This window comes from Gastrolobium bilobum, unplaced genomic scaffold (assembly GCF_033153095.1).
Source record: "Gastrolobium bilobum isolate Gb01-03AN ecotype WA unplaced genomic scaffold, APGP_CSIRO_Gbil_v1 utg10898, whole genome shotgun sequence".
NCBI lineage: Eukaryota > Viridiplantae > Streptophyta > Magnoliopsida > Fabales > Fabaceae > Gastrolobium > Gastrolobium bilobum.
Window position 1 is genome coordinate 186,239 of NW_026897461.1, and position 72,089 is coordinate 258,327.

Here is a 72,089-nt window from a genome sequence, read left to right on the forward strand (position 1 = left end):
GCTTCTTATAAAAATCACAGGCCAAGTGCTTCAAATCTTCTTGATCCTCAATCCAAATATTGGCATCATTTTTTAATCTAGTAATTTTGTTATGATTCCTTCGAACAATTGTATTGAGATGATAGAATTTTGTGTTTCTAGTACCATCTACAATCCATTGTTGCCTAGACTTTTGAAACCAAAGGAGCTCTTCTTCTTCAAGTACCCTAGTTAGGTGTTGCTGAAGCTGATTCTCCCTATACTCCAGTCTGGTTGAATCATTTGCAACTCTAGCAGCCTGGATTTTATCAATTTGACTTGTTATTCTATCTTTTTTTCTATGAATGTTACCAAACACCTTTCTATTCCAGCTACACAGATGAGGCACCAGTCTATGCAGCATGTAAGGTATATCAAAAACATGATCCCAGTAATCATTAAGGAACTGATTAAACCTAGGATGATTTTACCAAGCCACTAGGAACCTAAAGAGCTTATTACCTTTAGCAACATTACGATCCACAAGCTTAAGCAAAAGAGGATTATGGTCAGAATTAATCCTCGGGAGACGAGTGACTTTAGCATCTTCAAACACTAATCTCCATTGCATATTTGCCACTATACGATCCATCCGCTTGAACACTCGGTCCAAATGAGCCCATTTTGGACCTTGCCAAGTGATGGAAGATCCTTTAAAGCCCACATCATCTAAATGACAATCATGTAAAATGTCTCTGAACTTTTGACATTTAGAGATATTTGGAGGTGATCCTCCTTTTTTCTCCCAACTAGCTGCAATTTCATTGAAATCACCTCCCACAAGCCAGGGATCATTTACATTTCTGCCCACATTCTTCAAATCCTCCCATAAACTTTATCTATCAGCTTCCCTTGGACTAGCATAAACTGTTGTGCACAGAAAACTATCCCCTTGATTTAAAGTAACTTTCATATGAATCATTTGATTAGTCTGAGAAAGAGGTTCCACTTGAACCTTAGTTAAAGACCACAAAATCCAAATACCACCTGAAAAGCCATGAGCTTCTTCTACCCAAATTCTATCAAAGCCACATTTCTTCATAATACTTGATCCTACATTACTGTTTGTTCTAGGTTCAAGAATTACCAAGATAGCAATTTGATGAGATTTAACCAAATTAAAAATAACACGCCTAATATCCCTACCAACAACACCTCTCACATTCCAAAATAACATAGACATAAATAAACTAAGAAAGATTTACAGGGTTATAGAGAACCTGTGACTCTTCCTCCGTGGGCGTATGTAACTCACACTGGATTACATTTGAATTCAGAATCTGTGCAGGAAAATCCTGGTCCATTTCTTGCTGTTCCAAATCAGGAGGTCTAGGAGCATGAGTACCCCAACCAAGTCTATCTGCTTCTTCCTCTCAAGACTGGTATTTATGGGCTTCTGGTTTGTGTTTCTTTGGATTGAAGGATTCTCACTGGAATTAGAAGATTCTTCCATTGCTATCACTCTGTCTTTGGTCTCAATTTTATTTATCAAAATATCAGCCTTTCCATTCTCTGGAGTTGTATCCCTTTCGACCTCCAAATTGTTCTTCTCCATATTTAATTGGGAACCACTCATCTTAACTGACTCCTTTTTACCTCTAATTAACTTTGAAATTATTCTTTAATTCCACCAACTGAACCTCCTTCTTAGATGCTCTTTTTTTATCTTTTTTCCTTGAAGCCAATTTCTGACTTTGCATGCCCTGACCATCTTTTCCACCATCCTCATTGTTCCTACCCTTCTGATCTTCACCAGCCTCCTGAGTTGATTCATTAACTTCTGTTTCTAGAGGAGCATATCTAGCAAGATTTCTTTCTGGAATTTGGCGATTAGGAGCCCCATCAACCCCTTTCTGGTTTGAACTACTGCCTCTGAAGCCTCTTTTTTGTCTATTAACCAACATCCACGGACCGAATCTACCTTCTTGAGTCTGATCCCCTATCTCAGGTTCATGATGAATTTGAGCATTTATACCAGAGGTTTCAACTATCTCATTCACATTCTGATTCTCAGCAGAAAGCTTCAAACCAAGATTCTGATTGCCCTTAACGGTACAAGCTTCAGTTTTATGCCCATATTTCCCACATGAGTAATAAACTAAGTGCAGCCCCTCATACTCAACCTGCTTGATTTTACCCTCAATCTTGTATTCTGCCTGCAGCGGCTTGGTCAAGTCTAATTCAACACACATTCTTGCAAATCTACCCCTTGCTAGAGACGTTGTAGCTGCATCCACCTTGATAAATTTCCCCAGCCAATTACCAATCCCTTTTAACAATTCTGTATTGGTGTATTCAATTGGGAATCCAGGAAGACGAACCCAAGCCATTATTTTGGCAATTGCTGCCTGGTACGGGTGAAAATCGAGCTCCCAAGAATGAATTGCAAGGTAATGATCAAAAATTACCCAAGGACCTGCAGTTAGGGCTGAGACAAATCATTCTTATCCGTAAACCTTACCAGGAAATAACCATTTTCAACATCCGTAACAAAAACCTGACCTTCTCTAGCCCACATGTTTTCAACTTTTTTTTTTCATAAATATCAGCGACAATTTCTTACCAAGAAGCTTTACATAAATACTTTTTGCCACAGTCTCCATGCTTTTTCCTTGAATGCATCAGAAAGTATGAAATTAGTTCTTCCATCTTTATCCATTTCCCAACTTACCTCAGGTTGCTTTTCAGTTGACTCTTCAACTGCATTCTCCATCTCTTCTTGTTCTTGCTCAGAAACATTTTGTTCATCTTCACTGATCCATTCTCCGTTATGTCGCATCAGCATCTCCTTAAACGACATCCCTTCTTTCATCCAATCTTACTCTCTTGCCGTCATTGCTTGATCATGACTAAAGGGAACATCACCCCCTTTGTATTTCTTTTTACTTCGCTTCAGATTATCCGCTTCCTCCGATGAAATTTCTCCTCTTTTCGTTGAATCCATCATCAGAACCTATGCGGTAGGATATTATTACTACCAAATAATGTTACTACCAATGTCACTACTATATCTTAATCATTGATTTCCGCCAATCAACGGTTATCATTTATTGCCAATTAATAATTAATTAATGAGTTTGAATTGTGAAAATAATAACTATTGATAGACAGAAATCAAAGGTTAAGATATGATAGTGATATTGGTAGTAACATTATTTGATAATAACAATATCTTATCCTATGTTTAAAGTGCAATATGCCATCTTTGAAAGTTGAGTAGGTTTGATAAGCCCAACTAAGTTTTGTATTTTTAAAAATAAATCAAGTCAAGCCTATAATTTTTAACTTATATCAAGCAAATATTATAGGGCTGAAATATTTTGAATAGATTTAGCCCATTTAGGTTAAACCCTATCTTGCCCTAATTCATTTACACCTAATTATATAGGTGATAGAAAACTTGCTCTTTAAAATATTTTAAGAATTAACTTTCAATAAAGTAGGTTTTGAGAATCGTGAATAGATTTAAGATGTTTAGAGCCTGTTTGGATCCTCTCTTTTTTAAGCTAGAAGCTAATTATAAGCTAAAACTAAAAAAAAGAGCTTAAAAAAAGCTAAAAGCTGTTTGGTAACCACATAAAAAATTTAGCTTAAAAATACATATTTCAAGAAAATTATCTCTCTCTATCTTTATAATTCTTTATTATAAAAAAAACACTCAATTCAAGAAAAACAGATAAGAGCTTAAAAAAATCTCCTCCTACGAGCTTTTAGCTTTCAGGTTTTTTTTCATTATAAAAAAAAAAGCGCTTTTCATTGCAAGAGCTTTTCTCAAAACCTGTTTGACCTAACTTATGCTTAAAAGTAGCTTCTAACTTAAAATAAAAAAGATAATCTAAAAAGGCACTTGGATGGGCTTTTTTTTCTTCAAAAGCTGTTTTTTTAAGAAAAAAAAGCACTTCTCGAAAAAGTCTGTTTGGATGCCTGCTTCTAAAAAAAGCATAAGTCATAAAAAAAGCCAAAAATCTACTTTTTTCGGAAGCTAAAAATTTTAGCTTTTAAAAAAAGCAGAAGTCAAAAGCCAAATATTTTTTTTTCAAAAATCAAATATTTTTTCAAAAATCTAAATAGCTGTAACTTTTATAGAAAGTACTTTTAAAATAAGAAAGTGATAAAAATGACTTTCTTGTGAAGGCAGTATAAACGAGCCCTTAATCCAAGACAATCAAACAACTTTGTAGCTTGTAACTTAAACGGAAATTAATAAATTTGAAAAAGGGATTAGAGCATAACAAGATACATATAATTTTTTTTCTATTGAAAAATAATTTTCATATTTTTGAACCTATATATCATGAATTGATACATCCATCATATAGAATAATAGACTCAAGAATTGTAGTCTAATAAATTGGATCAATTAGAGTAACATATCATAATACTCAGGGTTTATCAATGTTACAATTTGTATAAAGATTTTGTCCAATGATTTAATATCATACTGCTTAATTAATTGAACCGGCGGTACAGCTTTTTTTTTTCAGAATATAAGAAATGTTTTTTTATTCAATTATATAATTTTTTTATTTTAATTAATAATTTCAAAATATATATAATTTTTCCCCTTCACAAAAATATCCTGGCTTAGTGATTAACTGTTAGTATCATAATGCCAAATTTGAGAGAAACGTAAGATGAAAGAATAAAAGAACTTTACATATTCCTCCTTTTTTTCATATTAGTTGTTTGATTTTTAAACTTGATGTCAAAGATCTTGAAATTTTAATCCATGTCTAGTAATTTTTTGAACTTCATTAAAATTTATAGAGTAGGATATACTTACCATCAATTAAGTTTATCATTTTTTACCACCAAATTTTAACCGTTAATTTTCGTCAATCTGACGGTTATAATTTATTGTGAATTAATAATTAATTAATAGATATCATCTAATAAATTATAACTATCAGATTGACGGAAATCAACGGTTAAAATTTGGTGGTAAAAAGTGATAAATTTAATTGGTGATAAGTGGATCCCCCAAGACTTATTGGCATTTTTAGGTATTTGTTTTTTGACTATGTCACACGTGTTTGAATTACTGATAATTAAATATATATTTTTAATTTTGTATAATATATTAATTAATAGACCAAAATAATATAAAATAAGATATATTCATTGTAAGTAATATGTGTTCAGCAATAAATTTAACATTTATAAGTTCAAAATATTTATGTTTACAAAAAAAATTTAAAACGAAGTAATCTAGCCTTTAAAAAAAAGAAATAGATCTATCATGTTGTAGGAAATTGGTTGTGTCATGCTATAGACACAACCAATGTGGACCCCACCACTTTCTTTTCTTTTTATTTTAAAAGTGGTGGGGTCCACATTGGTTGTGTCTATAGCATGACACAATCAATTTCCTACAACATGATATATATATATATATATCTATTTCCCTTAAAAAAAGTCTCAACTGAGCGAATAATACCGAAGATTCAGTACATGTTTTACTAGCGTATAATAGGAAAAAGTACTATACTTGATTTTACCCATTTTACCACCATTTTATGGTTATTGTTACCTAAATCCCACTTTTTCCTGTTTTTAGTAATGGAGTAGCTAGTACCAAAAGTTTATTTCATCTAAGCATTGTATATCCCATTTTTTTAGTTTATTTTACTCTTAAAAGTGCCAAATTGGTTTAAGTATAATTCTTGAGACCTATTTTGGAAAGAAAAAAAACAATACCTGTAACAGTAACCGTAGAATTAGGGATAAGGGAGAGAGAGAGAAGAGAAAGAAGAGAGAGAGAAGGAAGTTTGTTAATACTCTGTCTATTACTTCATTCTCATACTATTCATAAGGGTTCCAGACATTGGGCCTATAAGCTCATTACTCACTAAAGACACAATTAAAAACATCATAAACATATATAAGTTTTATTAACTATCTCGTTTCCCTACTGGACATAATAGTCCTTCAAGTAATTGGGCTTCCTGATCAACCTCTTGTCCCTCAGGCCCGTAGCTGCAGATGGGCCCATTTAGTTTGTTACAGCATCCCCCTCTTTAAGAGTATCCACGTCCTCGTGGCAACGATTGTGTTGTTGCCCAATGAGTGGATGAAGTGGAAGTGGCGATCCAATGAGAAGTGAGTTTGGTGGATTTGGTTCAATGCTATTGGTTGTCAAGGACGGCTGGATTGTAGTAATGGTGAAAGTGTCTGGTACCGTGTGACTGTCCGATTCTTCAGGAGTGGCTGAATGTGAAGCTCCGTTGGGGTGTGGTGCAGAGGGTCAGGAAATGAGATGGGCATCTTCCCATGTACAATCTTCCAGTGGCAGGCCGCTCCATTGAACCAACGCTTGGGAGACGCGGTTGGTGTTCCTCCAGATCTCACGGGTCCCTACAATGGCTGTTGGTGTATGAGACAGTGGTTCCTACAGTGGTGATGTGGGTAAAACATGAATCTGATAGTTGCGGTCAGAGTGGAAGGGTCGCAGAAGGGAAACATGAAAAATCGGGTGGATCCGGTTAAAAGATGGAAGCTTTAAACGATATGCTACCGGTCCAACGCGTTCTAAGACCTCAAACGGTCTGTAGAAGCGAAGAGCTAGCTTCTGAGAAGAGCGGCAATGCAGTGAGAGCTGACGATAAGGTTGTAGACGTAGCAAAACTTGTTCCCCGACGGTAAAGCTCTTTTCTTTTCGTCTTTTGTCTGCTTGGCTTTTCATACGTTGTTGTGCTTTCAGTAGGTTTTCTTTGACTGTGGCTAGGATTGAAGCACGAGCCGTCAATGTATCATCCACTGCTTCGTTGGAGGAAAACCCGAGTGTGTAAGCCAGGATATTAGGTGGGGAACGACCAAAAGTAATTTCATATAGAGTCATACCGGTGGAACTGTTGAAGGATGTGTTGTGGTGGTATTCGACCCATGCCAAATAGCGAGACCATGTCGAAAGGTGCTCGAAAGTAAAAGCGTGCAAGAATTGTTCCACACAGCGGTTGATGCGTTCTGTCTGGCCATTCGATTGGGGATGGTAGGCTGAACTGGACCTTAAGGTGGTGTCGTTCAACGAAAAGAGAGTAGTCCATAACTTACTCAGAAATAAGGGGTCGCGGTCCGAAATGATGGAGCGAGGAATGCCATGAAGCTTGCCGACCGAATCCCAAAACACTTGAGCCACTTTAGGGGCTGAGTACCGTGGTGGCAGAGGAATGAAATGGGCACTCTTGGAAAATGTAAGAACTCGCACCGCTAATTAAGGAAATTAATTAGATAAGTATGAGATAATTTCATAATTGACCCTAATAATTATTATGAGGCTTTAATAATTATAGTAAGTGAGTAATAATGTTGAAAGTCGCTTTTTCTGACGAAAAGCGCAGATACCGGTTCTGCTAGTCGGTATAAATGTGTACCGAAAAAGTATCCCGGAAAATTATAATAAGTGCATGATAATTTCTAGAATAATATATAGGACTTGTAAAACGAGTTTCAAGTTAAAATAATGAGAACTGATGCCAGAACTTGATACTGGCTATGAAAAGCGCGTACAGGAAAGGTGCTCCGAAAAATATAATAAAAATATGATAATTCTTGTAAAGTTGAGTAGGTTAAGAATCCTGAGTTTGGGATTAAAATGCTAAGTGTAGCAATTAAAGTTAATACTGTGTGTTAATGACTTAAACCTCTATATATACTTTAGTTGGCCCAAAACCCTAGGCCAAAATTCTAATCCTACGTGAGTCTTGGGGCTGGTCAGCTGCTGGTCACTATTCCATTGGCCTTCTCCTCCATTTCTTGAGCCAAGTTGCCACCTTTGCTCCATCTCTTCATCTCTAAACATCATTACCTTGGGTGGGTTGGTCTTGTGAGGTTGTGAGTGACTTCTTTGCTGAGTTGTAGCCTCTGGTTGAGGGTGAGGAGGCGCTGACTTTGAGAGTTGGTTGTGGGAGTTTGGAGTTGGTATCTTGAGCTTCAAAGTGCCACCTTTGTGAAGAAAAGAGTCTTCTTGCTGTGCATTTTCGTGGCCCTTGGTTGCTGCACAGTGGAGTGGTGTAGGGAGCTCCTTTTCCTTGCCATTTTCTGTTTTGAGAAGTTTGGTATGCATACTCAACCTTTGATCATGAGTATTTGGTTAAAAATGGAACCTCGATGCATGTAATGAGCTTAAGATGATAACCTAACGTTGGGTAATGCTTAACACACTTAGAAATGCATGTTTAAGCTTCTGTAATCGGTAAAAGTTGGACCTTTGGTTTGGATTTTCGCGAAATGCAGAATCTGGGTTCTGTCGTGAAATATCCGGATATTTTGTTGTGAATATCCGGATATTGATATCCAGATATGGGTATCCGGATATGGGGATATGAATATCCGGATATGGATATCCGGATATTGGAAGAGAGATATCCGGATATACCCCCGATGTATATCCGGATATTCTGGAATTTCGAAGAACAGTAGTTGCACTGTTCATACAGTAGGCTATTGGGGGTTTGTGGACCCTAGATGGATGAAGTTGAACTTCTGTTTTAATTGAACTAAGTCAGAATCAAGTGGTTAATGGCTTATGGCTTTGTGTGAAGCCTTAATAGATAAATCGTAAGAGGAAAACATAGTCTTTATGTTTATGCTTATGAGCTATGAATGGTGATATGCTTGCTGGTCCTAATTAGATTATGATCTGCTGTGTGTTGGACTTGAGCTGTGTGGACTCTTGGCATTGGATAGTGAGCTTGGAAGGTAAGCTTTTGTGTCCTCGGTTTAGCTATGTTGTGGTTCCATCATGTCCCATGGGGGTATGGTTATATGCATGCTGCGTTACATGCTTTTGATGTTTTGGAAATGCTGTTGAGCTGTTATATGCTAGTTCCTTTATGATATGCATGTGGTGTTCCACGGTAAGCCTGAGTATGTAGTACATACAATATGGTGAGGTGCAAGCGGTGTTCCTTGTACTATCTGTAGGTAATAGACGTATTCCTGCATTTCTCTGGCCAGTAGAATAGTTTAAACACACATGGTATGAATATCTGTTGCACTGCATAGTTTTGAGAACTTATAATGAATTACTATTTTTAGAACTTATATTGCACATGTAAGTGAGCTTGGGGTGGAAGATCCTTGAGGACCCCTTGTCTTACTGAGATTTCTGGTTTAGAGATCTCACCCCACGTTTTGGGAATGCTTATTTCAGGTTCAGGTAATGCGGGGGTTAAGACCTCAAGTGGCAAGTGGCCAGAGCTTAGCTGATAGATGTTACATGTTTACGCTGCTTTGCTGATATGCTGTTATGATTGGATGTTGGATCATGTTTACTGTCTTATGCTTTTAGCTTCAGTTTATGGATTTATATGTTGAGACTTGGTTGGTTATGTTGTTGCTTTGGTGAGCATTGGGATTGTCCATGCCACGTAGACTTGTTTATTGTCTTGTTTAATTTGGAGTTGCATTAATGTATCAGGATATTGTCCAGACTATGTGGAGTAGATCCGTGACATAGATACTCACTTTATCTATATTATGAGGTATTACAGTTAGATGTCTTTTTGCAATTTATATACAGGCGATATTTTATGAAATTGATTAAGTAATCAACTTGGCTAAGTATAGTGACGCCATAATTGAAAAGAAAAAGATATTTCGCATTTTTAATTAAGCGCAGCTTAATACGATGATATGTTAACAAACCGGGTATACACGGGGTGTACATTTTATGGTATCAGAGCGACGGTTCAAGGGAAAAGCCTGTATGTATTGCAATGATTAGGATGTTTGGTTGTGTCTGTCTTGTGTGTTTGCTCCGTTAGGCTTTATTATGATGATGCGTATGTGATCACACTGCGTGGGTCTGATCAACTCATAATGTGTGTAACTTGTGCAGGAGTCATGGTAATACCCAGGAGAACACGAGAGACTGTTGAGGGTCAATCCGACCCAAATCCTGACTGCATTGGCTGAGATGCAGGAGGCCACTAGATTGGCCAACGCGGAAATGATGGACGTTGTTCGCGAGGCGAACCGTATAGCCGCAGAAGAGGTTCGTGAAGCGAACCGGAGGACCACTGAGGATGTCCTCGAAGCGAACAGGATGGCGAACATGACGATGATGAGAGTCATGTTGGAGGAGATGAGGGCTGGTCCTGCTGTAGGTCAGTTTCCACCGCCACCACCGCCACTGCCGTCGCTGTCGCCACCGCTGTCGCCGCCTCCACCTAGTGTTCAGGATGAGAGCCTGAGTCACTTTGGCAGTGCTACTCATGTCGCTGAGACGATGGAGACCTTGGTAGGGCATGCTGAGGATCGTGACGTGATTGATTGCCGGCTGAATGCTTTCAGGAAGCATAAGCCACTTGTGTTTGATGGGTCTTTGGATCCTATTGCTGCAGCGAGATGGCTACAGGCGCTGGACAAGATATTCCGGGTCATGCAGTGTACTGATCCACATAAGCTGATGTTTTCGACTTACATGCTGGAGGGCGATGCCCATGAGTGGTGGACGAACACCTCTCGTGCTTATGAGATGCAGGGTCATGTTATGACGTGGCCATTCTTTGAGGACTACTTTTTGGGCAAGTATTTCCCTTATGACGCGCAAGAGAGGAAGCAAAGGGAATTTGATAGATTGGTTCAGGGCTCAATCTCTGTTGACGAGTACCTGGCCAAGTTCAATGAACTTGTGAAGTTCGCACACTTTTGGATGACGGTGCCTACTCCGATGTTTTTGGCTGCTAAGTTCCGTAGAGGACTTAGTGAGGTGATTGCAGAGCATATTACTGGAGCTGCTTCGAGGGATTTTGGTACACTGGTTCTGCAGTGTAAGGACTTTGAGGATGTCTGTATTACAAGCAAGGCCAAGAGGGCCAAGGTTGATGAGACTAAAGGAACGAATGGTTCCACTTCCTGGAAGGACAGGAAGTTTGCTAAGAAAGGCAAGGGAAAACAGTTTGCGACTTGGCAGGTGCCTGGTCAGTTCAAGAGGACTTCTCCGCAGCAGGGAAGCTTTGCGAGGCCTCCTTCCACTCCTAGATGTTCAGGGTGTGGAAAGAAGCATGTGGGACGTTGTTCTTCGGAGCAGTTGGTATGCTTCAGTGTGGCAAGGAGGACCACTTTTCTAGAGACTGTCCATCGTCGACGGCGAGAGCTGCAGCTGTTCAGGCAGTTCCATTGCAGATGGTTCCTTTGGCACCTACTTCGGCACCTGCAGTGCCACCTACTACTGGGCGTGTCTACATTGAGCTCCGAACCTTGTCAGAGGTACTGTGTCTGTTGGTGATTCATCTGTTGATGTATTGTTTGATTTCGAGGCTACGCATTCATTTGTTGCAACCCTGATTGCTTTGGGGCTTGAGTTGCCCATGTCTGTGCTTTCTCCACCGTTGCGGGTGACTACCGCCACTAGAGAAAAGTGTGATGCTACCACTGTACATCGAGATGTCGTGTTTCATGGGAGGGCTGTGACTTCTCGATAGATCTGATAGGGTTGCCGATGGCTAATTTGGAAATCATCCTTGGCGTGGATGGATTGTCCAATAGTTGATTGATTGATTGATTGTTGTGCCTAGCGAGTGGTTATGTCTCCATGTGATTTCGCAGCTAGTTCCTCGCCGTACATTTCATTGCTGCAAGCTAGGAAGGCCTTGAGAGCAGGGGCATTCGGATATGCCATGTTGGGAGGTTTAGTGAGCGGGACACAGGAGGATATCACTGGCATTCCTGTGGTGAGGGAATTCCTCGGAGTATTTCCGGAGGAGATTCCTGAGTTTCTGCCACAGAGGGAGATAGAGTTCTCCATTGACTTGTTGCCTGGTGTGGGGCCGATTTCGTTAGCTCCATATCGGATGTTGCCACCAGAGTTTGCTGAGTTGAAGTAGCGTTCTGAGGGTCTTTCGGCGAAAGACATCATCCGACCAAGCGTGTTCCCTTGGGAAGCACCGGTCATGTTGTTTTTGAGGCAAGATGCCTTACGCCATTACTTTAGCGTGATGGTGTTCTGTTTGAGGATGTGAAATTCTCTTCAGAGAAACTGAGTGTGTAACACTTGGAATTTGTGGCAGCGGCCACGCACGATCTTGTATATGCGAGACAGTGCATGTACAAATTGTCTGTGAGTTGAGTGGTCTCCATGACTCTAGGATCTTATGTTGATTATTGATATGCTTCATAAGTAGTTCGCATACTAACATCATGGTTAGTGTCAAGCATGAAATGAGTACGATAGATTGTTTTAATGTATCAATGTCATTTCACCTTTAATTGAGTTTCGATTTTGCAGAGGCCATGGAGATTGAGGTATACTGTTGCATTTAGTATTCGAATTATTATGTTACTAAGATTGAAAATTTTGCAGGTGTACGTGAACTAAGGTACGTTATTATGTGAATGAATATGCTAAATGACATGTGTTGGTTGAAATGAGTATGATTTTGATTTCGTACAATAAACATGAATATGAAGTTATTTTGAAAATAGTGATTTATCAAATTGTGAGACTAGTCGATGTTAGAGTCATGGAATAAGACCAAACTCACTCGAGTTTTGTGTGGATTCTTGAGTTGTGGGGTAAGGTCACCTCTATTGAGAGAGTGACTAGTGATCCCAGAGATTTGAATGGCGTTTTTGATGTCATTGTGAAACTTCGAGTTTTGTCTGTGACCTCTTTGTTGGGGGTGCACTTCTCGAGATGGAGACTGTGAGAGTCATGAATGAGCTCATGGAGAACATCAAAGAGCCGCAAGTGCAGAGAGAGTGCCTTGATGATGTGAAGAATCAGGATGGCATATCCTAGAATGAGGATGGACTTATGTTGTTTCAGAAGCAGATTGTGATACCTCAGGTCCTTTGTCCGAAGAGGTTATGGCTGAGGCCATAAGGGACAATTTACTGTTCATCCTGGTGCGACAAAGATGTATCAAGACTTAAAGAGAAATTTCTGGTGGCCAGGGATGAAGAAGGACATAGCGGTGTAGGTGTCCAAGTGTTTGATTGCCAGAAGGTGAAGATAGAACACCATAAGTCGTCTGGTAAGCTTCAACCTCTTGAGACTCTGAAATAAAAATGGGAGAGCATTTCCATGAACTTCGTTGTGGGTTTGCCTAAGACTCAGGCTGGCTGTGACTTTTTTGGGTCATCGTGGACAGATTGTCTAAGTCTGCCAACTTTCTTCTGGTAAAGATGAGCTTTTCTTCATAGCAGTTGGCCTAACTGTGTGTTCGCGAGATCGTGAGACTTTACGGGGTGCCCGAGAGTACCTTCTGCGATAGGGACCCGATGTTCACATCTCGGTTCTGGGAGGCACTGCAAAGAGCTTTTGGAACTCAATTGAGACTGAGTACAGCCTATCACCCTCAGACTGTTAGACAGACTGAGCGGACCATCCAGATTTTGGAGGACATAGTGAGAGTTTGCACTTTGGGGCAGGGCTCAGCATGGGATAGGTACCTGGCATCGGTTGAGTTTTGTGAAATTGTGTTTTTCCTTGCTAGCCTGGGCATGGAACCCTGCGAGACGCTGTTTGGTAGGAGGTGTAGAACTCCTACCTGTTGGTCTGAGGTTGGAGACAAGGAGCTTTTTGGCTTGGACTTTGTCCAAGATACCACCCAGCAGATCCTGTTGATCAGAGAAAAGTTGAAGCAGGTGCAGAATCTGCAAAATATTTACTACGATGTAATGCATCGTCCACTGGAGTTCAGTAAGGGTGAGCACGTGTTTGTGAAACTTTCACTGTCACCGATGTTGTTTGGGCACTCGGAGTGAGGAAACCGAGCCCTCGATTCATTGGGCCATACCAGTTACGTGGTAGAGTAGGAACTGTTGCCTACCGGTTTGCCTTGCCTCCGAACTTGGCCAACACACACGACGTGTTTCACGTGTCTCAACTTCGCAAGTTTGTAGCAGATCCTTCGCACGTGGTACAACCAGATGTTGTGGAGGTTCGGGAGAACTTGAAAACTCCTGTCGGACCACTCAAGTTTCTCGATCGTGGCGAGGAGCAGCTGAGGAGCGAGATCATTTCGATGGTCAGAGTACGTTGAACGGGAAGAATTCCTGAAGGATAATTCTGGAAGCGAGAGGACGAGCTTCTCCGACAGTATCCCGCGCTTCGGGACAAGTATGTTTTCTGATTTTGAGGACAAAATCCTAAAAAGGCGGGGTGAATGTAAGAACCCGCACCGCTAATTAAGGAAATTAATTAGATAATTGTGATATAATTCCATAATTGACCCTAATAATTATTATGAGGCTTTAATAATTATAGTAAGTGAGTAATAATGTTGAAAGTCTCTTTTCTGACGAAAAGCGCGGATACCGGTTCTGCTAGTCCGTGTAAATGCGTACCGAAAAAGTATCCCAGAAAATTATAATAAGTGCATGATAATTCCTAGAATAATATATAGGACTTGTAAAACGAGTTTCAAGTTAAAATAATGAGAACTGATGTCAGAAACTGATATTGGCTATGAAAAGCGCGTACCGGAAAGGTGCTCCGAAAAATATAAGAAAAATATGATAATTCTTGTAAAATTGAGTAGGTTAAGAATCCTGAGTTTGGGATTAAAATGCTAAGCGTAGCAATTCAAGTTAATATTGTGTGTTAATGACTTAAACCGCTATATATACATTAGTTGGCCCAAAACCCTAGGCCAAAATTCTGATCCTACGTGAGTCTTGGGCCTGGTCAGCTGCTGGTCACTGTTCCATTGGCCTTCTCCTCCATTTCTTAAGCCAAGTTGCCACCTTTGCTCCATCTCTTCATCTCTAAACATCATTACCTTGGGTGGGTTGGTCTTGTGAGGTTGTGGGTGACTCCTTTGCTGAGTTGTAGCCTCTAGTTGAGGGTGAGGAGGTGCTGACTTTGAGAGTTGGTTGTGGGAGTTTGGAGTTGGTATCTTGAGCTTCAAAATGCCATCTTTGTGAAGAAAAGAGTCTTCTTGCTGTGCATTTTCGTGGCCCTAGGTTGCTGCACAGTGGAGTGGTGTAGGGAGCTCCTTTTCCCTGCCATTTTCTGTTTTGAGAAGCTTGGTATGCATACTCAACCGTTGATCATGAGTATTTGGTTAAAAATGGAAGCTTGATGCTTGTAATGAGCTTAAGATGATAACCTAACGTTGGGTAGTACTTAACACACTTAGAAATGCCTGTTTAAGCTTCTGTAATCGGTAAAAGTTGGACCTTTAGTTTGGATTTTCGCGAAATGCAGAATCTGGGTTCTGTCGCGAAATATCCGGATATTTTGTTGTGAATATCCGGATATTGATATCCGGATATGGGTATCCGGATATTGATATCCAGATATGGGGATCTGAATATCCGGATATGGGGATCTGAATATCCGGATATGGATATTCGGATATTGGAAGAGAGTTATCCGGATATTGATATCCGGATATGCCCCCGACGAATATCCGGATATTCTGGAATTTCGAAGAACAGTAGCTGCACTGTTCATACAGTAGGCTATTAGGGGTTTGTGGACCCTAGATGGATGAAGTTGAACTTCTGTTTTAATTGAACTAAGTCAGAATCAAGTGGTTACGGCTTTGTGTGAAGCCTTAAGACATAAATCGTAAGAGGAAAACGTAGTTTTTATGCTTATGCTTATGAGCTATGAATGGTCATATGCTTGCTGGTCCTAATCAGATTGTGATCTGCTGTGTGTTGGACTTGAGCTGTGTGGACTCTTGGCATTGGATAGTGAGCTTGCAAGGTAAGCTTTCGTGTCCTCGGTTTAGCCATGTTCTGGTTCCACCATGTCCCATGGGGGTATGGTTATATGCTTGCTGTGTTACATGCTTTTGATGTTTTGGAAATGCTGTTGAGCTGTTATATGCTAGTGCTTTTATAATATGCATGTGGTGTTCCACCTATACGGTAAGCCTGAGTATGTAGTACATACAATATGGTGAGGTGCAAGCGGTGTTCCTTGTACTATCTGTAGGTAATAGACGTATTCCTGCATTTCTCTGGCCAGTAGAATAGTTTAAACACACATGGTATGAATATCTGTTGCACTGCATAGTTTTGAGAACTTATAATGAATTACTGTTTTTAGAACTTATATTGCACATGTAAGTGAGCTTGGGGTGGAAGATCCTTGAGGACCCCTTGTCTTACTGAGATTTCTGGTTTAGAGATCTCATCCCACGTTTAGGGAATGCTTATTTCAGGTTCAGGTAATGCGGGGGTTGATGCTCACCGGCAAGTATACCGATCGCACAAGTAATATAATAGTAAGTAAAGTTCGTCTCCACAGGGATTGTGATCGTATATCAATTAATATTCCTTTCAAGAATGGAAGAGTTCAAAAGGGTTTGTTTGTGACAAATAATGTCGATTTGAGAAAAATTAAAAGTAAAGACTTGTTTTTGTATTTTTATATTGAAGAATAAAAATAAGAATAAGAATGAATTGATTTGTAAAAATGAGAAAAGCATTGTAGCTAGGACACACTCACCATGTGATCCCCACTTCTTACTCTGGATTGATTTACAATATTCAATTATATAATTACTCAGATAAATTATTATCTAGAATTAATTAGTTAAATCCCAATCCCTTGACAATTTAACCCTTTAACCTCACTTGGATTCCTAATCTCTTAGTAACCTCTCATGAAAATTAAGCAATGAACTCAATAATTTAAGCATCTGCAATTAAATATACATCTATTCCTAACATGCATTGTAATTGTTATCTTACCCCTTTTCAAGATGAAAACCCCAGTATTCCTATCTAGGGTTCTAACCCTCCAACTATCCTCAACTATTAGATTGATCAAGTCTAACAAACATGATATAAAATACGCACAAGGTAAAGATAAAGATAATTATATAAATGAAAAACCATAAATCAATCCATCGTAACAAGGGTTCACACAGGGTTCGTGACCCTAACTACAATAAAAAGTAAACTAGCCAAACATAATCATGGCTAAAAATCCAATATTCAATAAAAACATAAAGTAAAAGAGAAGAAGAAGAAGAAGATCAAGAATTTCTCTCCGGAGCTCTCCTTCAGACGCACGACGGTCTCCTTAGGTCCAGAATACCTAATTCTGTGTTGAGCCTCCTTTTTATAATCTTTTTTTTCATTTTCCAAAATTGCCCTCTTGAAAAGCACGGGCTATGATTTTTGCAAACTGGCGCTCTCAGCGCCAGTTCCACGCCAAGAGCGTGGTTGCCTCTGAATCATCACGCCATCAGCGTGAAATCCATGCTATGAGCGTGGGAGAAAGGATGGTTTCACGCCATCAGGGTGAACTCCACGCTATGAGCGTGGGAGTTTCTGGTTCTTCACGCCATCAGCGTGAAATCCACGCTATGAGCGTGGATCTTCATTTTGGCAAGTCTCCATTAGACTCCAATTTTGTATGCTTTCCTACAAAATCAGCATAAAATCAGTTGAACAATTCTGGATTTAGAATTTCAGCAAAACAACAATAAACGTTGGCTTTTTACTCAGGATTAACAATTAATCTTCCTCTTTTTGGCTTGAATTTACCCATATGCTGAAGGCATATCAGGGGTTGAGACCTCTAGTGGCAGGAGGCAAGAGCTTAGCTGATAGATGTTACATGTTTACGCTGCTTTGCTGATATGCTGTTATGATTGGATGTTGGATCCTGTTTACTGTCTCATGCTTGTAGCTTCAGTTTATGGATTTATATATTGAGACTTGGTTGGTTATGCTGTTGATTTGTTGAGCATGGGGATTGTCCATGCCACGTAGACTTGTTTATTGTCTTGTTTAATTTGGAGTTGTATTAATGTATCAGGATATTGTCCGGACTATGTGTAGTAGATCTGTGACATAGATACTCATTTTATCTATATTATGAGGTATTATAGTTAGATGTCTTTTTGCAATTTACATACAGGCGATATTTTATGAAATTGATTAAGTAATCAACTTGGCTAAGTATAATAACGTCATAATTGAAAAGAAAAAGATATTCGCATTTTTAATTAAGCGCAACTTAATACGACGATATGTTAACAAACCGGGTATACACGGGGTGGTACAAAAAACCTATCTACAATGACCAATATGGTTGTGAAACCGTGTGAGGATGGTAAGTGTGTTATGAAATCCATACTCAAATCCATCCATATCTCTTCTGGGGGCTTGATTGGGGTCAAAAGCCCGAAATGGGCATGATTGGGTGGTTTAATTTTTTGGCAAATTTCACAATTTCTCACATACTCTCTGATGGTTTTACGCATCCCTTTTCAAGTGAAGGTGCCGGCTATGCGTTGCAAAGTGCCATTAAAACCGGAGTGACCACCCTGTACCGATGTGTGTAGATTGTGTAGCAAATGAGGAATGAGGGTGGAAAAAGCCGGAAGGGAAATACGGTTTCTAAAAATCAACAAACCATCCTTAGACTTCCATTCTGGCCACTGTGATGGGGATGTCTGAAGTTCCTGTAAAATCTGAGTACAGTGGGGATCCATTTGTAATTCTTGTATTATTACCTGTTTGTAATCACTAACTGGACCCGTCAATGCCACAAAATGGGGTGGATTGTTGTCGACAACCCCTGTAGGATGCCTGGATAAGGCATCTGTTACTGTGTTAGTTTTGCCTGTTTTGTATGTGATATTATAGTCAAAGCCCAGTAACTTCGAAAGGAAGGACTGCTGCTCAAGGGTTTGCACAACCTGAGTCATGAGGTTGTGTAAACTCTTGTGGTCGGTTTTAATGGTGAAAGGCACTCCCAACAGGTACTGTCGCCATTTAGCCACCGCTGCTGTTATTGCGAACATTTCTGTAAGAACCCGTACCGTTAATTAAGGAAAATAATTAATTAAATGCGTGAAATTAGGAAATAATTCCATAATTGACCTTAGTAATTATGAGAAGGCTTATATAAATATAGAAAGTGATTAAGAATGCTGAAAGTCGCTTTTCTGACGAAAAGTGCAGATACCGGTTCTGCTAGTCGGTATAAATGCGTACCGTAAAAGTATCCCGGAAAATTATAGTAAGTGCATGATAATTCCTAGAATAATATATAGGACTTGTAAAACGAGTTTCAAGTTAAAATAATGAGAACTGGTGCCAGAAACTGATACTGGCTATGAAAAGCGCGTACCGGAAAGGTGCTCCGAAAAATATTATAAAAATATGATAATTCTTGTAAAAATGAGTAGGTTCAGATCCCAAAGTTTAGGATTGAAATGCTAAACGTAGCAATTAAAATTAATATTGTATGTTTAATTCATAAGTGGCCTATATAAGGCCATGGCACATGATCCTAGGTCATTTTTATGACTTGCTACGTGAGAAATTCTGAGTTACAACCAGCCGCCACCTTGCCACCACTTCTCCTCCCCCTCTTGTGAGCCAAGTTGTCACCTTTCTTCTTGATTTCTTCTTCTAAACACTTGGTGTGATTGAGAATCATCATGGGGAGTGAGTTGTGACCTTGTTGTGGAGTGGAGTTTCGGTTTTAAAGGGGTTCTTTGGGCTGTGTTCTTAGTTTCCTTGGTTGGAGTCTTGTTCTTGGCTTGTGAAGCTTCAAGAAGCTTCCTTTGTGTAGAAAGGGCCAAGCTTTGGTTGGCATTTTCGTTTCCTTTGCAAGTCAGATTGTAAGAGTGGAAGTGTGAGCTCCAAGAGCACCTTGTTGCTTTGTTTTGAGCTTGGGTAAGTGTCACCAACCTTGATCATGAGTTTAATGGGTTACAGTTGATGTCTTGGTATCTTTAATGAGTTAAACAAGTAACCAACTGTTGTACGAACCTAAAACAGAATAAAAATGCATGCTTTGACTTTTTAAAGTGTTAAAAATGGTACCTTAGATGGATATCTTCGCGAATGCAGAAGCTGCTGTCTGTCGCGAAATATCCGGATATGTGTATCCAGATATTGATATCCAGATATGATATCCAGATATTGATATCCAGATATGATATCCGGATATGGGGTCCTTTGATATCTGAATATGGATATCCAGATATGATATCCGGATATGATATCCGGATATTGATATCCTGATATGTCCCCGACAAATATCCGGATATTTTGGGATTTCGGAGAACAATAGCAGCACTGTTCATGCAGTAGGCTATTGGGGGTTTGTGGACCCTAGATTGATGAAGTTGAACTTCTATAATAATTGAACTAAGTCAGAATCAAGTGATTAAGGGCTTGTGGCTTTGTGTGAAGCCTTAAGACGTAAAACGTAAAGTAAAGGCGTTGTCTTTATATTGTATGCTTGTAGAGTATGAGTATTGATATATTTATCGGTCCAAAACAAATTGTGATTGTGCTGTGTGTGGACCTTGAGCTTGTGTGGACTCTGGGTTTGGATAGCTAGCTTACAAGGTAAGCTTTCGTGTCCTCGAATTAGTCTGTTGTTTGTTCCACCGACCTCCATGGGAGGGTGGTTTATATGCATGGTATGCTTTTATGAAAGATGAAATATGCATTGATATATGCCTGAGATATTTTAAATTAATTGTTGACTACTTGCACAATCAGACAGCGACTCTGGTGTGTAAGACATGTAGTGTATGAAAGTGATGTTGTCACATACACGATCAGACAGCGACTCTGGTGCGTAAGGCATAAGATTGCGACTCTTATGTTTAGATGGGTCGCAGACGTGCATAATCCCTATCATGTTCCCTGGCCAGTCGAACCGCATTTACATACATCACATGATTAATGAGTTGTAGTATTTAGCTCGTCGAGCAAGAGATTATACTGTCATGATATAAATGCCTTAACATGAACATGCATTGAACTTACTGCTTTTGAACTTATATTATACTTGTAAGTGAGCTTGGGGCGGAAGATTCCTTGAGGACCCTTGTCTTATTGAGATTTCTTTTTAGAGATCTCACCCCACGTTTGGGGCACACATTTCAGGTTCAGGTAACGCTGGGGTTGAGACCTTTAGCGGGTGGAGGCCAGAGCTGAGTTAGATGTCCGCTGTTATGATTATATGCTGGATGATGTTATGTTATCTTTATGATTATGCTGTTATTTTTTAGACTGCTGTTGGGCCTTGTTGCCTTATTTGGCGAGCATGAGGATTGTCCATGCCACATTGGATTATGTTGTTGATTAGATTTGGGTTGTATAAACTGTTAGGGCTGTCTGGCTTACGTGTAGAAGTTTCGTGACTAGAGACTCAGTTAATGATCTTAATTATGTTATGAGGTTATTTCAGTATGGATGTCTGTCTTTTGCATTTACATACAGGCAATGTTTTGGAACTGAATTAAGTAATTCAACTTGGTAAGAATAATGACGTCATAATTGAAAAGAAAAAGAATATTCCGCATTTTTAATTAAGCGTGGCTTAATACGATGACATGTTAACAAACTAGGTTAACACGGGGTGTTACAATTTCCCTGGAGTATATGGATTTGTTACGCATCGTGGGAGTTAGTTTTCTACTATAGAACGCAATGGGGTGGTTGTTCTGTAGTAAAATTGCCCCTACCCCAATGCCGAACGCGTCTGTCTCCACCACAAAGGGCTCAGCAAAGTTAGGAAGAACCAGAATGGGTGCTTCAGTAAGTGCCTTCTTTAGTTGAAGAAAGGCAGTATTAGCAGTGGCAGACCACACAAACCCATCCTTAGTGAGCAAATCAGTCAACGGGGCAGCAATTGAGGCATATTGGCTTATGAACCTGCGATAGTAGCCAGATAAACCTAAGAAAGCACGGACTTGAGTGGCGGATGTTGGAGTGGGCCACTCGAGGATAGCTTGAGTCTTGCTAGTATCGAGGGCCACACCTCTGCCTGATATAATATGGCCCAAAAATTGGGCGGAAGATTGAGCAAATAAGCATTTGGATAACTTGGCAAACAGTAAATGGGCTCTTAACGTCTGAAGGACTTGTTGTAAATGTGTGATATGCTCCTGTAAACCAAAACTGTAAACAAGGATATCGTCAACAAAAATTACAACAAAACGGCGTAAAAAGGTAGAGAAAACCTGATTCATGGTTGCTTGGAAAGTCGATGAAGTGTTCGACAACCCAAAGGGCATAACCATGAACTCGAAGTGCCCGTGATGGGTTCTGAAAGCTGTCTTGGGTATATCATCTGGATGCATCCGTATTTGATGATAGCCGGATCTTAAATTCAACTTGGAAAAGATAGATGCGCCATGTAACTCATCCAACAATTCATCTATTGTTGGAATGGGGAACTTGTCACGTACTGTCACTGCATTCATGGCGCGATAGTCCACACAAAAGTGCCAAGTCGCATCCTTCTTTTTGACTAATAAGACTGGTGAGCTAAAAGGGGAGTGACTAGGACGTATTAAACTTGAGTGTAACATATCTGAAACCAGCCTTTCAATTTCATTTTTTTGAAAGTGGGGATACCTATAGGGTCTCACTTGGACTGGTTTAGTGGCTGGGAGGAGCTCAATGTGGTGATTATTGGGCCGATCAGGAGGCAAATTAGTTGGTGTGGCAAACACATCAGAATATTGGGCCAGCAAAGAAGTAATAGTAGGGTCTTGTGGTAAGGTATCTGGGCAACCTGGAAAAATTCCAGAAGGAGGTGTGTGTGGTACGGACAAACACATGAAGCATGAATCTACCGAATTTTGGTACATTAGTTTATGGAGTTGAGAAGACGTGATCAGGCCCGTATGGATACGATGATCCCCTTGTAATAAAACATTCTTACCCTGGTGAGCGAAGCCCATGGTCATCTTATCATAATCAGTAAGTATTGGGCCAAGTGTGGCCAACCATTGCACACCTAAAACCATATCCGCGCCTTGTAACTCCAAAACAAAAAGATCAAGTGAGAATATGTGATTCTGAATGGTTAGAGGGACTGATTGAGAAACCGCCGAGCAAGTAAGAGAGTCTCCATTACCCACCTGTACCTTAAATGGTGGAATAGATAGGAGAATTAATTTCAAATAAGCTGCCACTCTTGAAGTGAGGAAATTATGGGTACTGCCCCCATCAATTAAAATCTGAATAGATTGCCCATACACTGTCCCAGTTAAACGGAAGGATTTGGATGAATAGGTGGCAAATAAGGCATTAAAACTTATCTCAGGAGAGTCAGTTTTGTCCTCCTCCGTTGAAACAATGTCTTCTAATTGAACAATAGGATCAGTGATATCGTCCTCTTCCAACCCTTCTAAATATAACAGTGAGGGGCGTCCCTTACATTTATGACCAAAAATAAATTTTTCATCACAATTGAAACAAAGACCTTTGTCTCGACGGACCTGCATTTCAGCTTGTGATAACCGTCTAATAGGGATGGCTGGTATGGGTTTGGTATTACTGGTGCTAGGAAGGGCTAAAGGGGAGCTAGGTTTTGGGGTTTGTGATGTGGGATTTGAGTTGATGTGTGGGCTAGGGAAGGCGGGCTTATTAAACTAGGGTCGTGTGGGTTTGTCATCAGCAAATTGGTCTTCAAAAACTTTGGCTAAAGCCAAAGCCTCATGCCAATCTCCAGGTCTTTGCGTAAGAACTGAACGACGCAAGCAAGGTTTGAGACCGGAGATGAAAAGTCCCCGTTTCATGGTTGCTGATAAACCAGGACCCTTGCTATCAGCGGCTTCAAAGGCTGATTGATATTCATTGACCAACCCTTGTTGTTGTAGCTTAGCAAGAGTACCAATCGGATCTTCATACTCTGATGGACCAAATCGGCGGTGCAAAGCAGTAGTAAAAGCATACCAAGAGGGAAGAAAACCCTCCTCGCTGAGGCCTCTAAACCAGCAAGCAGCGGGATCATCCAGATGAAAGGATACAATCAGCAAACGTTCCTCATCTGGGATTTGGTAATATTGACAGTATTTATCAACCGCAAACAGCCAAGATGTGGGATCACCAGAACTGAATCTGGGAAAAAGCAATTTAAAGGGACGTGAGGTAGTAGTATTAGAAGGCGAATTAGAAGTTCTGGAACTTGAACTTGGTCCGGTGCCCAGAATACCCGCAGCAGCAGTATTCGTGTTCCCTTCCAGTAGACGTTGTAAGGCAAGTTGCGTTTGAGTCTGCTGTTCCTGGATAAGAGTGCTAGACTCTTGAAGACCCAAGAATTGTTGTTAACGCACTAATTCTGCTGAACGCAGTTGCTGCTCAAGACGATCTAGTCGTTGGGTTTGTTGTTCCACAATGTCCAAACGTTGAGAAATGTCGCGGAGGCGCGTGTTGTCAGCCATGGAGTGGAAGGAAGAGTTGGCAACGAGAGCACCAAATGTAACAGTAACCGTAGAATTAGGGATAAGGGAGAGAGAGAGAGAGAAGAGAAAGAAGAGAGAGAGAAGGAAGTTTGTTGATTCTCTATCTATTACTTAATTCTCATACTATTCATAAGGGTTCCAGACATTGGGCCTATAAGCCCATTACTCACTAAAGACACAATTAAAAACATCATAAACATATATAAGTTTTATTAACTATCTCATTTCCCTACTGGACATAATAGTCCTTCAAGTAATTGGGCTTCCTGGTCAGCCTCTTGTCCCTCCCCGTAGCTGCAGATGGACCTATTTGGTTTGTTACAATATCCATCTCTAATATTCATATTCTTGATCACAATTTTTTTAAAAACAAAATTACGTATACATATATTATTATGAAAGATTGCCAAAATATATATGGTGATCTGGATGCCAAAATGAAAGAAGGATGAGTCACACAAACTTAATAAAAACACAATAATCACAATAAATAAGAAGGTGATAGAAACGAGTGTTTTATTTAATTTTTTTGATAATTTAGTCATAAATATATTTAAATAATTAATGACACGTACTATGAACGCTTTTCATTTGATAACAATAGTGAAGTATTCCACGTGGTTAATGTTATATGAAAAAAACTTCAATGTACCGGGAGCATCGCGGTGCTCCTTTTACTAATCCATGTTTTTTTTTTATATTTTTCTTTAAATCTTAAAAAAAAATTCTTTTTAGTACAAGAAAGCACTGAGTTCGGTGCTTTTGGTGTATTGAAGTTTTTCTCCATATTATACATATTAATTTGTACGTAGGATACCATTTTAATTATCGTATTTATTAAAATTATTATTCCTTCTTTTACAAAATAATGAATGATAATATTTTAATTACTAATGTATAGTTGTGGTTTTTCTTTTTCTCTTAGCACAAATATTATTTTTTGGTAACAGTTGAGCATAAATTTTCTATTATGCTTCTTTATACTTTATTTTTTTTATGAAAAGAATCTTTTTCAATTAAAAACTATCACAATAATTAGATAATTTAAAAAAATTATTTAAGTATTTTTTCTAATTAGTTAAAAATTGTAATTTCTTGAAAAAATCTATGAAGAAAACATATTAAAAATACTTTTTAAAAACTATCTGAAATACCTTTATATTTTTTTTCTCTACTAAGGGTGAAAACATGTTAAGTTAAAATACATATATTATCTTAAATGAGTTTGATTTACTTTTTAAGCATAAGGTCTGCATAATTTTTCTAGTATTAGTCTTTTTTTCTTATTTTTTTAATAATCATGCCTTGATAGGTTATTTATATAATATAAAGGACATGCTTATCTAAATTTATTTTTAATAATAATAATAAAAACATATTAATCAAAACTATAGAAAAAAATAAAAATAAAATAAGTGCAAAGAAAGAGAAAGCCAAAGTTCATGAAAATCCTCCTACTTGCCAAATGATATAAAGAAGTAAATAAATACAAGATAGAAACTCAATATGAAGTGCTGGAAATTTTTTTGGTGCTACGGATACATTATAAACTCGGTACATCTTCACTCATATTGTGACATGTGGCTTACTTTTATCAAATTAATAATAAATAATTTATTTTAAAGTTAGGAGAGATAATAATTTGATATAAGATAAGATATATGTCATAATATGAATGAAAAATACACCAAGTTTTCGATGCATCGTATTACCAAAATATTCTCGAAGTGCATATTGGCGCACTGTCCGAACAAATAAACTATATGATGATTGCAGCCACAACCATAGTCAGCTGAAAATGTGGCAAAAGTTTCGTTGGCTATGCTAATTCGAGTGCAAAATAAAAATTTCTATGAACCCATCTATGAAAAGCACGAGTCTCAGCCTCACTTCCTCTTTTGCTCTTTTCTTCACGGTACCTTATGTCAGCTCCACACATTACTGTCTCCATAAAATATAAGATTTTTTATTTTATTTTCAAATACATGTACATAAAAAGGCAGTATCATTTTACACGACTGGAAGTTACATTCTTAATTTTAATTATTGATCTTATTTATATTTAACAATTCTAATTTATTATATAGGATAATACGTTTAACATATTCCCATTTATTATATATATAAACCGTTAAATATAAATGAATCAATAACTAAGAATGAATATAAAACTACTTCTTATTCTTATTAAGGCCACCCTACAAAATCCATCGCTAATTCGAACAAGTAAAGATAATCATCCATGCAATGATAGAGTGCATTATTAAGAAATAATTTCGTAAGTTTTTTTTTTTTTGGTTATCTGAAATTTCAAAAATTTTAGTGAAATCAATAATTTATTGAATTTCATAATTTGTTTTAAAAAAATCACCTAAATAAATTCTACTTTACATATTATCTTATCTTTTTAAAAGATAAACATTATTTAAGTAAAAAAAATAAAATACAGTAACTCTATAAAATAAAATCATGAATATAAATGAAGGATTTGTTTATGTTTCATGTAGCATTACCATAAATGTGTTTCATTTGACAAAAAAGATAAAGTATGGCACGTGCTACGTGTTCTATATATGTAAGGTTATGGGAGAGTGTTTAATTATCGTATTTATTAAAATTAATATCCCTTCCATTTATAAAATACTACTGATAATTTTTTAATTAATAAGATATAAAGTTGTGATTTTTAATTATTGACCATAAATTTAGATTATACTTGTTTATACTTTACTTTCTAAGAAAAAAGAATTTCAATTAAAAACTGTTTAAAACTTTTATAACAATTAGATAATTTAAAAATATTTTTAAATATTTTAATTATTAGTTAAAAATTGCAATTTATAAAAAAAATAAATCTCTAAAGAAAACTACATAATAAAAACACTTTTTTTTGTGAAACTATTCAAAACACTTTTTTTTTTTGTGTGAAACTATCCAAATAAAACACCTTCAATTTTCTTGTTCTTGACTAAGGAAACATGCTAGGTTAAATTAAGTCTTGCCTTGAATGAGTTTGATTTTCTTTTTAAGCATAAGGTCTTCATATTTTTCTAATGTAAGCTTCTTCTTTTTTAATTCAACTTTTTTAAAATCATGGCTTGACTTAATAACATATTTACATAATATAAAAGATATACTCACCCAAATTTATTTTTAATGATTATAATAACTACATGTCAATCAAAATTTTAAAGACACAAATAAAAATACATCATAACGGCAGAAGAAGAGAGAGCCAAAATCCATGAGAATCTTCAGGTTTGCCAACTAAAATAAATAAGTAAATAAATACAAGATAGAAGATAAATATCAGGTGCATGCGACCGCACCATCAAAACAAATAAAATATGTGATAATTGCTTACCAAAAAAAAATATTGTCATAATTAGAGCACAATCAAAGTCAACCTTAGTTGACATAAAGAAAAATACGTCTTTACCTCTTACGTGGCAATGTTTTATTGGCTATGCTAACCCGAGTGCAAAGTAAGAATTTATGCCAAGAAAATGAGTCTCAGTCTCACTCTCCCCTTTTGCTGTTTTCTTCGTGCCACATTCTTCCCGCTCCATACACCACCGTCTCCACTTGCCGTTGCCACCTCGTAGCACTGTGACTCTGAGCCTTCGCTTCCTTGCTTTCTATATATCTATATATCAGAGCAATGCCGCCACAGAAGCGTTTGAACGAGACCAAAGAGGGTGAACCTATGCCTAGCGAAAGAAACAACATTGAGCTTACACAGGGTGATCCTGGTAAGTGTTGTTATATGCTCAATTTTGATAACCATCGCGAGATCTCTTATATATCTGTTGGTTATTTTGCTTCCTTCATTTTCATCTGAATTTCCAATTGTTTCTGTTGTTCATCATACTGGTTTTTTTTGTTGTTGTTGTTGCTGCTTGTTTTCCTCAGAGCAAGTTGAAAGCGAATGGCGGCTCTATAAGGACGATGAGGACAATGATGAGTATGTTAGCTGATTCTTTATTCCAAATTTTCTCTTCTACTTACTCTCAATCTTCTCGCTATGTGAATTGTTTATGGATTATATATATACTGCTCTTTGGATTTTCGTAGAGGGGTTTGATTTTGGATCAGAAGGGTTTGCTTTGTGTTGTGGTTTTCTTAACTCATTTTATGGTGCTTTCTTGGGGTTAAGATATATGTCTGAATGTTTTTGAGGCATTCGAGAATGCTGTCGAGGGGCTGTCGTGAATTATTCATTTCTCTCTGATAGTAGATGGTTGCACCCGATTTATGAGGATGATTGGTGTAATTCAGACTTTAGTCTTTTCTTATCTTTTTTTGTTTTTTTGTTTTTCATTTATGTTGAGGAGATGAATTCCCAAATCCAAGATCAGAGCGATCCCAATTCAAAGAATGTTTACATGGTGCTTACATATAATTCACTATAATGAGAACTACGTGTGATGAACAGTGGTTAGTTTGGTGACTGAAATATGTATGTGTTCTTATGTGTGCATGTTATATAGGCTTTTAGTTGGTTGATCTGCATTATAAATTTGCTCATTGTGAACAAGCTCTGGGTAGGAGTAGAGTGGTTATACATGTTGAGATATATAGTTCCACATTGGTTGTATATGCAACTAATGTGTGTTGAGATATTCAAGTGTGATGAGTCCCACATTGGTTGGTAATGAGCTAAGTGAAGAGTATATAAGTGAAAGGACTCATGAACCCAATGCCTTAAGGTTTTGGGTTGAGACGTGGTGTCGGATCCACTTGCTACGGTTGGTGTAGCCTTAGCTCATTGGTGGTGGCTCCTCGCCACGAGCTTCCCCTGGACCCGCTTGACATTGGAGAGGGAACGAATTTCCCAACAATGTGGAGTTTATAAGGCCTTAGGCACTCCCACCCTTTGAGCTAGCTAACTTTTGGGGTGGTGTATCCAAAGGTTCTTTACAATACATATTAGAATGTATGACAATTATATAACCATCCACTTGCCCCTTTCCTCTAGTATTCGAACTAAAGACCTTTCTACCTTAATAGTCAGTTCTTTGGGCATAACTCGCTTATCAATTGTGATATCCATTGGGATTATAAGCATCCTACTTTGCATAGGCTAATCTACAGTTGCATATAATTTATCTAATAAACATACATGCGCGCATGCTTGAGATAATTTGTTCATATATGTAGCATAATGTCCAAAATGTAAACTATTCTAATTGGAATTTGGAGTGAAACTAATTATAATGTTTTTCATCCTGCATTTGATTTTGGAAACTGAACTTGTATATTTGACAGTTTAAAACTCTCCTTTGAAAATAAATTTTATGTTCCTTTTCTTTAGGATTTTTCCTTTCATCCTAGTATAAGTTAAATTTGGTGTTTTAACATTGGGGAGAAAAATTTGTTTAAAAACTTCAGCCAAAAAATAAACTTCCTAATTTTTTTTTACGAATATATTTAGGTGATACCAAACTCTTCGAGTAGATCACATACTCACCTAAAATTTACCGATGAAGTTGTTACCAAAATAATATTTTCAAGGATTAACATAATAAAAAATTTCCTAATCACGTTCTAAAAAAGCTGCAGGAATTTTGCAAAACTTGACATTTTATCCCAAGACTTTTTTCTTAACTTTAATCTTTTATAAAAAGCATGCATATTCAACTTCTCAAATAGTCAATTTTTTTATTATGTTTTTTTGGTGTGTGGATACATATGGGAATTGAACACATATCCTATTACATAACTACCCAAACCCCTCACCACTAGGTTAACCCTAGTGGCTTAAATAAAAAATTAAGCCACTAGAGTTAATCTAGTGGTGAGGGGTTTAGGTAGTTATGTAATAGGATGTGTGTTCAATTCCCATATGTATTAAAAAAAAACATAACAAAAAATTGACTCTTTGAGAAATTGAATATGCTTTTTGTAAAAGATTAAAGATAAGAAAAAAAAATTGGGATAAAATGTCAAGTTTGCAAAATTCCTACAGCTTTTTTAGAACATGATTTGTGCAAACATAAACATATAGAAATAACGAGATAGGCACCAAGCTGCGAGAACGATTGAAAAAAGGATTCCTCCTTCAATGCTAAGGGAATGATTGAAAAAAGGATTCCTCCTTCAATGCTAAGCCCAAGCCTATTGAGAGATTTTCTAAAACCCTAAACCCTAGATTCCACCTCCAATATATATACATTAGTTGTGGTGGAGGCTAGGTTAGAGAAGAAGAAGATTATTGAGAAATTTGTGAGCAAAGCTTTGAGCTTTGTATTTGAGAGACCTCTTGAGAGAGTTTTGAGTAAAACATCTCTAGGGAAGTTTGATTATCACCATTGTTGGAGAGGTTGTGTTAACCACCACTTTGGTGAATCTTGATTTTTTGTATCGATTATCATTATAGTGGATGTTTGAACTGGACTAGATCTCGTGGATTTTTACTTCTTCATTGAAGAAGATTTTCCCACGTTAAAATCTGCTTGTGTTCTCTTTCTCCCTCTCTCCTTTGTATTTTTTGTTTTTCTGTTGCGCTGCCCGACCTGGTGAAGTTCAGGCCTAGTTCATATTGCCGAGATCCACCTCCAATATATATACATTAGTTGTGGTGGAGGCTAGGTTAGAGAAGAAGAAGATTATTGAGAAATTTGTGAGCAAAGCTTTGAGCTTTGTATTTGAGAGACCTCTTGAGAGAGTTTTGAGTAAAACATCTCTAGGGAAGTTTGATTATCACCATTGTTGGAGAGGTTGTGTTAACCACCACTTTGGTGAATCTTGATTTTTTGTATCGATTATCATTATAGTGGATGTTTGAACTGGACTAGATCTCGTGGATTTTTACTTCTTCATTGAAGAAGATTTTCCCACGTTAAAATCTGCTTGTGTTCTCTTTCTCCCTCTCTCCTTTGTATTTTTTGTTTTTCTGTTGCGCTGCCCGACCTGGTGAAGTTCAGGCCTAGTTCATATTGCCGAGATCCGAAATCTAGGATCTTGTTGATTGACTTCCGTAAAAAGGTTTTTGATCCGAGTTAAGGGAACCGAGTTCCCAACAATGGTATCAGAGCTCGGGTTCGACGGGTTCTGAGGGAGACGAGATGGAGACCAGTGGCATAACCCATGACGAAGATATGTTCAAGCTAACTGCAGACAATTTCACTTATTGGAGACCGATGATGGAAGATCATCTCTACTGCAAAGATTTATATGAGCCCATTATCCTTGATGAGAGATCGACAGACAAAACTGATAAGAAGTGGGAGATCCTAAGTCTTAAGACAATAGCTGCAATTAGGAAATAGATAGACAAAAGCCTCTTTGAGCACGTGTCCAAGTTCACGAACGCGTACGAGTTGTTGACGAAGCTGGAGTCCATGATTCAAAAGAAGACTCCCAGGAACAAAGCACACCTGGTTCGCCGACTTGTGAAGCTAGAATACAAGGACGTCATGAGCATGATTGAACACCTCAACACCAACAAAGGTATTTTTAATCAACTGTCTAAAGCTGAGATGAAAATTGATGATGAGATGCAAGCTTTGCTACTGTTGAGCTCGCTGCCAGAAAGCTGGGATACTCTGGTGATGACTTTGAGTAATTTGGCTCCAGAAGGAAAATTGAAGATGGATGCCGTAACAGATAGTCTTCTGAATGAAGAAGCCATGAGAAGAGAACGAGGTGTTTCTAGCACGTCTGAGGCCAACATTGCTGAGAACAGAGGGAAATCTGACTTCCAGGTAGAAGTAAAAGTCGGGGTCGAGATCGTGACAGACGAGAAAAGTCCAGAGGCCGGTCTAGACTAAAATATGAGTTGAAGTACTTCTATTGTGGGAAGCCAGGGCATAAGAAGCTAGACTGCAGGACTCTGCAGAATGATGAAAAGAATGGCTCTGTGAAGCTGGATCAGATTATTCCCAAGAAAAGGAAAGACAAGAGCACCACTGCGGTGGTTGCCAACTCTGATGCCGAGATATTCCTCCTTGGTGAGGATAATTATTTTGAATGTTGCATATGATGACTGCACCTTGATTGTTGACCCTGGTGCCTCCTTCCACGTTACTCCACACAAAGATTTTTTCTCCTCGTACCGAGGTGGTGATTTTGGAGTTGTGAAGATGGGAAATCAAGTGACCAACAATATTGTTGGTGCCGGTGATGTAACCCTGACCACAGATGTTGGCTGCAGACTTGTGTTGAAAGATGTAAGGCATGTTCCTGACATGCGATTGAACCTATGCTCAGTAGGCAAGCTTGACGATGTCGGGCTAGTGAACTACTTCGGTAGTGGTAGATGGAAGCTAGCCAAGGGAAACTTGGTTGTTGCCCGAGGTAAGAAGGAAGGCTCCTTGTACGTGATGCAAGAAAAAATCAACGGCGAAGAAGCCAATTCTTTTCGTGAAGGACCTAGCTTGGAGCTATGGCACAAGTGGCTCGTCCATATGAGCGTGAAAGGGCTCCAAATTCTAAACAAGAAAGGATTACTGACCGGGTTGAAAGGCCAAGTGTTGGAGAGTTGCACGCATTGCCTAGCTAGAAAGCAGCACCAGATTTCTTTCGTGAAACCGGATCAACCCAGAAGATGCAGGTATATTCTTGACCTCGTCCATATTGATGTCTGCTCCATGTCGGAGAGATTTCTTAGAGTAGCTCAGTACTTTGTTTCATTCATTGATGACCACTCCCGCAAAGTGTGGGTCTTATTTGTTGAAATCTAAAGACCATGTACTCTAATCCTTTAAAGAGTTTCATGCTATGGTTGAAAAGGAGACTAGCAAAAAATTGAAGGTTGTCCGATCTGACAATGGTGGTGAGTATTGAGGCCCATTTGATGCATACTGCAGAGTGGCCAGGATCCGACTTGAGAAGATTCCCCCTAAGAGACCTCAGTTGAATGGACTTGCTGAAAGAATGAACCAGACTATTGAAGAGAAGGTCCGAAGTGTGCTATCCAATGCCGGATTGCAAAATCATTATGGGGAGAAGCCTTCAGAACTGCTGTTGACTTGATCAACCTCTCACCATCACGGCCACTTGAAAGAGAAATTCCAGAAGAAGTCTGGACAGGTCAAAAAACGGCCTATGATCACCGAAGGTTTTTGGATGCTGAGCTATCGTGCATATCCCTAAAGATGAAATGGAAAAACTTGATGCAAAAACGAAGGAATGCATTTAGCTTGGTTCGCCAAAATATGAGTTTGGTTTTCGACTTTGGGTTCCAATCAATAAGAAGATAGTGAGAAGCCGATATGTGATTTTTAATAAAGATGAGACCATTCATGATATCTCGAAGCCCAAAGTTCTGGTTACTGTCAGACGTGAAGAATCCATCTCTCTTGTCCGAGATGAAGAGGGAGGAGAAAATCAAGAGAATGAAGAAAATGATGACTAGCAACAAGCTGATAATGACCAAGATAATGAGGTCTGAGTTGATGATGAGATCCGGGATGAGAATGATGAACCGGGTTCTCAAGGTGAAGAACAGCCGAGATATCCAACTCGAGAAAGAAGACCTTCTACAAGGTACCCATCTGATGAATACACCGTTATTGCTGAAGACGGTGAGCCTCAGAGTTATGATGAGGTTGTGACGAGCTCAGAGAAAGAAGAATGAGTGAAGGAAATGCAAGGCGAGATAAAATCTCTGCACAAAAATCAGACTTATGAGCTAACCCAGTTGCCTGAAGGAAGACGAGCTCTGAAAAATAAATGGGTCTACAAGATTAAGAAAGAAGAAAGCGGTTAGAAGCCGAGATACAAAGTCCGGATTGTAGTGAAAGACTGCAATCAGAAGAAAGGAGTAGACTTTGAAGAGATTGTTTCTCCTGTAGTGAAAATGACCTCAATCCGAACCGTGTTAGCCATGGCGGCTTTGATTGACCTCGAGGTAGAACAAATGGATGTGTAGACGACATTCCTTCATGGAGACCTTGAAAAAGAGATATATATGGAGCAACTTGAGGGGTTCCGAGCTCCAGAACAAGAAGACTTGGTATGCCGATTGAAGAAGAGTCTATACGGCTTAAAGCAAGAACCTCGGCAGTGGTACAAGAAATTTGAATAATTCATGGCTGATCATAAGTTTGAGAAGACAGAGGCCGACCACTGCGTATTTGTGAAGAGGTATGAGGCCGAAGATTTTTTGATTTTGTTGTTATATGTTGACCACATGTTTATTATAGTGAATGACAAATTCGAGGATAGTCGCTCTAAAGAAAGCGTTGAGATCGTCCTTCGCAATGAAGGACCTCGACCTTGCAAAGTGAATTCTCGAAATTAAGATATTTCGAGATAGACAAAAGAAGCTGTTGTGGCTGAGTCAAGAGAAGTATATTGAGAAGATTATGAAGAGATTCAGCATGGATAAAGCCAAAACAGTGAGCACTCCTCTAGCCGGACACGTAAAGCTGAACCAGAAGCAATGTCGGAGACTTGATGAAGACAAAGACGAGATGCTGAATATCCCGTACCAATCCGTTGTCGGAAGCTTGATGTATGTAATGATTTGCAGTAGATCTGACTTGGCATATGCTGTTGGAATGGTGATCCAGTATCTGTCAAACCTCGGCAAAGAGCACTGGGAAGCAGTTAAGTGAATCTTCAAGTACCTTCGAGGTACAACCAACTTATGCCTCTGATTTGGAGAAGGCAAAACCGAGTTGCAAGGCTACTTGGATGCTGATTTAGGGGGAGACGCCAACTCAAGGAAGTCGACTACAGGATACTTGATGACTTTTGTAGGACAAACTATCTCTTGGCAATCAAGACTTCAGAAGTGTGATGCACTTCCGACGACCGAGGCCGAGTACATAGCTGGGACAGGGGCAAGCAAAGAAATATTGTGGATGAAGAAGTTCCTCTCTGAACTCGGCTATGATCAAGACAAGCAAATAATTTGACCTATCACTCTCGCGCTAAACACATTGATGTGAGGTATTATTGGATCCGGAATGTGGTGGAAGATGGAGAGCTCGAACTCGCCAAAGTACACACTGACCAAAATTGGTCCGACATGATGATGAAGTTGGTTCCAACAAGAAAATTTGAAGACTGCTGTGAAGGAGCTGGGTTGATGATGAAGCCGACACATTAAAGTCGGAGGGGGAGATTTGTTGGGCTTCCTCCTTCAATGCTAAGCCCAAGCCCATTATTGAGAGATTTGTGAGCAAAGTTCTTTATATTCGAGAGACATCTAGAGAGAGTTTTGAGTATAACATCTCTAGGCAAGTTTGATTATCACCATTGGTTGAGAGGTTATGTTAACTACCACTTTGGTGAATCTTGATTCTTTGTACTCATTATCATTATAGTGGATGTTTGAACTGGAATAGGTCCCGTGGATTTTTACTTCTTCATTGGAGAAGATTTTCCCATGTTAAAATCTACTTGTGTTCTCTTTCTCCCTCTCTCCTTTGTATTTTTTGTTTTTCCGCTGCGTTGCCCGACCTGGTAAAGTTCAGGCCAAGTTCAGATTGCCGAGATCTGAGATCTAGGATCTTGTTGATTGACTTCCACAAAAGGCTTCTGAGCCGAGTTGAGGGAACTGAGTTCCCAAAACAAAAAACCATTAGAAAACGGGTAAGGGAACTTAAAATGTCTGATAAAGGCCCGCTCCTAAAGCTCTACTAGCTAAGTTTGACAGAGTCCACCCCAAGGCCATGTTTGAAAGAGTATTTCTCCAATATTATAGTTGGGGTAACAATTAGGTGTTGAAAGGAAAGAAATGTAGTTACTGAGTTTTTTTTATTTATATGTTAAACATACCTTTACTCATAAAACTTTAAGAGTTTATTTTGATTATTGTTAGAGTATTTTGTAATGACATTTTGAATAAAGGTTACTATAGCTCAATCGGAATTAGGCTAAAGCGTTTATATATAAGCAAAGATCTTACACAAGATAATGATAAGATATGAAAAATATTTTTGGAAGGAAAATAAGGTTAGCTATAGCTAACTCTTAGAATCATTTAATTAGATTGATTCAACATTTATCAAGTCATGGTATTTCGGTCGAACTAAAGCATATTTTTTTTTTCTTTTTTCTTTTTGTTTCCCAAAATACAATGCATTTTTTAACTATTTGTTTTTTCTTTTCAATTCCTTATATATGTTTCACGAAGACATTTGTCCTTGTTTTTGGCTGAGCACTCGTTGAAATTGCTCCACTCTTGGTTGTTCTTTTGGTTGTTCAAAGTTTCATTGAGGCGGGATGAACATGTAATAGAAAAAGAACAAAATTATCTATCTCTTTCACAATTCTCTAATTAAGATTGCAAAAGTGACAACTAGGTTTTATTCATCTTGTTATATTGATGATTGTTATGCTGGTATTCTTCCTACTATCCCATGGTGAAAAACATCACCATAAATCTTTGGATACATCATATTGAAGCATCGAGGAAACTAAAGGAATTAAAACGTACATGATTCCATCACAATAATTGTGGTTTCTTGATGCATTTCATTTTGGGATTGATGATCTTCCTCAGTTAAATCACCAGAGGACAAATCTTTCTGCTAAAGTTATCTTTTAATGAGAAAAGAAAACAAATTTGATATATTGGGGACCATAACCTTTTTCTCATTCCTTATCATTGAGCTCATCATGTTGGGCCAATGTAGATATCCATTCATTTAACCCATACTCATTGTGAAATCTAACTGGGTTCCTTAATAAATCACTTAATTTGCCCAATAATCAAATAACATGATATATAATTGATAATTAAATATGAAGCCCGCAATGATATAGAACATAAAATTTTCTAACATGTTACACCACAGTACTCTTCCAACCCCAATTTTTTATATCTCTTCAAGCTTTACCAATATTTTTTTAAAAAATAAAACTTCTGGATCACTTGAAATTCTCAAAAAAGTGCTTGGTTAGAGCTGGTTCATTGAGATATAATTGGGTTTCATGCAAGATTTTTCCTTTAGGTTGGGTCAGTTGGACAAATGACCTCAAAACACAGGAGGAAGGGGTGAATTGAGTTTTAATTTTTTTTGCAAAATGTCTCACTTTCTTTTTAGAAATAATTTCTTGAGATATTATGATTATGGACAAGGAAAAGGTAATGGATAATAATTTAGACAAACAAATTATGATAAACATGTTTGAAGCTAAATATGTCAAGTACACTAATAATGCTTAAGTAAAGAAGATAAATTCAAAGAAAATGCAAACTCAGTTTATCTTGGTTTGATCACAACCATTGTGACCTATGCCCAGCCTTCAATCGCCACAACGATTGTTCCACTATTAGTCAAGCTTCAAGGGTGTTTGAACATACCACTACAATCACACCAAGATTATGGTTCTTGGACACCTTATAATTCTACCCAATTTCTTAGTCAATGAGCTACCTTTTCAATACTAGGGTCTCAATACCCTTAATCAATAATCACTCAAGAAAAAATGTGTTTCAGACAAGTTAAGCACTCTTAAAGTACAAATAATACAAATTGAAGTCTAGCAGGTGTCTAGACTAAAGAATAAGAATGACCTCAAGTATATAATGGTCAAGAAAGGATGCAATCAATGAGGAAGAATGTGTTAGGAGAAGTAACAATGACTCAATATATGATATCATTTTGTTCTAGACCTAATATAGTCATTATGATTCAGTTTATATAGGTTTACAACAAAAAAATAGTCATTTATAGCCATTGGAAATTATTATGGACAAGCCATATCCAAATATATGTTGAGGGATGTTCGCCCATTAAAGCGGTTCGTGAGCTGGGTTTAGAATGTAAATTTGTAACGGTCTAATTTCCAGATATTTAGAATTCTATATTCGGATATTTGATTGCAGCATCTTACTTTGCGTGCGAAAACCATCTTGATCCAAGTTTGACACATTAAACTAATGAACTAAGTTCTTTTTCAACATTTAGTGTAAAAAACGTATTCGTTATAAATTCAAAGTGAGTTTCAAGAATGTGAACATGTATATTTAGGCTATGCAAGCATGCTTGAGTGCTCAAACTATGTTAAAACCTTCTCATGCAATTTTTACCTATTAAACCAATATTTTTAAGCACTTTTTGATTATGAACTGATGAGAATGACTTGAGCTCATTCTTTATCTACTATACATCCTTACATACATGTTCCAAGCCCTAAAAATATATTCTAATGTGATTTTGGACTTAACTTCATGCTTTAAGGCTTGATTCCTAATCTTGACACTTAAGCACTTGAAATTGCATCGTTTTGACAGACATTTGGAGTTTTTTTATTGTTGCTTGTTAATTAGTTCTTGAGTCACCTTCTCCAAGTTTGTTTGTTATCATCAAATCGATATTGATGTGACATCTATAAAGATATCAACTTTGAATGTTTAAGATCCACATCATCTCCTTGATTTCATATTGTCTTGATCACGCACCCCAACTCTTTCTCTCTTTATCCTCCATCACCACCAACCAGTGAGTCCCACACCTCCATTAGCTTGAATATTTATTGAAGGAATATTTTATTACCGTTATCATGTTTTCGTTGTCTTGGAGTAATACATTTACTTAAAAAGATAACATGAAATTTTTCTATTTAGCAATGATGCACCAAAGATAATTTTTACATCTTGTTTTTGTATTTGATACAAGTTAACAAAAATACATTGGTTATAAAAACTCTTGAGTTTAGCAATCATGGATCCATCCCCTTCGATTTTAAATTTGTAAATTTTCATAATACCTTTATTTACAGGTATCTTGTTGTAGATTTGACAATTATACGTAAGGATGTTCAATGCCCTATTTGCCTAGGTACGTATATGTATTATTTTCAGATAAATTATATGATGTCTAAATATTATGCCTTTTAATTTTTAACTACTGTTGATTGCTTCAAGGAATATAGAACATTTTTTATCAAAAGTTTGTTACTGTTCCAAATAAATCGAAGTTTTTAGTGAGAATATTTCCACTTAGAAAGTAAAAAAAGAAACATTTAGTTCATTATACTATTTACTTGCCATGTAAATTGTGATGAAATATTTTTTTTTTAAGATATTCCTATCGTTGAGAATGGAGCAAGTAAGGAACTACTCAGAACTTGACTAATATGTTCTGTTTAGTGTATCTAATAGGGTATGCCATCTTATTATAAAAGATTTTGTAAGTTCTTAAACTATAAAGGTTTTGATGATTTTGTGTAAATGACATAATAATATAGATAAGATTTTGTCATGTCAATATCATCCCTTAGAAAAAGAAAATCACTTGAGTATGTCATTTAGTGGATATAGATCAGATTTAGTCCGATCCACCCACAAGTATTACATTTGGAGAAAAAGAGCTCATGAGCATAAAGAGAGCATGTGTATGATACCTTATGCTTTGGCAATAGGTAGTCTCATGTATATCGTTTTAGATCGAGCTCTTACTGTAACACCCTGTGTGCATCCGGTGTATTAACTAATGATGGTATTAAGCACAACAAGAATAATTAAGAAAATATTAAGAAGATTCATTTACTATGTCACTTACACTTGTGACTTAACCATTTATTCTTATATAAAAAGTGTAGTTAACTTTTTCCTTTGTTAAACATGGTATTAAACTTGAATTAACTCATTCATACTCTGAATAGTTCATATACTCACTTATTTAATTCATTAATCCAAATGTCCTAAGATTTTACATAGTTATAGATCTTTGAGTTATCTTTATACAAGTTCAAGTCTTACTCAATCTGGAGCTCTCTAGTTCAAGATATGCATGTTCCACTGTGCTATGTCTTTGCTCGCTATAACAAGCATATCTAGCGAGTAAGTCCAGAACAGGTGGTTTTCCCGACTCCACTCACTATTATTCTCTCTATAGTAAGAAGAACCAGCGAGCAAGTCCGGAGAATGACTTTTCCCAGTTCTGCTTGTTCTAGAGAGCAAGTTCAGAGAATGACCTTTTTTTTCCCTATTTTGCTAACTGCAATGCTATCTACAAAGCCAACAAACAAGTCCATAATACAAAATTTACAGCTCCTTGTTGTAGTTGGCTAACTTGGAATGCCTCCAAGGTTCATTTACAACCTAATAAACCATTTCTCATGCAATGCACATTCATCTAATTATCCATTAACATAAGATGTAATTTCCATTCATTGAATCATAAAGTTTTTCATCAAGCCATCAAATATGCATCATATACATTCTCATACATGAATTCTAAGAAAACATGTCATACATCTCATATACATAGCATTTGAGCACTTGAATTACAAACCATGAATCTTGAACATTTTTTTGGAGTTTGGAAACCGCATGAGAGGAGGGGGTCATCTTCAAATGATTAGTAGGCTCTTGGTGCCACTATGACCTAGATAAAGGAGGTTGTATGGTAAAAAAAAGGGAGAACAATCACATGTAACTCTAATTTTATTTATTGGTGTAGTTTGTGCAACACATTACAAGGATATTTACAGGTTCACAAGATTGCTCTGAACTCATCTAATACATTGAACTTCATCGAAAAATATTTATGCACATGTTCAGCACAAGCATGGAACACTTTGACAATATTACTTCTTGAAACTACGAGTTCTTAAATGTAGAAATGGATAGGTAGGTACCTGTATATGGGTAAATGAATTGAGTTTAAGTATTTTATTCCCTACTAAAAATATGCACGGAAGGAGAAGAATTAAAACGCTTAGAAGAAACCAAAAAACTTTGAAAATTAATACACTAATATAGACAACCCATAAATCAACAACTGATTTCATATACATAACTTTTCGCCATTTGAATTGTATTGATTTTTCTGTCATATATATCTCTGCATGAATGAACTTTCAAACGACATCCTACCATATATGCAGGATGCAACTACTTATTTTTTTTATTATTTTGATTTCTTGAAAACCAAATTATATACATAGAAAAATGATTCATTGTGTTGTATGTGTAGGCATCATTCGGAAGACAAAAGCTGTAATGGAATGCATGCATCGCTTCTGCAGAGACTGCATAGAGAAATCCATGCGCCTTGGGTTTATCCTAAAACTACCACCATTTTTTCATTTATAATTGGGATGATGTGTTAAGTAAACGTTAAATGCTATTTTAATAGGTTTAAATTTGTCAGTTATGGATAGTTTATGAGTCATGAGGTTAGCATTTTATTTTAGGAGTTTTGAAAGGTTAAGAGTCAGTCGTTATTTCTTTTATTAAGTTTGGTTTAAATTGTGGTTTATGGCTATTTAGTGTTGCAGTTTTGGAAAGGCAAACTATAGCCTATAAATAGTCTAGTATATTGTTTGAGAAATGCACAGAATTAAGAAGCAACGAAGTTTAGTAAATTTTTTTATAGAAGATTGTTCTCTTTCTCCACAAGTCCTCCTGACATTGTTGAATAGTTGTTTTATTTGTTGGTTCTGTATTTGAGCTATTCTACAAATTGGTATCAGAGGCAATGGAGGTTGTGACCAGTAATGTGTCGTTGCCCCGTCTAACGAAGGTAAACTACGAGAATTGGAGTATCCAAATGAAAGCTCTTCTTGGATCCCAAGATAGTTGGGAGGTAGTTCAAGATGGTTTCACAGAAGCGTAATCTACCGCAGGTTATACGGCAGCTCAATACAAGGCGTTTAAAGAGACGCGATCAAAGACAAGGCAGCATTGTACATGCTGTTCTGAGCTGTTGACGAGTTAAGCTTTGAGAAGATTGCGAGTGCTACAACTTCAAAAACAGTGTGGGACATTTTGGCAAATGTCTACAAAGGAGCTGACCGTGTTAAGCAAGTCCAACTTCAAACTCTTCGCGGCAAGTTGGAAGGAATGAAGATGAAGGAGACGAAAGGTGTGTCCAACTTCATCACGCGTATTCAAACCGTGGTGAACCAGTTAAACAGGAATGGAAAAGCGTTGCCCGATGCGAGAGTGGTGGAAAAGATCTTGAGGTCTTTAACCGACAATTTTGAGAATATCGTATGTGCCATAGAAGAATCAAAAGATCTAGCAACGCTCACTGTTGAAGAGGTCGCTGGATCCCTTGAGGCACATGGACAACGTAAGAAGAAGAAAGAGGAGGAGACACTTGAGCAAGCGCTTCAAACCAAGGCATCAATCAAAGACGAGAAGGCCCTCTATTCTCAAAATTTTCGAGGTAGAAGTCGTGACCGTGGGGGACGTGGAAATGGCCGTGGTGGTAGAGGTTGTGGTCAAGAAGAGCAGAGTGAGGAGAAAGGACAGTTAAGCCAACAGAACTGGCGTGGAAGAGGATGAGGTCGTGGAAGAGGAGGTCAGTCATATTACTCCAACATTGAGTCCTACAAGTGTGGCAAGTATGGTCACTATGCAAAAGATTGCAACTCGGATAAATGTTACGATTGTGGCAAGATCGAACATTTCGCAAGAGATTGCTGAGATGAGAAAAAGGTGGAAGAGACTTCCAACCTAGCCATGGAAGGATAAACGAAAGAAGGAGGTGTTCTTTTGATGGCACACAATGAAGTCAACTCCGACAACAAGACGAAGTGGTATCTCGACACGGGTGCAAGCAACATATGAGCGAACATAAGCACCTATTTAAAGATTTGCGAAAGGTGCAAACTGAACATGTCTCATTTGGAGATACGTCGGAGGTAGAGATCAAAGGCCGAGGTACGGGTTTGCTATTTGCAAAAGGACGGGTTAATTGGATCAATTCGAGATGTGTATTATGTACCTAATCTCAAGAGCAACATTTTGAGTATGAGACAACTGATGGAGAAAGTCTACTCGGTACTCATGAAAGATCGGGTACTGCACTTGAAAGATGAGCGAGGTCGGTTGGTGGCCCGAGTTGAAATGGGGAGAAACCGAATGTACAAGGTGAATTTGAGAAGTCTGCAGGTTGAATGTTTGCAAGCCGACGTAGTAGACAAGGCGTCGCTTTGGCATCTCCATTTTTGTCACCTACATTATGGCGGTCTAACCGAGTAAGCAAAAAAGAACATGGTGGACGGGTTACCAGATATAAACTATGAAGGAAAATTTTGTGAAGAATGTGTATTAGGCAAACATGCAAGAACCTCGTTTCAAAAGATGGTAGGATACCGGGCTAAGCAACCTCTAGAGTTGATTCATACTGATCTATGTGGACCAATCACCCCCGAATCCTTTAGCAAGAAAAGGTATTTTATTTCGTGTATTGATGATTTTTCACGGAAAACTTGGGTTTATTTTTTGAAGGAAAAGTCTGAGGTGTTTAAAAAGTTCAAAGTGATGGTTGAAAATGCAACTGATAGACACATCAAGTCGGTACGTTCTGACCGAGGTGAGGAGTACACCTCGACGGCTTTCATGGAGTTTGTGAGGAGCACGACAAAAGGCGGTTTCTAACAGCACCGTACACACCACAATAGAATGGTGTGACTGAAAGGAATAATCGGACTATTCTTGACATGGTTCGGTCAATGCTTAAGAACAACAAGATGCTAAAAGAGTTTTAGGCAGAAGTCGTGCAATGTGCTGTATATGTGCAAAACCGGTGTCCACATTCGAGCCTAAATGATAAAACACCACAAGAGGCATGGAGCGGACAAAAGCCAACAGTCACTCATCTTAGATTATTTGGCAGTGTGGCTTATGCACACGTACCAGATCAGCAAATAACCAAGCTCGGAGATAAAAGTAAGAAGTATGTTTTCGTTGGGTATGATGAGAAGATAAAAGGATACAAGCTACTTGACCCCGTCAGCAAGAAGGTCATGGTGAGCCGAGATGTACGAGTTAATGAAGTAAATGAATGGGATTGGAACAAATCATCTCGGGTTACCTTCGAAGTCGGAGAATCATCAAGCGCAACACCAATAGCCATTCCGGCAAGTTCTGAAATTTCTGATGATAAAGATGAACCACAACAACCAAGAATGCGAAGTTTGCAAGACCTGTATGATTCGACAAGTGAGGTATACCTTGTTTGTTTTTTGGCAGATTCTGAGGACATAAGTTTTGAAGAGGCGATGCGAGATAAGAAGTGGAAAAATGCCATGGATGAGGAGATTAAAGGAATTGACCGCAACAACACATGGGAGTTAGCAGAATTGCCGAACGGAAGTCAACCCATTGGTGTGAAGTGGGTGTTTAAGAAAAAGATGAATGCTCGAGGGGAGATAGAACGGTACAAGGCGTGACTTGTTGCAAAAGGATACAAGCAAAAGGCGAGAATTGACTATGACGAGGTGTTTGCTCCTGTTGCAAGAATGGAGACAATTCGATTACTTATTTCACAAGCGGTACAATTCAAATGGCTGATATTTCAAATGGATGTCAAGTCAGCATTCTTGAATGGTGAGCTCGAAGAAGAAGTCTATCTCGAACAACCATCGGGGTACATGAAGGTCGGAGAAGAGAAGAAGGTGCTAAGATTGAAGTAGGAACTTTACGGGTTGAAGCAAGCACCGCGAGCGTGGAATACTCGTATTGATACTTACTTCAAGGAGAACGGGTTCCAGCAATGTCCCTATAAACATGCTCTCTATGTGAAGAAGAGTGGAGCTAATATGTTATTTATGGCTGTTTATGTCGATGACCTCATCTTTATGGGGAACAACGAAGATTTGATACAAGAGTTTAAGAGCACAATGGCAAAGGAGTTCGAGATGACGGATCTCGGTTTGATGAAGTTTTTCCTTGGACTGGAGGTAAAACAAGGTGAGTCGGGTATCTTTGTGTCACAGGAGGCATATGCAAAGGAGATTTTGAAGAAGTTCAAAATGGAAAGTTGCAACCTGGTTTCAACTCCGATGGAACCTGGTGCAAAAATCTCAAAGTTTGATGGAGGAGAAGGAGTCGATGCAAGCAAATACCGAAGTTTGGTGGGAAGTCTTCGCTATCTCACATGCACAAGGCCGGATCTCTTGTTAAGTGTTGGCATTGTAAGTTGGTTCATGGAGGAGCTGGTCTATTCACATTACGGCGTCACTCAGGTTACACTACTCGAGGACTGATGATTATAAGTTGATTGGGTACTCTAACAGTGATTATTGTGGAGACATAGATGATCGAAAAAGCACGTCGGGATATGTGTTCTTTATGGGTAACACAGCATTTACTTGGTTTCAAAGAAGCAACCGATTGTGATGCTCTCTACATCTGAAGCTGAATATGTGTCAGCGTCTTGGTGTGTATATCATGCGATACGGCTCAGAAATCTGTTGGGCAAGTTGGGGCAACAACAACTCGGTGCAACTGTGATATGAGTTGACAATAAATCAGCAATTGAGTTGGCAAAGAACACGGTGAATTATGAGAGAAGCAAACATATCGACGTTCGTTTTCACTTCATTCGAGATCATGTGAAGGAAGGAAGTGTGGAATTAGTGCATGTGGCAAGTCGGGACCAAGTCGCGGATATCTTCACAAAACCGCTACCGACGATACTTCTCGACAAGTGCAAGAAATTGATCGGCATGAAGGATGGGAGAAGCATTTAAGTTTACGGGGGAGTTTTGTTAAGTAAACATTAAATGCTATATTTTAATGGGTTTAAATTTGTCAATTATGAATAGTTTATGAGTCATGAGGTTAGCTTTTATTTTAGGAGTTTTGAAAGGTCAAGAGTCAGTCGTTAGTTTTTGCTATTAAGTTTGGTTCTAATTGCGGTTTATGGCTATTTAGTGTTGTAGTTTTAGAAAGGAAAATTATAGCCTATAAATAGTCTAGTATTAGGTTTTTTTGTTTGAGAAATGCAGATAATTGAGAAGCAACAAAGTTTAGTAAATTTTTTGATAGAAGATTGTTCTCCTTCTCCACAAGTTCTCACGACATTGTTGAATAGTTCTTTTATTTATTGGTTCTGTATCTGAGTGATTCTACATGATGATAGTTTATTTTTTGGAATCTTTTCCATTTTTTTTTTGTTTCTGAATAGTATTGACTGGTTTTACTGCAGTAACAATGAATGCCCTGCTTGCCGCACACATTGTTCAAGCAGGCGCTCACTGAGGGATGACCCTAACTTTGATGCCTTGATTGCTATTCTCTATCCAGATATTGAAAAGTACGAGCAAGAGGTAATAATAATAATATATATATATATATATATATATATATATATTAAAGTTTGTCTTAATTTATCTGAATGGAAAATAGTTCATTAACAATGATCTCGACCAGGAATTGTCTATCCGTGAGGACTTGACTGAGAGTCTGCAGGTTCGATTTAACTCTTCAATATTCTTTTCTGAATTTAGATTTTCATAACTTCTCTTTTTTGTTTTTGATACAACGATGAGAATTGAACACATAACCTAATACAAATTATACAAACCCTCACAATTAGACCAATCCTAGTGACTTTTGTAACTTATCTAGTAAACCCTCACAATTAGACGTGGCTTAGGATTTTCGTAACTTCTCCGGTAAATATTCCTTAAGTATCCGATTGTATGATAAAAAATTAAATTCCCAAACACCACCAGGGAGTTAAGACTAATGTGTAGATAGCCAAACTTGTCTTATTTTTCACCTAAACAGTGATCTGTTGACTATGTATATATATATATATATATATATATATATATATATATATATATATATATATATATATATATATATATATATATAAAGAGAACCGAGTTCTATAAAGTTCCCACTATAGATAGGGTCAAGGTAGGATCCACTGTGTGCTTCTATTATAGACAACCTTATATTATGTTTGCAAGAGACTGATTCCACAACTCAAACTTATATTGGAAAATCCTTTAGTTAGAGTATACATTCCCACATGTTCATTCAGTTCCTTAGAAGGGCTTCCGTTGCACCACATGCTAGGATTATCATAAGGAAGCATTTCTTGTATATTACAACTCCTATACATTCATTAGGATAGTACAAAGGATCATTGATATGGATTCACTGCATTATTTTGAATAAGCAGCTCTATAAAATGGGCAATAACCATTGTTGTAAATTGTAATCAATTAAACATTGATTTAGTGTGTGAATAGAATTATCAATATATAATATAAACAACTTTTTATTATTTTAACTGCAAGAATTTTTACCTATGCTTGTAATACTAATAATTCGAGGCGGTTTTTGTCTTTTATAAGACTATGCAAAAAGCCTATAATAAGACTCTTCAACGACAAACAGAAGCACTGGGAAAGAAACGTCCTAGTGCAGCCATTGTGAAGAAGGCAAAACGTAACTTAAGAAGTTCAAATCTGAGGAAGAGAAGAAGAAATTTCGGACATGCAGTTGAAATTCCCGGACCCAGTACTGGGAATGAGAATGATGAGACAAGGGTCTTGTGTCCTATTGTTGATGAGTCAGAAACAATACCAGAAAGTGGAGAAGATGAACATGTTCCTCAAAATGTAGAAAGTACTGATGTTGTAGTTGCAGATGGAGATAGTCAAGAAAATGTTGCTGATTCTGATCAGAAGATTAAAGATATCATTAGCTCATCTTCTACACTTGTGTGGGGAAAAAATGGCCAAAGGAGTAACATCCGAGCCAATGGTAAGAATAATGCTGCTGCAGCCAGAAACAAACGCCTCTCTAAATTAATTGATCATCTCTGCAGCTCAGAACAAAATGATGATGAGGTAATTTATATTTTCAGACCTGCGTGACTCTCAAGTTGCCAATAAACCTTGTTTCAATGAGCCCTTCGAAAATTTGGGTATTGTAGATGGGCTAAATACACAACGTTATTAATTTGGTGCAGGTTAAATTATAGGATTAGTTTGACTTATTTTAAAAAATAAGATGTTTGGTGTAACCTATTAGCTTATTTACGCTATCTGACATTTTACACATACCAATACATAATATGATTTAAGTAAGCTTATAGCCTAAGTTTTTAAGGAATGGGTATATTGCCTATCTATTTAATCTTTCTACCATTATTTTAATTTTATTACCACTAGATTAAATTTAAATCAACGGTCTCAAATCTCTGCCTCATATTTTTCACAATTAATTTCTCTTTCTTTACAATCATTGATCTGAATTCAATCTAACGGTGTTGAAAAGATAGTAAGGATATAAAGATTAAATAGGTAAGTAATACAATTATATAAACTTTTTTTTAAGTCTGAATCTTATCTATTTTAAATATACTAAATCGGCTCAGGTCTAACTTAGGTAAAATCATATAATATGCATTTACCAAAACAAAATAAATCATATAATATGCCGCCTAGGGTATTTATACCCTATATGTTTGCATAAAAAAAAAAAAAAACAATGTAAGATAAATTTACAAACTTTTTAAAGCAATTTCATTTTTTAAAGACTTCTCATAACTATTACTATCAATTCTTTCTCCATATATAATCAAACGGTCATCTAATTATTCGGATGAAAATGAGGTTAAATCTATATAAATGTAGGAGTAAAGCCTATAGTCACCATTCGGTTGTATTTAGATTAGGGTTTGAGTGTTCAGGTAATTTCTCCTTAAAATCTTCGTTGATCATGGTAAATTTTCTTTGTTTTATTTCTGGATGTAAGCCTCCTGTATTTCACTGTAGGTCAAAGAATATTGTTACGGTGTCTAATTATCTTCCACTTATTCTCTATTTTCCCACCTGATTGCAACAAAAGTTCTTCCTTTAGCATTGATTATTCTTTTTAGATTATCAATCTCTGCTTGAGTATTTATATTGCAACAATGATATGATAAGTGATTTGATCTACATTATTTTAGTTGGACATCTTTATCAAGCTTGTCTCTTTTGAAGAGAAAAGAGTCCCAAATTTGCAAAGGCCATACCTTAGTTGCAGGCCTACACTGTCAATCAAGCAACTGTGCCAGGTTGTTCTCTTCCCAGATTTATGAGACGTTATTTCATTTTATTATCTCTTCTTGATTCTAATATTCTTTTGCTATATACAGTATGTTGCATATCAAACCTCACTGCAGACTGAAGAAGTTGAATTGTACTTGGTAAATGAGTGTCAAGCAAACATTATAAGAGATGAAGGCAAGCTTGATTCACACAATAATAAATCTCAATTTCTCGTAAATGAGGAAGAAACTTTGGGTGAACTCAAAGTAGATAATTTCAGCCGTGGCTACCTGGTAATTAATTTTTACACTTTCAATAATATATATATATATATATAGGGTTTATCATCTATCATTTAACATGACCACAAAAAGTTTCCTACACATACAACATTTTGTGGGGCCCGCAGCAAAAAAAAAAAAAAAAACTTCGGCACGCAAAACGAATCTCTATAACATAACACAATCACTTTTCCTACAACATAACTATTATAAAATCCATATGTATATTAATTAGAATATATTGATAATTTAATAATTAATTAATACTGTGACTTAATAAATTATAATCGTTAGATTCACAAAATCAATAGTTAAGATTTGGTGTCAAACTTTTTAGTTTGATATCGATATCAAATGATCATCTTCCCTTATACATATATATGTGTGTGTGTGAAAATCATATTCTCATGTTACATGAGATTGTTCTCTCATGTCACACTTATATCTAAAAATGTGCCTACTATATATTACCTTTGACCATTGTTACTGTGCTAATCAGTGGCGGATCCAGAAAATTATATTTATCTCTGCACACTTAGTGGCGAGAGTTCCGCTGCCCTCGAAATTTTTTTTTAAAAGAAATTTTAAATGCATTAAAAAAATAAAAGAATATAAAAAAAACTACTCGCATATATCAAGCTTTGCTATTTCAAGTTATTTCACGAATATCTCATTTTTTAAAATGTTGTTTCAAGCTAGAGTAAAATACCTTTTGGGTCCTCATCAAATATCACGGGGCCCAATTTAATCACGTTAGTCTCTCAAAAAAAAGAACATATGTATATTTTGAATTTCAGAGGAATCACAAATTAACTTTTTTTTAAAAGATTAAAATGGCCACGTAACATTTGTTGAGGACCCAAAATGTATTTTACTCTTCAAACTATTTCAAACGATTTTTTTTTTTTATGTCTTACATAGGCAACCATGTAGGTGCGCCAATGGTGCTAATATTTGTTTCTCTTTCACTTGTGTGTTATTTTCAGGTTATAGCTTATAAGAGGAAGATGTGGAACTTAAACATAGTGTTGCCTTGAGCTGAATGATGATCAGTTACCTGAACTATAGTTTGCTGAGTGCATAAATACAGAACAATGAAAACTCTTTTATTTTATTTATTTTTTCTTTTCGCAAAGCACAAAGGAAGACATTTGACACATTTTTGAATCTTCACAAAACTTATTGGGAGATAGATCATCAAAGATTGTTTGTATTGATCCTTCAATATGCCACCATGAACATAAGGCTTTGGTTTGTTATATGGTATTATCTTATTTTGATAACAGACTAAATTATCTCTTCTGTCTCTCTTTTTTTTCCCATAGCAAATTTAAAGATTTATTGTTTATTTTTTCTTCCTGAAATAGAAGTAGTTTTTTTATGCGAAAATGTGCACCCCACATAAATAATCTTACATTATATTTGCAAACATGTGACTTCCTAGTCATATAAACTTTTTTTATAATCAATTTAACATTAATAAATTTTTCACAATTTGTTTTATCTAAAATTCAAATTTCAATTATTTAATTTTTTTTTTTTTCTATGTTGCACAAATTGTAACACCCGTACTAATAAAAAAAAATCAAGAGGCTGTTTCAGAATTTTAATAAGCTAAAGAGGCGTTTGTTATGGAGATTTTGTTTAGAATGATGGGGAAGTGAGATGGGAATGTTTTGTGTCCGTGTTTGATATAAGCTATTGTGATTTATTCCATGAAAAAAATTCTCCTGTCAATCCCCATTTGAACTAACAGCGGAAGAAAACAATCCCCCCAAGCCTATGGTATTTTTTCCCCCAAGTACTCCCATTCTGATTGTAATGAATTCAGACCATAATGCGCTCGTGATGTTAAGATCGCGTCTTGTAAAAATGCAATATCCGTCGACAAGGACAAAAGGACAACCAGTTACAAGTTACAACAATGGTGAGTTTCATCTCATGATAAAATATCTTGGAACGACAAAGGAAAAGACAAAAGGCCAGATTTGGGCAACCATTCCAGCCGGTGTAGATGTGAACTTGAATGGCCAAGATAAGTATGGCATAGAGAGCGAAAAAGATATGTGTGTAAATGAATATAGCTTTTTCGTTGGTCTTGTCTTCATGCCACTGAACTCCCCGGAAAGGAAAACAGCAACCCCGGTTGGAGCAGCATGATTAACACCACACCGATTAACAGTAGTTCCCAATATGTCATTTCTCTTTCTTTTCTTTTTTTTGCCCAACCCCAGAAAGAAAATGACAGATACTTCTTACCCACAAAAAAAAAAATGGTGACTTTCGGTGGTGAAAATGGTAGCGGTGTGTTTGGTACGAGAGAAATTTTTTGGTGACCGGGAACCATGATTAATTGGAATACAGTAGAAATTGAGTTTACTTAGAATCTTTTACAAAAGAAGTGTTTGGTTCGCCAAAATATTACCGAAAATATTGGGTAAAAATTACTGATTTCATATTTGTTTAGAACTAAATATGACTTGGAATATGAGGTTATTTTACAAAAACAACCCCAAACTATTTTTACTTTTGTAATTGATAGATTGGGTCTAGATTTTTATGTGTATTGGGATATTTTTGTCTCAAAATTTATTGTTGTGTTTTCTCTTTACTTGGTATTCTGATTGGTATTCCGAATTACCATATTATTTTTGGTAATCTGAATAGTGACTTTTCTTTATAAATCAAATTACCGGTAATCCTTGGATATCCGAAAATCGTAATTTATTCCTTCTACCAAACGTGATAATTACATTTACCAAAGAAGGATTACCGGTAATACTCTTCAAAAACTTGAAACAAACACCCTCTATAGTAGTTTTGGTATTTTGGGGGATAGAAAAGAAGAAAACAAAAGGATAGGTATCATGGATAAATTGGTAATTTAAAACAAAAGTATCATCCTTAAAATTAATCATATTTTTTTGATAAAATTTTGATATACTAAATAATTTTTTGTTATTTTTCATGTCTAAATAATTTTTCACCATATTATAAAAGAAAATATCACTCGTCCTAAACGCCTTCTAACGATCAAAAAAAAAAAATCCGGAAAGGGCTGCGGATCAAGACAAAAATTTAAAAAGTATGTCAGTGACCATAATTTGGAGGTTTATTTAATTGCTCACGGAGCACATTTCATTGGATGGAGTGGAGAAAAGAGGGAGAAAAAAAAAATAGAAGAGACTAAGGAAAGAAAAAAAAAAAAAAATCAGATGTCACTTCTTTGATAAAAGAATCACTTCTGGACCACCTAAATTTTTTTACACAATTTGATAGGATAAAGTACACCTTAACTCCATGGCCAAACCTTCTGACCCATGGAATCTAAATTTTAGAGTTGCATGTGGAGGATGCAAAACCTCAACTATAGGTTTGGTCATACCATAACAAGGTACATCGTCACCAACTCTCTGAACACCATTATAGGTGTCATTATTATACCTATTTATTTAAATCAAATTATTTCTTTGTAATTAGTTTGTAATCAGTTTTACGGTTATCCAATTAGTTGTAAGTTTGTTATTTTGTTACCTGTTTAGCTTAGCTGTCAAGTTTAGTTAGTAGATTAGCTTAGCTTAGTTTTTGGTTATCTCTCTGTTTTCTGCAGCTTATATAAATAAGCTGATGTATTAGTCATAAGATACTTTTTCACTTTATCTGATATTCCAGTAATGAAAACATCTATATTCTCTCATTCTGAAAGTCATCTTTTTCCCTTATCATCAGAATGAAGATGTATTTCTAAACCATCATTAGAACTCCTCACCCAATTCTCTCCAATTTCATATCCGAAATAGGACTCTTTCTATTTCCAGAAAATTTTCTACAAATTCTGGTAAGTAAGAGACAAGTAGCTTCTCATCTAAGGGTGTTGTTTCTTTTATAAAAAAGGGGGGAAATACCCGAACAAAAGGAGAAACCGGTAGAGATTATAAAGAGGGGTTCCACATTTCTTACTCTCAACCTGGTCGCGGGTTGAGCTCTTTGAAGGCTGGAAGAAATAATTTAAACTCTTACTTTGGTTGTGAAATTTGGTTTTGAAGGCAGAGAACAAATGGAAGAGGAGTTGAGACTCTAACCAATTGGAACTCAAGTTGGAGACTCCAAGCTTGAGCTGTTAAGAAGGGTAGAAGTTATTTGGACTTCTTCCTTGCTTCTACTGTAAATTCGAGAAACATGTTTGATTCCTTGCATGTTTGGTTTTCTAGTAATGTTAAATTGAAGCAGTGTAATATGGTTCTTGAGAGCTATGTGGGTAGAGTTCCTTGTGGATGAATAATTGCTTATATGTGCTGAGCCCCTTGGGTCAAATATAATTCTGTCTTCTTGTGTTACGGTGCTTTTACCTTGAGCTTCTCGAGTGCCTCTGAACATGGTAAAATACACATGAAACAAGTATTTTATATGTTTTGATTCTATCCTCAAGATATATCCGGATATTTCCCTATAGCATAGCATTCTGTTTTACTCGAATTGATGGATTGACATTATGATTTGTTGTGGTTTTTTGGATGGTATTGTTGACGAACTCGGCAAGTGAACCGGTCGTAATAAAGTGATAAGAAAAGTTGTCGATTCCATGAGGACGGATGACCAAGCAATAATTTATCTATTCAACTAAAGTTGGATCGATCATAAAATGATGTCTTGAGAATATTGTAATTAAATTAAAAATAATTTATAAAATTATTTTTGGTTTTTAATATTTTAGAAATTAAATTCAGAATTAATAAATCTAGAAATTGAGTTTAAGTTTTAATAAAAATGTGTAGCTAGGATTCAACTTCCCCAATAGTTTCCTAACGAATCTACTTATTCTTATGATTATATTCAGGATCAAGTTATTAACAGCTCTTTCTATATTTGATCAAATCTCAATCCCTTGGTAATCTAATCCTTTACTCTAATCAAAAGCCTAATCCCTTAGTACTTTTTCATAAAATAAGCATTAACGCAAGAACCTACGGTTATAAAATTTATAAGCCTATCCCTAGATCATACAAATTCCGGCAATCAATCAATCAGAATCATACACCAACATCCCTATTGTCATGCACGACTCTAATGCTCATTCAAGATTGGTCAGATCATAAATAAGACTAGGAATAAATTGCAGATTGATTGCATAACTTAAATCAAGAATATAAATAATAAGAAAAGCAAATAGCGTTTAAGAACCCATTGGTTCCGTCTCGCCCTAACTATTAAAGAAAATTAGCCTGACATAGTCAGGAAAACAAGAACAATAGATGAAAAAAAACTAAAATTCATAAAAGGAAAAATAAAACCCGATCTCCACGGTAAAGCTTTGACCGTTCCTCCGTTCTCTGAATCGCTCCTTTGCCTCGTCTTTCCCCCAATCCAAGAATGAATGGAATGAGCCCTAACGTGCGTTTTTATAAAAATAAAAATGGGCTTTTTAATTTGGACCAGGGTCGCTGAGGATTAATTTTGATTAATTCTTTATTTTTCTTGATCTTTATCCTTTGCAACTGTCTTTATCCTTCTTGATTGCAATTTGTTATTTTAGACCTGAAACAAACTGAAATTAGATTACAATCTTATCCAGTTGTAGGTATTTTAATATCTTTAGATTTTATTAACTAACACTATATTTTTAATCATATTAATTATTATTTGAATTATATTTAACCTTAAAAACATAGTGTCTTGGACACTTATCAGGTATCAATGGTTATTGTGCTTGAATTTCTTGCTCTCCTTACTATTTGAATGCTTTAAGTCATACGTGTATGAGAATGTGAACACACAAAATTTTCCACTTGTGCCATATCCCAAGAGATGAGGTTGTGATAGTTCACATTGTGAGATACGTCTAGGGATATACATGTGTTGGACAAGTGGCTTCAATACTCAAGAGGGGGGTGTATTGAGTTTTACAAAATCTTTTCGCAAAGTACCTCCTTTGATATTTTAAAGACTATTTCTTCAATAAAGTGATTTAATAAGGAAAAATCTAAGTGTAAGAGCAAGTGTAGTGTTCAACACAGTAAGCAAGCGAATATATAAAGACAATCTAAAATGCAATTTTAATACTTAAATAAAGAGATTAAGGTTAGAGAAATTGCAAACTAGATGTATCCTGGTTCGGTCACCACCACCGTGACCTACGTCCGGACTGAAGCCGCTTGATCAATTTTTTTCACTAACTATCAAGCTTGAGTGTGCTTGACAAACCACTACAACCTTTCAAAACGTCGGGCTCTTGATGCCTTACAATTTTTCACTCCAAATTTTCTTAGGAATTTGGTGACCTTTCAAGTGTATAGGGTTCACTCCCCTAACTACTCAATAAATCAAAGGAATGTGTTTAATAATGGCTAAGTACTCTCAAAGTACAAATAACACAAGTTAAAGAACAATGGTTGTTGACACTCTTACTAGAATAAAGCTCAAAGAGAATTTATGATCGAGAAGACAAGAATAATGCAAATAGGATAAGAATTAATGAGTAATAATGATCAAGAAGTGTGTCCCATCAATGGGAACAATAGTCTCTATTTATAGAGGGGCCCCATGGCCTTTTTCCTACTCATTTTCGCAAACTAGCCGTTTTATAGCCGTTATTTTTGTCTTCTATACAGTAGGTAATCGATTACCATTGAGTGGGTAATCGATTACCATGAAGGGTAATCGATTACCATTGTTGGGTAATCGATCACCAACCTGTTGAAAGGTTGGATTTCGCCCTAAAATGGTTTTCTCTTGATTCACATTAGTTTCAAATATTGTTTAAACATTTTAGGAACATTGAAAACTATATTTTCATGCTAGGAATGTATTTGAATGTCAAACGATGATTTAATGCATGTATTTGAAAAAAGTACTTTGAGCTTCGTTCACGTAAGGAATCAATTATCTTTTCAATGATCCTAAGTCCTATACTATATTACTTGGAGACTGCTTGGACTTAGAGACTTCTCTTGAAGTTTGAGTCTTGATCTTGTTTAGACTTCTTTTTTATGGTTGCACCTTGAAGCTTTCTTTCCATGCTTGTTTGTTTATCATCAAAATCATTGAATCTTTGCATTGGTTCCACAACATGGAGCGATTCATAATCGGTTTTGACAAAAACCGAATCGCACCAATTTTAAATGGTTTGATTTTCAAACCGCACTCAATATTCTTTCTCTTTTTGCTTTTATACAAAATGGTAGAGAACACACATATTTATACTGTTGACACTTCCTTAACCAATGATTAAGATTATGCCAACGCATTTTTTATCCATAACTACAAGTGATTCTTTAGAGTTTTTCCTAATGTCCTGGTCTAAACATTAATTAAAGTAGGTGCAATCAATCTCTATATTTTTCATGGATTAGTCTAAAGTATAATATTCTAGAAATTAGGATAAAAAATGACCAAATAATACTAAGCCCAATGGATCAAAATCAAGATTATTATTCAACACCCCCTTTAAACTTGATTTTGCAACTTTAAGTAATCTTCTTATCTTGAAAAAGTTTTCATTCTAGAGTGGCTTTGTGAAGATATTTGCAGCTTGGTCTTAAGACTTCACATACTTATATGCACCTCTTTTTTTGCAATGCATTCCTTTATATAATGATAGTGTGTCAATGTGCTTTCTTCTATAATGAAAGATGAGATTCTTTGTTAATGATGTTGCTGATTTGTTGTCAATATAAATATTAGTTGGCTCCTTGTAATGACCCTAAATTTTAAAATAAATAAGAAACATGGAGTCGCCACCAATTTTATTTAATTTGGGAAAAATTAGAAATTTTTTTATCTAAAAGGAGTCTAATTATGCACAGGGACGAGTGGAAACTTAATCACACTACACCCCTGACACATCCGTTTAAAAAATGATTATGTTAAATTAGTTGTGCAAATTAATAATAAAATTTTAAAATATTTTCTTTATTCTTAAAAGAGATTTATAATTATTTAAAAGGAAATAAAACTAAATTATTAAAATTTTATTTTAGCTTGACGAGAAAATCTCGCTCTAACGTATCCTCTGATACAATGAGGAATTCAAAGCTATGTCGTTCTTAAGAAAAGAGATTTTGTTTGTTAAATTTAAAACGTTTGAAAGATAACTCACAATTGCATAGGGTATAAGATAACATGGCTATACATATATCCTTACGAAGCATAAGACACTTGAGGGTGGTCAACCACACAATCAACGTCGTATATCGTGACGTGAATTAACAAAAATTTAAAACAAATTTTATTAAAGCATATCTTTGGTTATAAAAAAAGGATAAGAATTTTGTTTTGAAATTAAATCTGTTTTGTACGGAGTCCAAGATAGCGTAGCTATACGAAGACTCTTACGATACTGACAACGCTTGAGGATGGCGAACCACACAACAATGTCATATATCGCTGCTAGTATATTTAATAAAATAAATTTATTCAAATAGAAGATTAATTTTGATTTTTGAAATTTTGAAAAAAATTAATTTTATATGAAAATAAATCCACATTTGCCCAAGGTTTAAGATAGCATAACTATATGAAAACTCAAATGATGTAAATAATGCTTAAGGATGCCGGATCATACAACAACATCATAAATCATTGTGTGGATCAAATAATTAAATCGAATTAGTTAAAGAGTACTTTAATTATTGTGAAGTTTAGAAAATAATTTTTTGAGTAAATATCTTTTTTGGTCCCTAACAAAAAACACGGTCCCCACTTTAGTCCCTTACAAAAATAAATTAGTCAGTTAGTCTCTAACAAATTCAAAGTGAACCCTTTTTAGTCCTTTTGAGGGACTAATATGGGTCTTTTTTAAATTTGTGAGGAACCACGATTTCAACTAAATGAGTCTACTTTGAATTTGTTAGGGACTAACTGACTAATTTATTTTTGTAAGGGACTAAAGTAGGGACCGTGTTTTTTGTTAGGGACTAAAAAGGGTATTTATTCTAATTCCTTTGAAAATAATGTCTCTCTTGTTTATGTTAGATTTCTAATCTTTATAGAGATAGATAATCAAAGCACCAGAAAATATACAAACATAATATTCACTGCAAGAAATAATACCGAACTTAAAAATAAATAAATGTAAACTACCAAACTTGAATAACTACAAAACAATCTATTTTTCTTATTTTGGTTTTAATGAAGTTTGACTATACCAATGTGAAAATGCAGCCCAACGTAAATGACATTCAAAGTTTGGACTTCTCGAAATATTAGGATAGACCCACCACCTATGTTATTATAGATTCAAAATGAATAAATAAAAAAGTTTATTTCTCCAAACGAAGAAACATAACAGTTGGTCTCGAGTTTACCATTTTCCCAAGTCGAACAAGTCTATCAAAATAGGGAATCGATCCTCTTAAAATTTTGAATGATTTGGTTATATAAAATTTTTGTGTGTATCTCTTTCTTCGTTAATAATAATTGGACTCCATCTATTTAATGCATTGAAAGAGAAAGATAGACATAAAATTTTCACATAACCAAATCATGTGAAATTTTAACATTAGAGGATCCGCTCTCATCTCTTTCTCGATGAAGCATGTATCACCACTACAAGAAAAAAGTTGATTTGTGACAAAAATTTTCGTCACAAATGACAATTTTTGACACAAATAATCAAATTTCGTCACAAATAAATTTGCGACACAGGAATTTGTGACAAAATTTCATATGTAGTGACAAAATTTGCGACACTAATAAGATTTTTTCTTGTAGTGCGCATAAATGAAAAAGTGGATATGCACATTGTAAGAACCCGCACCGTTAATTTAAGAAATTAATTAAATAAATAGGAGGATTAGAAAATAATTTAATAATTGACCCTAATAATTATGAGAAGGCTTAAACAATTATAGTAAGTGATTAAGAATGCTGAAAGTCGCTTTTCTGACGAAAAGTGCAGATACCGGTTCTGCTCTACGATATAAATGCGTACCGATGAAGTATCTCGGAAAATTATGAAAAATATGTATATGTCACTAGAAAAATATATAGGACTGACATAACAAGTTTCAGGTCGAAATAATGAGAACTGGTGCCATAACTGATACTAGCTATGTAAAAGCGCGTACCTGAAGGGTGCTGCGAAAAATAAAATAAAAATATGAAAAATCTTAAAAAAATGAGTAGGTTCAGAATCCTAAGTTTAGGATTAAAATGCTAAGCGTAGCAATTAGCGCTAATACAATGCGATTTAGCTTAAACCGATTATAAATACAACCTTTGGCTCAAAACCCTAGGTATTATTCTATTCCTACGTGACTTGGTGGCTGATCAGCTCCCTCCTACTGTTCCATTGTCTTCCCTTCTCCATTTCATGAGCCAAGAGGCTATTCGTTCATGAAATCTTCTCCTAAACACTTGGTGTGAGTGAGGGTTACAATTGAGGATGAGTGTTGACCTTATTTCTGGGTTATGGCCACTGTTTTGGTGAAGTCTTGGTGCTGACTTCTTGGTTGGGTTCAGAGAGAGCCTTTGTCCTAGCTTCTTGAGCTTCAAGGAGTGATTGTTGAAGAGAAATGACCATTCTTTGAGCACATTCTCGTACATTAGGCAGTCAGAACATAGAGGCTATTTTAGAGAGCTCCACGAGCATCCTTTCTCTGTTTTGAAGTGTGGTAAGCTTCACCAACCTTGATCATGAGATTTAATGGTTAAAAGTGGAGTCTTGGCATGTGTTATGAGTTGTTTAAGTAACCAACCAGTATATGAACCTAAAAAGTGTAAAGATGCATGCTTGGACGTTCTAATGGGTTAAAGTTGAACCTTTGGAGTGATATATCGTGAAATGCATAAACTGCATTCTGTCGTGAAATATCTGAATATGATATCCGGATATTGATATTCGGATATGGGCTCTGTAGATATCTGAATATGGATATCAGGATATGACATCCGGATATGCATATCCGGATGTGAATATCTGGATATGGCCCCGACAAATATCAAGATATTCTGGGTTTTCGAGGACAGTAACTGTACTGTTCATACAGAACTGAGTTATGGGTTAGTGGACCCTGGAATGGTTAAGTTAAACCTCTGTAATAATTAGTAAAGTCAGAATCTAAGTGATTAAGGGCTTGGGGCCTTGTGAGAAGCCTAACAACATGAAACGTAAAAGGAAAGGCGTTGTCTTTATATTGTATGCTTGTAGAGTATGAATGTTGATATGATTGTTGGTCTAAAACAAATTGTGATCTTGCTGTTTGTGGACTTTGAGCTTGTGGGGACTCTTGGCTTGGATAGTTAGCTTGCAAGGTAAGCTTTCGTGTCCTTGATTTAGCCGTTGTTGGTTCTACCATATCCCATGGGAGGATGGTTTATATGCATGATGTGTTTTCATGTATTGTTTTATTAGAATGCTATTGAGCTGTTAAGTGCAAATGCCTTATGATATGTATGTGGTGTTCGCCTAGACGGGATGTGATCCTGTGGGCAGGTACGACATGGGCGCGTACTATGTGGGTAATAGACGTATTCCTGCATCTCTCTGGCCAGTTGATTAGTTATAACACACATGACATGATTATCTGCTACATTGCACTGGTTTTGGAATTTATACTGTTAAATTGCTTTTGGAACTTATATTGCACATCTAAGTGAGCTTGGGATGGAAGATCCTTGAGGACCCCTTGTCTTACTGAGATTTCTATTATGAGATCTCACCCCACGTTTGAGGCACTATTTTCAGGTTCAGGTAACTCAGGGGTGAGACCTCGGGCGGCAGGAGGCCGGAGCTTAGTTGATTGATGTTTATCTGCTTATGCTGATTATGCATGGATGCTGGATTATGTCTATTTCTATTATGTGTTTAGCTTCATCTTATGGATTATTGTGTAGAGACTCTGTTGGCTATGTTGTCTTATTTGGTGAGTATGGGGTACGATAGCCAGAGTCACGTTGAGGGCACTGGCCACCTTACTGGGGTGATGGAACCCTACGCGGAGCCTGCTGAGGATCGTGATGTGATAGACCGACGGCTTAATGCCTTTCACAAACATAACCCACCGTCCTTTGATGGGTTTTATGATCTCATTGCTGCTGCGAGATGGCTACAGGCATTGGATAAGATTTTCTGAGTCATGCAGTGCACCGACCCGCAGAAGTTGATGTTCGCCACATATATGCTGGAGGGCGATGCACACGAGTGGTGGATGAACACCTCTCACACCTATGAGATGCAGGGTCATGTGATGACATGGCCATTCTTCGAGTACTTCTTTTTGGGCAGATACTTCCCTTATGATGCGCAGGAGAGGAAGCAGGGGGAATTTGACAGATTGGTGCAGGGCTCGATGTCTGTTGATGAGTACCTGGCTAAGTTTAATGAGCTGGTAAAGTTTGCGCACTTTTGGATAGCTATGCCTACTCCGACATTCTTGGTTGCTAAGTTCCGCAGGGGACTTAATGAGGAGATCGCAAACAGGATTGCTGGTGCTGCATCGAGAGATTTTGGGACACTGGTACAACAGTGTCGGGACATCGAGGATGTCTGTATTACGAGTAAGGCCAAGAGGGCCAAGATTGCTGAGACGAAGGGAACTGGTAGTTCTACTTTCTAGAGGGGCAAGAAGTTTGCTGACAAGGGCAAAGGGAAGCAGTTGGCGGCTAGGAAAGCGCCAAATCAGATTAAGAGGACTCCCACTCAGGAAGTACAGCGAGACCTCCTACTCCCAGATGCACGGGATGTGGGAAGGTTCATGTGGGGTCGTGTGCTACCTGCCAATTGATTTGTTTCCAGTGTGGCAAGGAGGGCTACTATTCTAGAGAGTGTATATCGTCGATGACGAGAGCTGCAGTAGTTCAGGCAGTTCCACTTCAAATGGACTCCCTTCCACCTACAGCGGCACCTGCAGTGCCACCTGCCACGACTCGTGTTTACACCCTAGATCGACAGCAGTCGGAGAGAGCTCCGAACCTTGTTAGAGGTACAGTTTCCATTGGTGGATCTGATGTTGATGTCTTGTTTGTCTCTGGGGCTACACATTCATTTATTGCAACCCCGATTGCTGTGGGGCTTGAGCTGCCTATTGTTGTGCTTTCTCCACCGTTGCGGGTGACTACCGCTGTAAGAACCTGCACCGTTAAATAAGGTATTTAATTAATTAATTATGCAAAATTAGGAAATGATTCTAAAATTGACCCTAATAATTATTATGAGGCTCTAATAATTATAGTAAGTGATTTAGAATGCTGTTAGTCGTTTTTCGGAAGAAAAGTGCAAATACCGGTTCTGCTAGTCGGTATAAATGTGTGCCGAAAAAGTATCCCGGAAAATTATAATAAGTGCATGATAATTACTAGAATAATATATAGGACTTGTAAAACGATTTTCAAGTCCAAATAATGAGAACTGGTGCCAGAAACTGGTACTGGCTATGAAAAGCGCGTACCGGAAAGGTGCTTTGAAAAATATAATAAAAATATGATAATTCTAGTAAAATTGGGTAGGTTAAGAATCCAAAGTTTGGGATTAAAATGCTAAGTGTAACAATTAAAGTTAATACTGTGTGTTTATGGTTAAGTGGCTATATATACACTCTTTATTGGGCACAAAACCCTAGACTCTCTTTTCCTACGTGACTTTGGGCAGCTAAGAGTCTTCAAACACTGTTTCATTGCTCTTCTTCTTTACTTCTTGAGCTTTGAAGCCTTTTCTTCCATTCCCTTCATCTAAACACTTGGTGTGTGTGAGAATCACCTTTGGGAGTGTGTTGGTGGCTTTGTTCTGGGTCTAGGGAGCTGTTCTTGGGATGTTTAATTGCTGACCTTGCTGTTTGGGGTTGTAGGAGCCATAGTCATGGCATTTGAAGGTCAAAGTTGTGACCTTTGAGTAGAAAGAACCAACCTTGTGCACCATTTTCATATACCTTGTGGAGTCAGAACCTTGGAGTTGTCTTGTGAGCTCCAAGAGCACCCTTTGTTGGCTGGTTGAGCTTGGGTGAGTTGTTCAACCCATGATCTTGAGTTTTTATGCTTAAAAATGGAACCTTGATGCATGTAATGGTTAAAAGATGATAACCTAACTTGAGGTAATGCTTAACACACTTTGAAATGCATGCTTAAGTGTCTGAAATCGGTAAAAACCCAACCTTGGAAGGATATCTTCACGAAATACAGTTTCTGCATTCTGTCGTGAAATATCCGGTTATCTGCCCGTGAAATATCCGGATATTTGATATCCAGAATATGGGATTTGGATATCTGGATATTGGAATCTGGATATCCGGATATTGTATATCCGGATATGGTCAATGAGATATCCGGATATTGCATATCCGGATATGCCCCGAGGAATATCCGGATATTCTGGGATTTCAAAGAACAGTAGCTGTGATGTGTGTACAGTAGGCTATTGGGGTTTTGTGGACCCTAGATTGATGAAGTTGAACTTCTGTAATTAATGAACTAAGTCAGAATCTTGTGATTAAGGGCTTGTGGCTTTGTTGGAAGCCTTAAGACGTAAATCGTTAAAGGAGAACATAGTCTTTATGTTAATGCTTTTGAGCTATGTATGTTGATACACTTGCTGGTCCTTAATCAGATTGTGATCTGTTGTGTGTTGGACTTGAGCTGTGAGGACTCTTGGCATTGGATAGTGAGCTTGCAAGGTAAGCTTTCGTGTCCTCGGTTTAGCCATGTTGTGGTTCCACCATGTCCCATGGGGGTATGGTTATATGCATGCCGTGTTACATGCTTTTGATGTTTTGGAAATACTGTTGAGCCGTTATATGCTAGTGCCTTTATGATATGCATGTGGTGTTCCACCTATACGGTAAGCCTGAGTATGTGGTACATACAAGATGGTGAGGCTGTGGGTGAGGTGCAAGCGGTGTTCCTTGTACTACATGTAGGTATAGACGTATTCATGCATTTTTCTGGCTAGTAGAATAGTTTTGACACACATGGCATGAATATCTGTTACACTGCATAGTTTTGGAACTTATATTGATATAAATGCTTTTAGAACTTATATTGCACATTTAAGTGAGCTTGGGGTGGAAGATCCTTGAGGACCCCTTGTCTTACTGAGATTTCTGGTTTAGAGATCTCACCCCACGTTTGGGGAATGCTTATTTTAGGGTCAGGTAATGTTGAGACCTCAGGCGGCAGGAAGCCGGAGCTGAGTTAGATAGTGATGACTTTATATGTTGACATGTTGGATGCTGGATATGCTTGCTATTTTTATGCTTTTGCTTCATGTTATGATTTTGTATTATCTTGTTGAGACACTGTTGATTTGGCGAGCATGGGGATTGTCCATGCCACGTAGACTTGTTATGTCTTGCTTTTATTAGAGTTGTATTAATGTATCAGGATATTGTCCGGATTACGTGATGTAATGTTGTGGCTTAGATACTCACTTTATATGTTATATTGAGGTATTTCAGTAGATGTCTTATTTCAATTTACATTCAGGCGATGTTTTATGAAATTGATTAAGTAATCAAGTTGGTAATTGATAATGACGTCATATTTGAAAAGAAAAAGAATATTCCGCAATTTTAATTAAGCGTAGCTTAATATTCAAGATTGGTTGTCCAGAAATTTTGTGATGATTGACTGTTGCGCCAAACAAGTTGTGATGTCTCTGGGTGATTCCTCAGTCAGTTCCTCGCCTTTTATTTCATTGCTGCAGGCTAGGAGAGCCTTGAGTGCAGGCGCATTCAGATATGTCATGTTGGGAGTTGTAGTGAGTGGGGCACAGGAGGATATCACTGGCATTCCTGTGGTGAGGGAATTCCTCGAGGTGTTCCCTGAGGATATTCCTGAATTTTCACCACAGAGGGAGATAGAGTTCTCCATTGACTTATTGCCTGGTGTGGGGCCTATTTCATTAGCTCTATATCGAATGTCGCCACCAGAGTTGGTGGAGCTGAAGAAGCATATTGAGGACCTTTCGGTGAAAGGCTTCATTCGACCGAGTGTGTCTCCATGGGGAGCACCGATCATCTTTGTGAAAAAGAAAGACGGGACTATGCGACTGTACACCGATTACAGACAGCTGAACAAGGTGACAATCAAGAACAAGTATCCCCTTTTGCGTATTGATGATCTGTTGGATCAACTTAAGGGAGCTTGTGTGTATTCGAAGATTGATCTCCGGTCCGGATACCACCAGATTCGGGTAAAGCCGGAGGATGTCCCAAAGACTGCATTTCGTTCGAGATACGGTCACTGTGAGTATTTGGTGATTCCTTTTGGACTCACAAATGCACCCGCAGTTTTCATGGATTACGTGAACTGGATTTTCCAGCCGTACCTGGATCTGTTCGTGATCATCTTTATAGACGATATTTTGATTTACTCCAAGACGGAGGAGGAGCATACTGAGCACTTGAGGATTGTGTTGCAAGTGCTGAAGGAGAAAAAGCTTTATGCTAAGCCTTCTAAATGTGAGTTTTGGCTCAAGTCTGTGAAGTTTCTTGGATATGTAATTTCTGCAGAAGGAGTTGCAGTAGACCTGAACAAGATTGAGGCTGTGTTAGATTGGGAGAGGCCCAAGACGGCGACTGAGGTGAGGAGTTTTCTGGGTTTGGCAGGTTACTACCGGAGTTTCATTAAGGAATTCTCCATGCTAGTTTTACCTTTGACACGCCTTACCCGGAAGAAGACTCCATTTGTGTGGATTCACGAGTGTGAGGAATGCTTTCAAGAGTTGAAGGAGAGACTGACAACTACACCGGTGTTGGTCCTTCCTGATCCTGCTGAGGAAGTTGAGCTGTACACGGACGCCTCTGGAAAGGGGCTCGGATGTGTGTTGATGCAATTGGCAAAGTGATTGCCTATGCTTCAAGGCAGTTGAAACCTCATGAGGAGAATTACCCGACTCATGACTTGGAGTTGGCTGCGATTGTGTTTGCTTTCAAGATTTGGAGGCATCACCTCTTTGGCATGAAGTTTGCTGTGTTCAGTGATCACAAGAGCTTGAAGTGCCTGTTTGATCAAAAAGAGCTGAACATGACACAGAGAAGATGGATGAAGTATATGAAGGACTACGACTTTGAGTTGAAGTACCATCTTGGCAAGGCCAATGTGGTAGCTGATGCTTTGAGTCGAAAATCCGTGAGTCTATTCAGTTTGACCATGGGTGACTATGACATCATTGAGCAGTTTCGAGATCTGACGGTGACCTTTTTGTTTGGGGGTGCACTTCTCGAAATGATAACCGTGCAAGTTAAAAATGAACTCATGGAAAGGATTAAAGAGGCGCAAGTGCAGAGAGAGTGCCTAGATTATGTGAAGAACCAGGACGGTGTATCTTGGAATGAGGATGGATTGTTGACCTTCCAGAAGAGGATTGTGGTTCCTCGAGGTCCTTTGACTGTTAAGGTGATGACAAAGGCTCATAAGGGCCAGTTTACTGTCCATCCTGGTGCCACAAAGATGTATCAGGACTTGAAGAGGAATTACTGGTGGTCGGGCATGAAGAAGGACATAGCAGTTTTTGTGTCCAAGTGTCTGATTTGCCCGAAGGTGAAGATAGAACATCAGAAACCGTCTGGTAAGCTTCAACCTCTTGAGATCCTATAATGGAAATGTGATAGCATTTCCATGGACTTCGTGGTGGGTTTGCCGAAGACTCAGGGTGGTTATGACTCTATCTGGGTCATTGTGGACAGATTGATGAAGTCTGCCCATTTTTTTCCAGTGAAGGTGAGCTTCACTACTGAGCAGCTGACCAGACTTTATATTCGCGAGATTGTGAGGCTTCACGAGATGCTCGAGAGTATCATCAGTGATAGGGACTCGAAGTTCACATCTCGGTTCTGGGAGGCGCTGCAGGAAGTTTTTGGTACGCAGTTGAGATTGAGTACCACCTATCACTCTCAGACTGACGGACATACTGAGTGGACCATCCAGACATTGGAAGACATGTTGAGGGCTTGCACTTTGGAGCAGGGTTTAGCATGGGATAGGTACCTGCCATTGGTAGAGTTTTCGTACAACAACAGTTTCCATGCTAGCCTGGGCATGCCACCCTACGAGGTATTGTATGGTACGAGATGTCGGACTCCTACCTTCTGGTCTGACGTTGGAGATAAGGAGTTGTTTGGCTTGGACTTTGTCCAAGATACTACCCAGCAAATCCAGTTGATCGGAGAGAAGCTGAAGTAGGCGCAAAATCGCCAAAAGAGCTATTATGATGTTAAGTATCGTCCACTGAAGTTCAGTGAGGGTGAGCACGTGTTTGTGAGACTTTCACCTGTCACCGGTGTTGGTCGAGCCCTCGGAGTGAGGAAGCTGAGCCCGCGATTCATTGAGCCCTACCAGATCCTTGGTAGAATAGGACTTGTTGCCTACCGGCTGGCCTTACCTCCGAACTTGGCCAACATCCACGACGTGTTTCACGTGTCTCAACTTCGGAAGTACATAACAGATCCCTCGCATGTGGTGCAACCGGAAGATGTGGAGGTTCGGGAGAACTTGAAAACTCCCATCGGACCATTCAAAATTCTCGATCCTCGCGAGAAGCAGCTGAGGAGCAAGATCATTCCGATGGTCAAAGTACAGTGGACAGGAAGAACTCCTGAGGAGTGTACCTGGGAGCGAGAGGACGAGCTTCTCAGGAATTACCCCGACTTCCGAGACATGTATGTTTCTGATTTTGAGGACAAAATCCTTAAAAAGGTGGGGTGAATGTAAGAACCTACACCGTTAATTTAGAAAATTAATTAAATAATAGGAGAATTAGGAAATAATTCTATAATTGTCCCTAATAATTATGAGAAGGCTTAAATAATTATAGTAAGTGATTAAGAATTCTGAAAGTCGTTTTTCTTACGAAAAGTGCAGATACCGGTTCTGCTCCACGGTATAAATGCGTACCGATGAAGTATCTCGGAAAATTATGAAAATTATGTATATGTCACTAGAAAATATATAGGACTGGCATAACAAGTTTCAGGTCGAAATAATGAGAACTGGTGCCATAACTGATACTGTCTATTGATATGCATTCAGCATATAACGAAATCTAAGTCAAAAAGAGAAAGAATGTTGATTAAATCTTAAGCAAAAAGGGCAATAATCACTGTTGATCTGTCAAGATCTTAATCAAAGATTGCATACTGATTTTATGTTGATTTCGTAGGAAAAACAGACAAACTGGAGCTAAAAAGGAAAAAGCTAAACTGAAGGCCCACGCTCATAGCGTGGGTATGATGCTCAAAGCATGAAAGGAGCTTTTCAGCAAGAGGAATCCACGCTACTAGCGTGGAATTCACGCTAGTAGCGCCAGAGATCAAAAACAGGCAGAAGCTACCACGCTACTAGCGTGGGACTGACGCTAGTAGTGCCAGACTTTCCATAAATCCACACTTGCAGCGTGGTAACCACGCTAGTTGCGTGGTGCTCCAGTATTGTGAACAAAACTCCCACGCTCACAGCGTGGGAACCACACTAGTAGCGTGGGAGGTGCGGAAATTCAATATTAAATCTGATCAGTATCAACAGAAGATTAAAAGAAAGTTTTAAATGAAGATTCAATCAAGATTTCTACACTAGGTCAAAAACTCTATAAATAGAGATTCAGACCTCAAGAGGAAAACACTTTTTGCACGGGAGTAATTGCGAGCGACAGGAATTGGAGCGAGCTTTCGGTGACTGAAGATCAAGATTTCTTCTTTCATTCTTTCCGGTTATTTCTAGTTTTTATGAATTCTTTTGAATATTTTGTTTTGTCAGACATGAATATGTCTGGCTAGTTTCTTTTATATTGTGGTAAGGGTCACAACCCTTGATGTGAACCCCTTGTATTTTGGTTAAGTTTATGGTTAATTATTCAATTGAATTTATTTATTCTGTTCTTCATCCCATAATTCTTTTAGAATTCGTGACTCTATTAGGATTGCGAGGGTTAGTGTTTACAATAGGAATATTGGGATTCTAATTCCTAACAAAGGGTAAGATAATTGTTCATGTATGCACTAGGGATAGGCTATATGAACTGCAAATGTGGAAAATTCACTGGGCTTAAAGATTAACTTCAAAAGGGATTTCTAAGGGATTAGGATTCTAATAGGGTTAATAAGGTTAAGATCACTAAGGGATTAGGGCTTAACTAATTAATTATAGATGGTGAATTGTTTGATCAATTGGGTAATTAAACATAAATATTAATCATTATTAGAAGGTGGGAATCGGAAAGGTGTTGGAGTCCTTTACTGCAATAGTTTTTTTACAATATTTTCTCAATTCTCAACTTTTGATTTTAAGTTTTCAATCTTCTCTTTGAATTGTTCACGAAATATTGAATAGTTCACAATTGTTACAACCACTATTACTTTCAAATCAACTCTTGTTCATCCATTCTTAAAAGGAACAATTAATTGATATTCGACCCAATCCCTGTGGAGACGATACTTTTCTTATCACTTTTTATTACTTGGAACGATCGGTGCACTTGCCGATTTTTCGCAACAAGTTTTTGGCGCCGTTGCCGGGGATTGGCGTATCTTTTATCAATTAATTTTGATTTTTAAGATTGGATATTATTTTATTTTATTTTTAATTTCTTTGTGTTTCTTGAACAGTGCTACTAATCTCTTTTCTGAGTTGTATGCGAGGTAAAGAGCCATAATTTCCACTTGATTTGGAGATTACAAAAACTGAAAAGAGAAACAGGAAATTTGCTTGGAAGAAACTTGAATTCAACGAGTCAGAAATTCTGTCTGAAGAAACATACATCATGGCAGGGAACAATGAAGAAGACAATCCACTCATGGACACTATCCTGACGCCATTATTTAACAGGCCCAATTCAAGTATTGTCTATCCTGAAGTTGGCAACAATAATTGGGAGCTCAAATCTGATAATATTCGTTTGGTGGAGAGAGCTCAGTTTGGTGGAGAGGATGATGAAGACCCTCATAGATTCGTAAACAGATTCCTGATGATCTGTGACTCGACTAAACATCCTCAAGTGTCCAATGATACAGTTCGGCTGAGACTGTTTCCTTTTGCTCTTAAAGGAAAAGCTTTGAATTGGTTGGAGAGGCAGCCTGCGAGAAGTATTCCTTCATGGGAGAATTTATCAAACAAGTTCTTTGCGGAGTTTTTCTCGATGGAAAGATACAATCAAATGGTGAATGATATCACAAATTTCACTCAAGCTAAGGGTGAAACTATGTGTGCAGCCTGTAACCGGTTCAAAGATCTAATGAGGAGGTGTCCTCATTACCCCATGACCAATGGTGATCAGGTCCGGATCTTCTTCAACGGTTGTAAACCAGAAATCCGGATGGTTCTGAATGGTGCAGCAGGTGGTAGCATTAAGTCAATGAGAGCAAATGAGACTCTTGAATTGATTGAAAGAATGGTTGCCAATGAAAATGAAGGGTTGTCATCTAAGCTTAAGAGAGGCATTCTTCACCTAGACAACAGTGATTCAGCATTGGCTGAAAATAAATTATTATCACAGCATATGGCGAATTTGACATCAAGGCTTGATAAAATGCAGTTTTCTAGTGTCCAAGCTAAAGCTGCTTCATTTATTTGTGAATACTGCAAGGAAAGCCATGATTCTAATGAATGTCCTACCCTACTGTCTGATGATCCTCCTCAACAGGTGCAAGTAAATGGTATTTGGTATGACCAAAGACCTTTGCCACCAAATATTCCAAGGAATCAGAATTATCCTTCTGGGAGTAATAATTTTCAGAGGAGGGTGCAGGGAACTGGTCTGAACTTCAAGTCTAATAATTATTTGCAGCCTCCACCAGTTCCAGCTAAGGAACCTTCTGATTTGGAGAAGCTAGTAGGACAAATGGCCCAACATTCTAATGCGTTTATGGAAGAGACTCGGGCAAATACCAAGAATACACAGGCTTTCATCCGAAACTTGGAGAGTCAGATAGGCCAGTTGTCTAGGCAGTTAGCTGAAAGGTCTCAAGGACAGTTCCCAACTGATACAATTATGAATCCAAAGGAGGAATGCAAGTCCATTGTGACAAGGAGTGGAATTGTGATCACTCCTCAAGAAAAGCCGAAATCAGTTCTGCCAAAGAAAGTTGATGAGCCAACACCTGAGCTGGAGCATGAAAAAGAAGAACCTACAAGGCAAGACAAAGAAGAAGCAAAGGAGAAAGATGTGGAAGCTCCCAAGAAACTGATGGATTATTCTCATTTTGAGAAACCTCCTTATCCCATGAAGCTCAAGCAACAAGCCCAGAAGCAACAATATGCCAGGTTCTTAGAAATGTTTAAAAAGCTGCAAATTAATATTCCTTTTGCTTAGGCTTTATCTAACATGCCTAATTATGCTAAATTCATGAAAGATTTATTGTCTAGAAAGCATAAGTTGCATGATTGTGAGACAGTAGCACTTACTAAAGAGTGCAGTGCCATCATACAGAAGAAGTTCCCACCAAAGCTTCAAGATCCTGGGAGTTTCAACATCCCAATTGCGGTGGGCAACACTAATGTTGGTCGGGCACTATGTGATCTCGGAGCAAGCATCAACTTGATGCCATTATCAATATGCAAGTCATTGGGAATTACTGAGTTGAAGCCAACCATGGTCTCTCTACAACTCGCTGACCGCTCTTTGAGGAGACCTAATGGAATCATAGAAGATGTTCTTGTTAAAGTTGACAAATTCATCTTCCCGGCTGATTTCATCGTGCTAGACATGGAGGAAGAGAGTGAAATGCCCCTTATGTTGGGTAGACCGTTCTTGGCCACAACTTGAGCTATGATTGATGTAGAACAAGGAAATCTCGAGTTGAGGATGAATGATGAGAAAATCACTATCAATGTTTTCGATGCTATGAAGAACTCTGACCACAGTGATTGCTTCAGACTTGATGTGGTTGAGGAAGCAGTCAAAGAGGTGGTTATGGAAGAGAAAAGTGAGCTTCAAGAGCTTGAAGAAGAGTTGAAGGCTCTAGATGAAGCTGCTCCAGATGAAGAGCGAGAAACTGTCTTTGAGGTACTAGAAAAGAAAGAAGATGACTCAGCT

At 37.5% G+C, this 72,089-nt stretch overlaps 2 protein-coding genes across 2 annotated transcripts; both read left to right on the forward strand.

The window, feature by feature from the left end:
* The first annotated feature begins 38,844 nt into the window (after nt 1-38,844).
* On the forward strand, nt 38,845-50,172 carry LOC133307101 (putative E3 ubiquitin-protein ligase RING1b). Its single transcript, XM_061507523.1, has 7 exons — nt 38,845-38,896; nt 41,039-41,120; nt 46,007-46,127; nt 47,148-47,666; nt 48,773-48,880; nt 48,962-49,147; nt 50,122-50,172. The coding sequence occupies exons 2-7, from the start codon at nt 41,065-41,067 to the stop codon at nt 50,170-50,172; spliced, it is 1,041 nt and encodes a 346-aa protein (XP_061363507.1). The 5' UTR covers nt 38,845-38,896; nt 41,039-41,064.
* Nucleotides 50,173-69,818: 19,646 nt separating this feature from the next.
* LOC133307102 (uncharacterized) lies at nt 69,819-71,819 on the forward strand. The gene is made up of 2 exons (XM_061507525.1): nt 69,819-71,219; nt 71,484-71,819. Exons 1-2 carry the CDS (start codon nt 69,819-69,821, stop codon nt 71,817-71,819), a joined length of 1,737 nt encoding a protein of 578 aa, XP_061363509.1.
* The last annotated feature ends 270 nt before the right edge of the window (nt 71,820-72,089 follow it).

Bases quoted from the DNA above. Each gene is read 5' to 3' on its own strand.
- LOC133307102 (XM_061507525.1), top strand. From the start codon at position 69,819: ATGGCAGGGAACAATGAAGAAGACAATCCACTCATGGACACTATCCTG. The intron at 71,220-71,483 runs GTGGAAGCTCCC...GCCATCATACAG, and splicing joins AAGAAGCAAAGGAGAAAGAT to AAGAAGTTCCCACCAAAGCT.
- LOC133307101 (XM_061507523.1), top strand. From the start codon at position 41,065: ATGGAATGCATGCATCGCTTCTGCAGAGACTGCATAGAGAAATCCATG. The intron at 46,128-47,147 runs GTAATAATAATA...TAATAATTCGAG, and splicing joins TTGAAAAGTACGAGCAAGAG to GCGGTTTTTGTCTTTTATAA. The intron at 49,148-50,121 runs GTAATTAATTTT...TGTTATTTTCAG, and splicing joins ATTTCAGCCGTGGCTACCTG to GTTATAGCTTATAAGAGGAA.